At 39.4% G+C, this 72,089-nt stretch overlaps 2 protein-coding genes, 1 long non-coding RNA gene and 1 pseudogene across 5 annotated transcripts in view; 1 reads left to right on the forward strand and 3 right to left on the reverse strand.

The window, feature by feature from the left end:
• The first annotated feature begins 35,747 nt into the window (after positions 1-35,747).
• ACTA2 (actin alpha 2, smooth muscle) lies at positions 35,748-53,643 on the forward strand. Its single transcript, XM_032245595.1, has 9 exons — positions 35,748-36,022; positions 39,823-39,974; positions 41,371-41,499; positions 44,428-44,538; positions 46,445-46,529; positions 47,239-47,400; positions 48,897-49,088; positions 50,648-50,829; positions 53,347-53,643. Exons 2-9 carry the CDS (start codon positions 39,846-39,848, stop codon positions 53,488-53,490), a joined length of 1,134 nt encoding a protein of 377 aa, XP_032101486.1. The 5' UTR covers positions 35,748-36,022; positions 39,823-39,845; the 3' UTR covers positions 53,491-53,643.
• On the reverse strand, positions 42,893-47,239 carry LOC116528371. The gene is made up of 2 exons (XR_004259001.1): positions 47,015-47,239; positions 42,893-46,691 (listed from the first exon to the last, which is right to left on the reverse strand). It is a non-coding gene; the product is annotated as an uncharacterized LOC116528371 (long non-coding RNA).
• Positions 53,644-54,403: 760 nt separating the features above from the next.
• Positions 54,404-56,678, reverse strand: LOC116528370 (annotated as a pseudogene).
• An 8,719-nt stretch (positions 56,679-65,397) lies between these two features.
• STAMBPL1 (STAM binding protein like 1) overlaps positions 65,398-72,089 on the reverse strand; it is a 43,594-nt gene continuing 36,902 nt past the window's right edge. For all 3 annotated transcript variants that reach the window (XM_032245592.1, XM_032245594.1, XM_032245593.1), the window contains 4 exons: positions 72,085-72,089; positions 67,510-67,622; positions 66,468-66,567; positions 65,398-65,717 (listed from right to left, as the gene is read on the reverse strand). The exon at positions 72,085-72,089 is cut by the window's right edge and continues 133 nt beyond it. In XM_032245592.1, the coding sequence (XP_032101483.1) occupies positions 65,661-65,717; positions 66,468-66,567; positions 67,510-67,622; positions 72,085-72,089 (275 nt within the window). In that variant the 3' untranslated portion in view covers positions 65,398-65,660. The remainder of the gene's footprint in view (positions 65,718-66,467; positions 66,568-67,509; positions 67,623-72,084) is intronic.

Below are 72,089 nucleotides of genomic sequence, written 5' to 3' on the forward strand. Positions count from 1 at the left end.
GGGAGGGCCCCTTAGTCTTTATTTCTCAAGAGGGAAACAAGCTAACAACTTAAGGCAAATCGCACAGCCCCAGCTATATTAAACAGTCACGATTACTTCCTGTCCTTCATTACTCATTATTTCCTGGCCAATTTCCTTAAAAAAAAAATCTTGTAATTAGTTCTCTGGTGAACACTGTTCAAAGTCACTATTGTTTTGGAAAAGTAGACAGCTCTTAGGTAGTTTTGCATGAATTTTATAGAAGATATGTTTAGATAATGACATCATTACTGAACCTGAATTTGGAAGCAGTTCCAGACTGGACACAAGGAAGGCTTCAATATTCCTTTGGCCTCCTCCAGCAAGCTCTGCACCTCACTCTGCTGCCTCTTTGCCTTCCCAATTAGATTCAATCCATTAATAACACATTCATAACCCTTTGCTACTTGGCCTGCTGTTCATCCTTCAGGCTTCCTCTTAGTTGATATTTTGTTCTAGAGCCTGTTCAGGTCCTCAAATCTAGGTTAGGTTACCCTGAGTGCTTTCCACCACCCTGCGTTTTGCATCATCTGTCACTGCACTTACCTCCGGTCTTGTAGATATTGATTGGCTTGTCTCTGTCCCACCTTTCAGTAGACTGTTAGTGCCATGAGGAGGACCCTGGGTATGCCAGCCTTGTGCACACACTCTGAGCATCTAATAGACACAAAAAGAAGTGGGATAGGGAAGATGGTATATGGGCATTCTCTGCATTATCTTTGCAACTTTTCTGAAAAAACTATTCCAAAATAAAAAGATCATTTAAATTAAAAAAAAAATTATAAAAAAAAGGAAGGAAAAAAGGTGGGAGGGAAGGAAAGGAGAGGTAAGGGAAGAAGGAATGGAAGAAAGGAAGAGAGAATAAAAGGAGAAAGGACAATTGACAAAATCAATTACCTCTTGAGGGTGAATTATAAGCCAGCAACTCGCACATACTGATCTTCCGTACTTAATACTTATCATTATAGCCCTGTGAGGTGATTATTAAATTTACTTTACCAAAAAAAAAAAAATGTAGCAAAAAAAGCTTAAGCAACACTGGCAAAGTTGGTTAGTTAATAAATAGCAGAGTCAGGAATTAAACTTAGATATTCTTGCTCCCAAGGCCCTGCTCTTTCTATGCCATGCCCATTTCCCCTACCCCCACCCATGTATATCTAATTATCCTCAAGTTCAGTGAGACAGAAATCGGTGCTTTGTGGGGAGAGATATGTTCCATGGTCAAATAATCTTAGAAAATTCTGAGTTAATTTAATTTGAAAAGTTTCCTAACTCAAAATTTCTCAGGGCCTTTAATATGCTATCATCAAAAGGAGGAGTGTAATGATATATACTGTTCCCCAAACTTCTTTGTCTATGGAACTCTTTGAAGAATCTATTGAATGAACTCCTAATGAATGCTGGTATTCTGGAGAAAACAATTTGGGCATCTCTGAAGTTTATTTTAATTTTACCAGCATATTTCTTAGAGATCTTAGGCCTTCAAGGGCAAAGAAATAAAATTGTAATAACGAATTTTTGGCACTCCACCAGATGTTAGAGATATTTCACACAACCATCCTCATTCAAACCATACCATATAAGTTAAAGCTTGTTTCTTCGACTCAAAAGATACCTTGGTTTCTGAATATTCTGAAAAACATTTAAACAAATATCTGACTATGTAAAAACTGGGAGGGTTAAAAAACAAACAAACAAAATCGTCTACATCTTTTTACCATGAAGACTTTTTTTCTTTCCTCTTTGGACCTAATGTTTAAAAAATTGTTGTCAACCAAATTGCTTTTACTAAATAGGAATAAGTTGATTTTAATAACTCCCAACTATAGTGGATATCCATGATTGTTTATCCTGCCTTTCTCCTTCTTCCTCCTGCTAATAGTATTTCCAAGTTGCCTTTAGAAAAACTGTCCCTCTCCCTTCTTCTTAACTATTTGATGTGAGTGGTTTTTTCAGTCAGAGTTCTTTAGAGAAACAGAACCAAGAAAATGAATAGGAAGAAGATAGATAGATAGATAGATAGATAGATAGACAGATAGATAGAGATAGATAGGCATCGGCTCATGTGATTGTAGAGGCTGGCAAGTCCAAAACTTTAGCATTGGCCAACAGGCTGGAGACCCATGAAAGAGTTACAGTTCAAGTCCAAAGGCAGTCTGCTGGCATAATTCTCACTCTCATGGGGGAAGTCAGTCTTTTTTTTTTTTTTTTTTTTGGCCTTCAACTAATTGGATAAGGTCCATTGACATTATAGAAGGCAAATGTTTTACTCAAAGTGTAATGATTTAAATGTTAATCCCATCCAAAATATAGCTTTACAGAAACATCTAAGACAGTGTTTGACTAAATGGCTGAGTACCATGGGCTAGCTAATTTAATACATAAAATTAACCATCACAGTGGCATTGTTAGCAATCCCAAGGCTTGGGTATAGAAGTAGGTGGAAGAAGGTAGTGGGTGGGAAATATGACTTGGCTTAAGTCAATCAGCACATCGCATTCAGTTGGAGTAGATCTTGGGAACTTTACTGGAAAAACTTGGACACAAACACTTTCTTTTCCATTGCATTTGAAGTAGAAATATGTGAGATGTGAAACTGATGTGGTTGGTTGTGAAGGGAGCTTGTGGCCCTGCCAGAGCTGAAAGCAGTCAACTCATGCTGAGAGGAAGCCACACTGAGAGGAAATCATGCTGAAAGATAAAGGTTGGTAGAGCCATCCAAGTTCTGGATGCATTTAATTGAACCCTGGACCACCCATAGTTACCCAACTCTACAAATTCTCAGTGTTTACTTAAGCCAGATTCTCACAACTGAAAAAATCTTAACTGATAAATTATCAGAACTTTGATCAGTGTAATAAATTTTTTGTTACAAAAGTGAATTGTTACAAATTAGCTATTCTAGTTTCAAGTTCAAGTAAGGACAATTGCCTAAACAATTCTATAGACTGCTATCTAAGGACATTACTTCTTCTACCAAAGAATTTTTCTGTCACTAGAGGGCGTCAGAGCCCACAGTGGCCAAGTGACAAAATCTATTTATAATTGTTTCTACCAATTAATAGAAATACGTATGGGTTCTTGGGAAAGGAAGAGAGAGGAGGGATTCTTAGATTTGGATAGGTAATCTGTTAATCTAATCATATAGACATTTTCACCTCCCAGAGAACATATTTCCTACAGGATTAAAGAAATGATGTATGCAAAGCACCGAGCACACACAATAAATACTAATTTTTACTTTTACATTGCTTTTCCTAAATGGAGTGTTTTTACAAGACAAATTGATAATTTGGAGTCACAGTTCAGATGGGAAAAAAAGCAAGTTAAATGGCTTACAAGCACTTTTCTTGCACTACTTCCTTCCTGTACGACTTCCTGTACTTATTCCTTCCTGCACTACTTCCTTCCAGTGCATCTCACTTCCTGTATGACTTCCTTCCTGTACTTCTTTCTTCCTTCTTGTACTTCTTCCTTGCTGCACTGCTTCTTTCCTGCACTACTTCCTTCCTGTACTAACTCCTTCCTGTACTTCTTTCTTCCTTCACTATTTCCTTCCTGTACTTCTTCCTTCCTGCACTACTTCCTTCCTGCACTACTTACTTCCTGCACTATTTCCTTCCTGTACTACTTCCATGCTTACATTCCTGAAGGCTGGGGCAGCACAGCTCTGGGAAAAGTGTCCTGAAGCCTAACCAGGGCTGGAAAGCTTGGCCACCAAGATATGGAGCAAATTATTAAGCCTCCCAATTTTTCCCACTATAAAAACTGGTATACTAACCTGCCTCTTGAGCAATGGCTGAAAAAGACAATGCATTAAAGAATGTTTAGACTGTGGCAACTAAGAAGCAGAGAACAACTGGGTTAGTAGGGTGAAAACAGCTGTTCTGTGGGCCCTGGCTTCTTAATCCAGTTGAGTACCCCTCCCCTGACATTTTGGCATATGGTGGTGCCCTGAAAACACAGATATTCTGTGAAACTAAACATAAGAAGCATGCCTACCCCCAGGTGTTCAGAACTGACACAAGGAAAGATAGGGACTACTTTTCTAGAGGTGTTGATTCGGAGCAGATAAGACTTAGTCCTGTGTGGGCTTAGCTTAAGTTGATGTTTCTTCAACCTCAGTCTACCTTTTGCCATTTCTGTAGTCTACTTGTATATACTAAATATATATTTGACTAATACATATTCTTAAATAAACTTATTTTGTTCCCTAAGTCATTTTGTTTTTAAAATAAAACATTGCATTATAACCATAGATGGAAAATCAGCATTCCTTGCCAAAAATAGAAGCTATCCATAAAAATAAACATGCCACTATTGAAATAAAGTATTTGCCTGCATGCCAATAAAAATTGTTTCCCAAACTACTAGTGGCAAGGGCATTCTACTTCTGGAAAGGTTGGCTAAAGGCATGGCAGTGCCTTCTGTCTACTTTAGACTTCCTCCCTGCCCCCAGACAACCTCCAGAGAAAAGACTAGCTAATGTGGGCCTCAGGCCCTCCCCATGGGACTGGAAGGGAGGTGACTGGAACAAGAGAAATCAGAACAGCATAAGGGAGGGGCAGTCATTCTCTCCCAAGCCCATCTCAGGCCAGGGGAGTGGGATGAGGGTGGAGAACTCTTCACCAGGGCACCAGCCTTTCCCTGTTAGAAAAGGCTGAGGGACAGCTTGAGGGAGATGGTGGATGGGCAGGGAGGACTACAGGGATTCCTGCAGAGACACAGAAAGAATGTGGATTGGGATGTTGGAGGAGAAAGGGCAGGGGAGCCAAAGAGCAATTTAGAGTCCAGAGCACTTGGGTAGAAAGGAGAGGTAGATGGTTTTCTGCAGAAGGCAACCTTAGTCGACTAATACAATGGTGGTATTAATAGCTAGTTTATCTGAGAAAGGAGAATGAGGAGAAAGAGTTTTGATTTGTATAATCTGTGCATATGATCATGTAGACATTTGCCTCTCCCTGAGAACACCCCCAAATTAGCAACTTGTCCTATGAAGGATAGAGTCCCTAGATTTAAATCCTAGTTCAGTTACTTCACTAGCTGTGAAAAGCTGTGCATAATATTTAACCTCTCTCAGCCTCAATTTTCTCACCTGGTAAACATAAATCTTTTCAAGAGTAATAATCTGCCCAGACAGATTCTGGGAGATAAACTTGGATTCTGTTATTTTATTTATTTTATTATTTAGTTGTAGCAATTTACCAATGGCCCCCTAAAGACCATCATCAACACCTTTTGTAGGTGGCAATTGACATAGGACTTGCCTATGTATTACCAACTCAATGCCCTTTTATTTACCTATACTGCTTTCCTCCTCACTAGGTTAGAGAGCATAAGCATTGCCTGCAGACTCACATCTTGGCTTCTTTGTGAAGAATTCCACGTTTTTTAAACTTTCCAGAAGATAACTATAAAGAAATCACTGGGTCAGGCTCTCCCCTCCCATGGTCTCCCATTATTGGCTCTGATCGGGTCTGAAGGTGAGAAGATGTCTCTCTCTTTTTCTCACTCTTGCTCTAGCTCTTGCTCTTGTTCTCCCTTTCACTCTGTCTCTTCCTATATGACTTGGCCATTTAGACAGGCCCAGTGGTTTCATGAATAACTAAACACAAGAAGTCAGGAGAGGCCTGGCTCAGAGAGCATGAACCACATCAGACTTTTGAAGTTCCTTTAGCAATAAGCAAAACAAAAACCATATCGAACCGGTCTGCAAACACTGTGGGATATCTTGTGTTTTCATATAGCAAATGGATGCATTTAATACTTAGAACTTAAATGCAGAATCGCGTTTGGTGCTAGTGTCATTTGCCATTTGACTTATGACACTAGTGTGCTACTATCATTTGAGGCCCTTCATGGATGTGAGGTATAACCCATTCTTACTCACTCTTGATAGATTCTGACCTGTAGAGGCAGAAAGATGGGGTGGGAGAGACCTCTGGGACCACGAGATTAACACCTTCCACTTTAAATTAGACATTTTACTATAACAGTCCTAGGAGGCTATGCTAGCCTTAGCTTGACTCCTTTCAGCACTGGCTCCTCCTATTTCCCAAGGCAATTTATTACATGTCAGAACACTCTGCAGTGGTCAGAAATCCTCCCGATGTTATAATTTCCTATAGTTTGGCAAGTGTTTGCTCAACATCCACTATACAAAGAACACTACCTGTAAACAGAACTGGAATAGCTCTGTGAAAATGAATGATAGTAACCCTCCCCTCACCCAAGAAAGGAAGAGGCATTTTACTGTCTGAAACCTCCCCACAAACCCTACAGAAACTTGCATCTAAAGAGTTTTTCATCCAGGCAACAAGGATAACTAGGCAGCCTGACTCTATGATCACAGTAAACTGAGGGAGAAACTGAGACCTTTATCAGCCTTTGCACTGAGGTAAGACACTAAGCAGGCATTCCTCCACCTGGCTTTGAAATCCCCTTAGAATTTCCTAGTCATTCAATGGGTTTATCAAAGTTCTTTCTGAAATTTCTTCAAACTTCTTTTTATTTAAATCACACAAATATGTTGAGAGGAATGGTTTAAAGAAACAGGCATTTAAAAATAAACAAAAATAAAGGGCCAGACATGGTGGCTCATACCTGTAATCTCAGCACTTTGGGAAGCCAGGGTGGGTGGATCATGAGGTCTGGAGTTTGAGACCAGCCTCACTAATATGGTGAAACCCCATCTCTACTAAAAATACAAAGATGTGCTGGGCATGGTGGCAGGCACTTATAATCCCAGCTACTCGGGAGGCTGAGGCAGGAGAACCACTGGAATCGGGAGGTAGAGGTTGCAGTGAGCTGAGATTGCATCACTCCACTCCAGCCCTGGCAACAGAGCAAGACTCTGTCTCAGAAAAAAAAAAAAAAAAAAAAAAAAGCAGTAATATGTAATGCTTATATAATGCCCAGAACATTTGTGTGTCTGTGTATGTCTGTCTTTTTTGGTTTGCATACCTGTTAACTTACTTGAACCTTACAACTCCCCATAAAGTAGATCCTGTTACCATCCTATTTTATAGAAAAGAAACTTGGAATGACTTGCAAAGTCACACAGTTACAAGGTAACAGAGGAGAACTTCCAAAGCCCATGCTGAATCCATTTCCACTTCAAACAATTCCCTTAGTGGCCTATGATCAAGATGTAAACTCCCCAAGGAAGTACAAAGCCTTCTTGTTTTGTCGTTCTGTTGAACACATGGTTTCCTGTTGATTAACAACATACTCTTGTCATATTATTTGCTTAAATTCCAGGTCATATCAACTAAGATCATAACACAGTGAGCTAAGGGAACTCTTCCTTGCACCGAGTGTTAAGTAAGAATTTTTGCTTTTTATGTCCATTCCCCTATCTAAGAATCATAGCTCACATAGCCATACAAATTGGATTGAAATAATCTAATTAAGACAGTGTGGTCATAATGCCACACTCTAACTCAATGCATTTCAAACCTCAATATGGATATAAATTACCTGTCAGTATTATTAAGATTCTGATTTGGTAGGTCTAAGAAGTGCGAGGTTATAAATTTCTCACCAGCTCCCATGTGATATTGATGCCACCTTCTGGAAAGGACACATGAAGTAGCAAGAGTTTGGCCTACTCAGGGAAACTACCCATCAGTCCAGTGGTTTACCTCAAACAGATAAGGATGAACTAATCCATTTGTACCACTTTGGCCAGTTGTCTTATTATTAGAGCACTTCTTCAGTGGTAGTAGAGGGGAAATGTAGGGAAATCAACAAATTCAGTAATCTCACTATAAACATATTGGTATTCAGTTTCCATTTAGCTTAATATTATACTACTTAGGCTGAATTTTTACTTAGCAGAAACAAGTCTGACTTGACTACATAAAAACAATTTTCTCTCAAGAAAAAGAAAAAAAAAACTTAGTTCATTTTCAAAGACACTGAGTTTTTATTTCCGTGAACAGCAAGAAACCTGGCTAGAAGCCTGCTGATTCCCTCAGCCAATCAGAATAATGTGACCATAAATGTCCATGAATTCCCCCCTCAGTGAATCTCTGCCTTTTTTTATTTCTGCCGTGGGGACATGTATCTCACAGTTCTGTCCCACATATTCTGCCTTTTATGTCTTACTTTCCTCTTTTCCAAAACATTTAAGCTTGGTGAGATCTCTCATCAAATAATCCATTGTCTTTTATGTTATGAGCTTTGACTTCATACACATACAGGTTTTAATTGCTTCTTAATGGTAATACCTCCCCATTTAGATCACTTAATATGAGCCAGGTACCATTCAGTGGGTTTTATAAATGTGATTTCATTCAGTGCTCATAAAAATCTTGGGAGGTAGGTCTTCGTATTGAATGCACTACATAGGTGGAACAACCAGGGCCCAAGCACTTGGTCTTGCAGTAGTCACGCAACCACTAATTATAGAGCTGGGATCTAAACCAAAGAAATTGCTTCTCACATTTAACAATATACTGCCTTCTTGAATCCACACATACCAGTTAATCAAGCACTCACTATGTGTTAGACCTTTATATATATATTAACTCATTAAATTATCATACCCACACCTATGGGGAAAGAATAACTTTCCTGATTCACATAAAGAGGTAATTCAATCAAGCTCATGTGTCAAGTAAAGGTATCAAGATTTGCCTGACCCTAAAGCCTGGGCTCTTTGCACAGTATCATGATAATTCCTGTCTTTTTAGTGAATAGGACGGTTTGCCTCATGCTGTTTTTCATAGAAAGCCCATCTGAAACCTTTACACATACCCAAGCACAGACTGAAACACGTGGTATCTGGGACTGGGTCTAAATTACTTTGCCCATCCTTTCACCCACCATTTCCCCCATCCAGCCTCTTTCACTCCCCACAGTGTTCCCTTCCAAGACACGAGGTGTCTCCCACCCTGCGCACCCCACTGCCTGTGGCACTATTAACAAAGCAGCCGTTTGACTGAATTGGGAAATGCCCCTCTCTTGACTTTGGTTCTTCCCCTGTCCTAGGATCACACCTCTTCAATTTGCCTTCCTTTCCATGGAGACTAATCTAGACCTCACCCAAAATGAAATTTACTATCAACTTTTCCTGATGTGAATACAGCTAAAATGTATCAATCACAACAATGAAAAATGAAGTAATGGCCAATCCCTTCCAAAAAAAAAAAAAAAAAAAAAAACCATTTCTCATAACCCGATGGTTAATAAGTGGCTAATATTTATTAAGGGTTTAACTGCACTAGAAAAGTGCTTTATGAATACAATGTCTCATTTGATCCTCACATGATCTTAACATCTAATATTATCCTCATTTTATACATTAAGAAACATGGGTTGGGTGAATTTAAGTAATTTGCACACAGCTAGTATGTGGTAGAGCTTAGGTTACTATACAAGCCTGGAGGCTCCAAACTGAAGACCCTGTGGACTGACCCCGCTCTCTCTTGGATGGTGCTGGATCTGCCTTTTGCTTGTGCTGACCTTCTTGCAGCTGGCCTCCCCAGGCCCTGTTCCTACTCTGTCATCCACAGGTCTCCTCTGGAAGGACCCTCTTCCTCCATAGTCCAAATCTCATTTTTCATATAAGGCAAAACCAAAGCCTCCTATGACTCACTTTATCCCTTTGTGACCTTTCCAAATTTAGAATTTTCTGAGCACTTTTGAGAATGGAGTAAAACTGATTTGGCATTTGGAATCTGGGAAAATCATCTCTCTCTTCTTAAATTTATACATCAGATTCATTCAGAATTGAACTCTCCCATTCTTTCTTATTGCCTTGTAACTGTACTTGACTTTATATGGCATGAATCTTTTTCCTAATCATAATGCAGCTTGCTCCAGAGGGGGACATATTTGCCACTTTCTTTGAATGGAGACTTTGAGCTTAAGTCTAAGATCCCAACAATTTTCCTTAACTAAACGAATACTTATGAGTACCTACTTTGTACCATGGATTGTGTTAGGCCTCAGGGAATAGCAGTAGGCAGGATAAGAACATTCCTTGCCTTCCTAGACTCTACAGATTACTGGGGATGACAAGTCAGAATAATTATAAGCATCAGGACTGGCCTCTTTGCCTGTGAAACACATCTCTCTTTTGGCTCACCAGACACTGCAGTTATGGCTTTTGTTTATCCCTGGCTGTTGCTTCCCTGCCACCTTCCCTGTGGTTATACTCAGTGTCCTGATGCTTCCTAAAGTGCTCTCCTCAGTCCTCAGATCCCCTAGCTTCAAAGATGGCCTGAAGTGATAACCATCACCTCTTCCCAGGTGCTCTTCAAATCTATACTTCATGCCCTGACTTACTTAGTTTTACAACTAAAGTGTATTATGTTTAATTCCTGCTCAGGTTCCACTAACCACCTTGAATTCTTATTATGCCTAAAACTGAACTATTTCATTTGTATCCAGACCAGAAGGGTGGGAAAAATAGAAGCAGTGAACAAAACTTAAAAATTAATAAATGAAATAAAATTTCAGGTGGAAAGAAGTCTACTTTATCTTTTGGCTCATCTGGCCAACTACAGACTTTTCAAATTAGCTTTGCCTTTTCCTGCATCTGTCAAGCCCCATAAATAGCTTCGAAGGGCCAGGCACAGTGGCTCATGCCTGTAATCCCAGCACTTTGGGAAGCTGAGGCAGGCGGATCACCTGCGGTCGGGAGTTCAAGACCAGCCTGACCAACACAGTGAAACCCTGTCTCTACTAAAAATACAAAATTAGCCGGGCATGGTGGCGCATGCCTGTAGTCTCAACTACTGGGGAGACTGAGGCAGGAGAATCACTTGAACCCAGGAGGCAGAGGTTGCGGTGAGCAAGCCAAGATTGTGCCATTGCACTCTAGCCTGGGCAACAAGAGCGAAACTCTGCCTCAAAAAAAAAAAAAAAAAAAAAAAAAAAAAAGCTTGGAAGCTCTTTGAATGTAAGAACTGTATCTTTTACTGTTCCATTTTGCCAGGGTCTACCCCAAAGCCTTTGTAGGTGCCTCAACACATGTGTGAGGAGGTGTGTGGTGAGGATAGACACTAGAAATGACCTTTGCTGTTGCTCTCTGGATCCTTCTGGCATTTGATTATAGAGTCAGGACTAAACAGATAGCTAGCAAATTATACAGTCAAAAACATTTAACATTTTCTGATTAAATTAGGTTTGGATTTTGTCTGATTTTTGATAGAAGGATCAAAACCATTGCAGCTATGCTGGCCTCCCCCCATGTCTCAGAGTGTATAGACTTGCTAAGAAAAACCAATGTCAAAACTAACAATTAAAAGAGTGAGCAAGAGAGAGAGAGAATAGCCTCAGTTTGGGACTCTCACATTCTCTTTTCCCATACTTCATTAGGGTTATTGCTGCCTATACTTATTACTGTTTAAAATCATCCCAAGATGAGTAGCCTGCATTTTAAGAGTTCTTGACAATTATTTGGCCAGACTCTCATCACTCCTGAATGCTGGCATCTTTTCCTTGTGAACATCTGTCTTTGAAGTCAGCAAGAATCTGGTCTGTGGTAAGTCACAAGTTTTCCCTCCTAGGAGCCAAGGCTGGCAAGGAACCCTGCTGCAGAGCCAGGAAACTCGCTGCCTCCATTTTTTTTCTGCTTTTTATCTCAGTCCTCATTTTCTTCCCTCCCTTATCTCTCCTCCCCAGACCCCTACACTCACTCAGAACATCATAACTCATTAAAACCAGCTTAGTAGAAGCTAAAGAATCTATAATTTTAATTGTACTTATTTTTACTCTGTTTTTCAGTGTTTCAGGTAGTGGACAGTGTTTCTAAACATAAAAAGGTTTTCTGAGCTTTCAGTTTTTTGATTCGTAAACCAAATGTTAATAAACTTCATATGCTTATTAGGAGGATGAAAGGAGGTAATTCATAGAAAAGATGCTACGCAGTGCCAGAAACATAGTAAATTCTTCATGAATGTTAGTTCCTAAAAATAATAATAATATAGAAGAGATCAAATTCAAAGACAGAAAGAATAAGAAAGGTTACTTCTAATAGCTTCAGGTGTCATAGAAGGCTTTTTGGAGAAATTACCGCTAGATGTGAAACAATTTAGCATGAATTTATAAAAGAGAGGACTCATTTTAATAAACTCCTCCTCTCAGAGTGACCCAGACACCTAGGCTTCCCTAGTAGTAGGGTGAGCTGGAGCTCTGGTGCAAAGGAACTGAGCCTGGCTCATGACTAGACCTCGCTCTCAGCATTAGACTGACTGGTTGTCACTTCTTTCCTTTGAGATTGGCTTTCAATAGAACAGAATTTTTTCTCTCTCTCACCACTTTCTGACAGGTCAGAGCAGGGATGATGAAAGCCTGGGAAGATTGGATGAGTCCAACAAATGTATTCAGTTATGTTTTCTTACCTTCACTCACTTATGTAAAAGGGAGAGTCAAGAGCTTATTTTAGTTGTTTTTTTTTTTGTTTTTTTTTTTTAACAATTCATTAGATGTCAAAAGAGCAGAAAATAAGCTTCTCCTTTAGGATATGTATGAGTACCTTTTGCTGCTAATTCAAAGGAATCTGGGGAACGTGGGCAAACATTACTTTACCAGAGTTAAGCATCTCAAACACAATACAACTTCTCTACAAAATCAGCATTGATCTGCGCCTTTAAGAAGCTCTAATATTATTTAATGAAATAATTATTTCGTTCAATTTTCAAACTTCAACTCTACCCAACACCTGGACATTTACATTTGATTTTATTTAGTAAAAATATTTTCAAGAAATTCTGTTCAACACTTTATTTATATCACGGCTTAATTATGAATATAATTGTATTAATTTAAAATTATAATCATCCTCAATACTTGGTATGTATTTTAAAATAACACAACATCACTGAATTTCTGCTCATATGTTCAGGGTATATTAGAGATATGTTAGTCATTTTCAAATTACTGAAGAGGAAGTGGGTTTTTGTTATAGAACTACAAAATTTTGGGTCAAAACAATTGAATTAGCTCAGTACAATGGAAGGAATATTCAAATGTAATTAATGTACTGATATTCTCCATTTTGCATCAACCTGAGAAAGAATCAATATATTTTCTTTTACCATATCCATCCTTTTGTTAGAGACGAGGGTCCCCATCTTTACTCTGGCATTTGTGATAATATTGATGTATTAATTATATGTTATCTATTATACCAAGCTTGTCCAACCCACGGCCTGTGGGCCACCTGTGGCCCAAGATGGCTTTGAATGCAGCCCAACACAAATTCGGAAACTTTCTTAAAACATTATGAGACTTTTTTGGTGATATTTTTTTTCTCATCAGCTATAGTTAGTGTTAGTGTATTTTTTATGGGTGGCACAAGATAATTCTTATTCTTCCAGTGTGGCCCAAGAAAGCCAAGAGATTGGACACCCCTGTATTATGCATTATATTATCATTATAATTAACTGATAATAGTAATGTATGGTAGGGTCCTAATCTGGATGGGACATAAGATTCAGTGGCTGAGTCATCTGACCTTGCCTCAAACTTGAAAGTGACATCAGATTTTGGTGACAATTAATTTGTTAGTCAAATGAAGAGGAACCAGATGAGTACTCTATTAATTTAGCTGAATTATAGCTGCATAGTATTATGGTATAGCAAGATGGGAGTAATACTATATACTAATAGTGCAGTAAGCACTCCCCAAATCTAAGAGTAGAGGACAGACTCAAGGGAGGTGAGCCTCAAAAGCTCAAGTCACCAAGGCACGTCCTTCTCTAACTGTCAAGTATCTCCCAGTTTGTAGCCTTCCTTTAATTCTCGAATATTTATTAAGAGGCTACGTGTCAGGCACTGTTTTATGACCCAGAGCAGCAGCATTGACCAAGTGAGAAAAAAAAGAAAAATTCCTACTCTCACGGAACTTATGATCCAGTGGAAAAGTAGTCAGGGCCCCATTGTCCTAAGCCCAGAGCCTACACAATTGTTTACTAATAGCTCCCTTTGCTCTCCACGCCCATTCCTGTACCCTCTCGCCTGTTACCGTCTCTCCTGTTCCACATGATTTTTTATGTATTGGAGCACTGGGAAAGCAGGAATGACAGGAAAATTTTTATTAAGTTTAATCTGTAATAAGCAAACAACAAATACTCTCAGTACTTTCAGTTTTTAAAAAGCATGACAGTACTATTGTCCTCAACTGACTTTTCTGCATGGAGCTAATACTTCATTCAAGTGCACATGCTGATCTGCACACGGTTTCTTCTGCCTCTCATTTATCTCCTTCCTTTTGTATAAATTTAGCAATCTTTTCCTCACAAGCCTTAAAATAGACAAGTGATCAAAGATTTGGAAAATGTAGAGGCATTTGCATATCATTGTTTGCTCTTGCTTGAGAGTTTGTTTTTTTTTAAATCGATGACAGCATTCCGGTTTCACTTTCACTTCAGTAGGTAATTTAATGTGATACTAATACAACCTGTAATAATAGTTAAATGCATGGAGCACAAACTACATGCTAGAAATTACAGTAAACAATTTGCATCATCTAATTTAATTCCCAAAATAACATTATTTTCCTCACTTTAAAGATGCCTGTTGAGAGGTGAAGTAAATTGCCCAGAGTCACAAAGCCAGCAAGTAGCTGATCTGTATAGCATTGCAGTGATCTAGGATTTAGAGTGCTGTATAGTACTATAGTGATCTCAGCTCATCTAACTGCAGGGCCACATTCCACATATTTTTTAGCCCCACAACATTAGAGCATTTATCAGGTTCCCAAAAATGCTTCCTAATTAGAGTGAAAGAGATTTATTTTACCAGAGTCTTAAATGAACTATGCCAAAGTCAATCATCTTGTGGAATTCACAGAAATGTTTTTATCACTTAATAACCATTAACTGGCCAGGCATGGTGGCTCATGCTTATAATCCGAACACTTTGGGAAGCTGAGATGGAAGGATAGCATGAGGCCAGGAGTTCAAGATCGGCCTGGGCAACATAGTGAGAACTTGTCTCTATTAAAATAAATAAATAAATAAATAAATAACTGATCTCACTGGCTACAAGAGGAATTTGTTTTTTAAAAGGTCACCAACATTTAATAAATTACATTCTATGGCAATTGCTTTTTTCATATTTTCCAACTAATTGGGTAGAAATTTAGTTTCAATATCGCTTTTAATACATAAAGTACCAATTTAAAGTGCAAAATCTTTAGACATCTATTTTGAGGAAAATGTCAAGAACATTTTTCTATTTGCCATCAGTTTCTTAAATTGAGATCTTCTGAGCCTGATTTTTTTTTTTCCCACCAAAGAGTCAAGCCAAATGAAATACCACCCACTTTAGTCAGGCTGTATTTCTGGGTCTTCTCAATGTCTAGTTTAGTTCTAGTTTTAAAATTCAAGAATTTAAAGCCCTGGCAGCATGTATTTTACATAAATACACAAAATAGGGGCTGGGCATGGTGGCTTATGTCTGTAATCCCAGCACTTTGAGAGGCCAAGGTGGGTGGATCACCTGAGGCCAGGAGTTCGAGACCAGCCTGACCAACATGGTGAAACCCCATCTCTATTAAAAATGCAAAAATTAACTGGGAGTGGTGGTGCATGCCTACTCAGGAGGCTGAGGCATGAGAATTCCTTGAACCTGGGAGGTGGAGGTTGCAGTGAGCTGAGATTGTGTCACTGCACTCCAACCTTGGCAACAGAGCAAGACTGTCTTAAAATAAAAAAGCAAAAACCCCACAAAACATAGAGGCAAATATTTATGTATGCATACATACACCTGTTAATATTTGGCCTGGCAAAAACTAGTTTGCTAGATGATTTTTTTTGGAAAAAGCTTTGGTTCAAATAGCAGAAATGAATATGGTTATTCAAATGTCTGTAAAGTAATGAGGGCCATTTGAGGTTAGTTCAGCTTAAACACTTTGAATCTGAAGAAGGAATTGTCTATGTTAAAGATGATTTGGGGAAGTGGGGAGTGCAGGAAAGCACAACACTGCATCCCAAACAGAGCCAAGGTGACAGGGTACCTGGCCTCACATCCATGAGTACTTGAGAAATTGATAATCAAGATGAAACAATGTTTTTCTTTAGAAAGGAAAGGTAAAGATAATGGCTAACAAGAGTTTGCTTCATCAGGAACTCTATAAAAGGATTTCACAATTGTTCCCCTGGCAACTCTGGTATTAACTAATCACCTTCTCCATTAGGACATTCCACTTCTTGTCTCTCTCAGAGCTGTTCAGATGGTGATGATGACCTAGACATCCCCAAGAGTGGGAATCCATTTGGTCCATAGCCAGTTTTCAGGGGCTCCATCTCCAAATAGTGCCAGAAATTATCCCAACAAGGAATTTCTGACTTTATGGATCACACAGAAGAAGGAGGGGGAGGGGTGGAGTACTGGCAGGCAAGGCCCAGGAAAAATTAAAATAGAAAAATAAAACTTAGAAGTTAAAATTATTTTTTGAAAGACCTTGCAAGGTTAGCTTTTAAAATAAAACAACTACAAATTCCATGTGGTTTCAATTTTGCTTTAGTATTCTGCAATGCTTCTTTTCAATAGATTGGCCCTAACATATGAAAATGTACACATACACAAACACAATCTACACAAACACAAACACAATCTTTGTATTTGCCATCGAAAACACCTAGAATCCTACAAAATCACCTGTAAGAGTCTCAGTTAAAAAGACATTGGAAAAACAATCAGAAACAGATTAAAGATGAATGGGAGTCTCACTTTGATTGCACATATACTCAACTAGAAACAATGCAGAGAATATTAAAGTAAAAATCATACCATTGTATGGGGCTTATAATATACATTATAATGGGATGAACAGGGGTAAAATCGATTTATACATTTGTAAGGTTGCAATAATTTCCATGAAGTGGATGATGAGTATTGAAGGATGTACATTGCAATTCCTAGAGCAACTCCATAAAAATAATGCCAAAAGATATAGTTAAATGCCTAATAGATAAATTACAGTGAAATTTAGAGAAAAATGTAAACAATATAAAAGAAGGCAGGAGAGAAGAAAGAGAACAACAACAAAAATACAGCAAATAAAAATAGGTCATAGAACAGCAAACCCAAATCAAACTGGATCAAATATTACACTAAATATTAACAGACTAAAAATAAAATGAGATCAATTGTTTTCCTAAACTCCCTATTCTCAAAACTCCTTTTGTGACATCAATCACTATTACAAATAACAGTTACCAATCCCTTGTTTTCCCACTGCCTGAAAACCAGACAATAACTGAATTTACACTCCTCTCCCCTTAATCGTTAGCAATTTAGGACTTTGTTTCATTTTCTTTAAAATGGCCAATTAATAAGTAGTCCCTGTGGGCAGCAGCCTTCTAGCTCTTCAGAAACTATAAATTTGGCTCAAATAAACTGTTAAGTGAACTGTAGATCTGCTCACCATCAGAGCATCACCCTCTGAATGCCAATTCTTGGTTGCTTTCTAAGGGGAAAATAGGCAGGAAGGACAAAAAGATGGATATTGCACAAATTGCTAAAGCCACTACATGCTATGACTCCTGTCTGTATTACAGTTTTACTTCTACAAATGGCCTGTTAATTACAGAAAGATAGCAACAAAAAAGAGCAGCAAAAGAACTCTGAAAGTGGTTGGCATTTTGACTTCTATAATAAGAAAAAAAAAAGGCAAATCCAAATCATCTAAAAAAGGAAGGAGTTAGTCAAATGATAAAATCTGGATCTAAACCTGCATCAGATGGGATTTGAAGAAATGTGTCTGCCTCCCATTCTCAGCTTTTTCTGTTTACACAAACACTCAGATCCTAACTTGAATTTAAATAGGCCATGTTGCCAAAGACTGCAACAGAATCAGCTGGCTCCATGCCACTGACACCCTTTACAAAACATACTGCATGAAGTTTTCTCATTTTGTGTTTGTGTTTGTCCTTAGCTGTACTTATTTTATCAAGTTAACTCTTTGAGGATGGAAAACAGATACATCTGTTACTTCACACACTTGGAGATGAGATAGCCACTTAAGTAGCAGAAGTTGTGAACTTTAGGAAAAGTGAGGGCAAGAAAAATATCTGCCTTTTCCAGCTCAAATGCTTGGCACAAACCTTTTCTGCCTAAATCTACAATTGGCTAAGCATTGCTTGAAAGTCAGACTCCATTATTCAGGAAAATGTCTATTATTTGTGCCCCCTATAGATTATGGCCAGAGAAGAAAAGGTTTGTCTTTACATTTTATTATTATTTTATTTATTGCCTTTTGGTGGAGGAATCTGAATGTCAGACATGAGCTCAGACATTCTTTTTGTCAGTTTCTGGATGTATAAATATTAAATGGGGAATTCCAATGCTTTGCAAACTGTCTAATTTCTAGACTATCTAAATGCAATTTTAATATTCTGGTCTAATGTCCTTTTTCCTACCTCCAAGCATTCACTACCCCTCTGAGTTGTAAGTAGCTAGAACCAGACCTTGGCACTGCTAACTGAACGCCCTCTTCAACAAGCAGAGGCCTAAGCTCCTATGAAGCTGGATAAAAGTGAAATGGAAGTCAGAAAAAGGCACAGCAATTTGCTGCATTCAAAAGGAACTCAGTGAAGATGACAATCTGGTCGATAAAACTTTACTGGAATTTCTGGGTGGTTCTGGAAGGTGGAATACAAGGCAGTGATTGAAGAGATGTTTCTTGGGATGAAAACATCCCAAGACCTACTTAAGTAGGATAGTGACTTTGCTTATGAGTAGAGGAAAAGTTGGTAGGTGCCTTGATCCAGGTTCATAAAGTAAAACCTTTTTTTAGGTATTACATCCTGAACTTTACCATTAAGTATAAAGGATTTATGTACTGCTTGAATATTAGAAATATTGTTCCATCTCTATAAACCCATCTAAATTCATTTTTCTTTCCAGTTAATAGCATGATTACATCTGAGGTCTGCCATGAGCATATTTTTTTTCAAAAAGCGTCTATTATATGAAGAGTTAGAGGCATTCATTCATTCATTCAACATAAAGGCCTTGGCAGAGTTTACAATTTAGCAACATCCTTGTAAGAGAAATTTACTGAGCCTCTCCTATCCCCTAGGCACTGTGCTAGATACTAGGATACCAGAGCGAACAATCAGAGTCCCTGCCCTAGGCTGGTAAGGAAGATGGATATGAATGAAATAATTGTATCAAATGTATTATTTCATAGTACAAACTATAAGTACTATGAAGGAAAGACAGAGTGCTATTAATGTACATAAAAAGACATAGTTGGAAGGTTGGTATGGTGGTCAGAGGAGGCTTCTTTCCATGAGAAACTGGTCATACCAAAGAGCTAAACAAAATTTGAGTAGGTATAAACCAGCTCCCACCCCCCAAAAAGGTGATCTTGATGCTGTGAACATAAAACTGATCTAAAAAATAGTCTATCTGAAAAATGAACATGACAGATGGAGCCTAAAGCCCTGAAAGTCTCCTTTGCATAACAGAGACTATGCCAATGGGGGCATGATTTCTTTGGATTTATAAGCTTTTTCAAATAGAGACATCAAAAGCAGAGTAACCGTTCAGCCTTGCAAGCATGGGTTTGGGCACAACTGATGCCCTAAGGCATAGCAGAATGTGGAAATACTTCTTTCAAATAATTTTTCTGATGGAAAATTGACTCTAAAGACCTTTTTTGGGGAGAAAATGAAAGAAGTGGCCAGGTAATTTGGACGTCACAAAAATGTATGCTGATCCTATGGAAATAACAATATGCTCAAATTTCCCCCATTATCACTGCTTAGGATTATACTTCTTACCTCAATAATCAAGATCCTACTTATAAAAGTGTTTACCTTGAGCACTATTCAATAAGAGAGAGAAAAAAAAATCACAAAGTCGTAATATAACCCAGATAATAGCTTTCCAGACCCTTCCTTCTTATTTAGGAGGATCTTCTACCTAAACACATTTTTCATCTTTATGTAGTATTGGGGGGGAAATCAAATAATGTAATGAATACCAAACCTACACAAAGCTATGAAAGATAGAAACTTTTCCCAGCCTAGGAGATCCTCCACATCTACTTTCCAAGAAGAGGGTTTTAAAAGGGGTAAGGTATAAAGGACCTGGAGAATCTCCCTAATGTGTGCACATTATGTTACTAGAAAAAAGGACAGAAATGCCTGCATCAACAGCTGCCTGAACATTTTTAGCAGAGCCCCATTCTAGGCTAGCCAGTGAGAATTAAGGAGGAAAAGCCTTTCAATGATTCAGAAGCTTCCTTCCCTTATAAAGTCAAGGTTCACCGGAGCAGTATTTTGACTACTTTTGGAGGAGGGATTGCCTACATTCACTTCTCTAAAGAAGCCAGAATTTTCTCTTCCTCTCTACCAAAAAAGTACTCTACCGACAAATATGTGTGCAAAATGCAAACCGTTCCTGCATTCTTTCAGGTCAGCAGAGTGCCCATGTGTTGCCAACATTCACAGCCGGTTTTTGGATAAAGTTCTTGTTGTCATGGATTCAGGAAAACAAACATATTTTTAATTGTTCCATTATGAGTTCTAAACTCAAGATGATCAAAACCCCTGCATATAGATTTGTCCAGTTCCTGTTGCTGAAAGGAATCACCTGTATTACATATCCTGGCTACAAAATAAGAACATTCATTAAATGCATAGCTAGGACCACTCAAAACATAATTAGGTGTCTGGTTAGTCAAATATTCCAGATAAATAAGGATGACTGTACCTAACATTTCTGAATTGCCAGTTTTTAAGGATTTATAAATACAAAGTAAATAAACAAAGTTCAAGTTAAATACAGGTAACTACAAACACAGAAACTACTGAATTGAATATTTACTTCTGAAGAAATGTCAAGACCATGACACACCTTTAGGTCACAAGTAGAAAACTCCAAATACTGTTATATGTTACAGAAAAAAAAAAAAAGCAGTTTTATCTGGTTACTATAGTTGTTTGATTTCTGTATAAGCCATAAAATTGCAGTATGACGATCATTCTAACAAACCCTTGAGATATCAATCATATAAAATTCAAATTTATACTTATTTCAAGTCGTTTCTCCAGAGGAAGACAGGGAACAACTTTGCCAACCATTTTCCTGTTCTAAGTTTAGTGATGATTGAAATGAGTTCAGGTGTGTCAGCCATCATTGCTTCTGGACCTGCTGATGTAATTCACAGAGATTCAGCCCGTTTTCTTTTTATTGGCCTTTACCAGACAGGGCTTATAGTAAGAAAATCATGAAACAAAATGTTCTCTTTTGTATGTTCATCTTCTGTCTTTGAAAGTTTAAGAAACAAGGGCTCTGATACCTGATCTGGTTAGTATTTGAAAGTTGCCAGGCTGTGTTGCATTTCATAATTTGGGCTTCGGTAATGTGCATTGTCATAAAATGCATGTAAGCATGGGACAGTGCTGAGGAACAGAATATTGAGTCACCAGAATTCAGTATTCCACTGTATTCTCTCATCTGTCCTCACCACCACCTGATGAAGCAGGTGTTACATCCTTCTCATTTTATAGATGAGAAAACTGAGGTGAGATGCTAGATGATTTGCCCAGGAACTCAAATTATTGAAAACTGGGATCTGAATCCAATCTACCTCTAAAGCAAGAGTCTTGTCCTATTCCAACTATCTCAAATTTCTATCAGGTTTAAAGAAGTGGGAGCTCTTCAGTATAAAAATTACCCTATAGGGTCTCAATTTTGTTGGAAAAGGAAGTGAATGATTTGAATTCCAAGTTGCAGCTTTTAAAATTCTTGACGCATCCAAAGATATCTCGAGGGTCTCTTCCTGTTCACTTTCTTTTCTAGAGGCTAAAGTATGTCTGATGCTAAAATAAGTGTTGTATAAACTCCCAGGCTGATCTTGGCACACAGCCTGCCCTCTTGGCGCTGTTTGGGCCGCACTGCTCTTTATGGGATCTTCTCACTCAAGCCTCAAGATCTCCTAATGGAACCCTAAGGTTCCAGTGCTTCCCATGTCACTCTAGACAACAAGCATTTAAACACTGCCTGTCACCTAATATTTTCCCTAATTAATCCAAATTTGAGTGACAACTGATAATCTGATTGGCACTTTTTAGTTTTCAAAACACTTGAGCAGGCTACATCTTCGACCTGCTCAGGAGCCCTGAAAAGTGGTGGCTGGCAAGTGCCACTTCATTTTGCAGATGGATGAGGAAAGTGAGATGCAGGTTATTGCCTTAACACAGCCAGCCAGTAGGTGAGGAGGTCCTGGTTCTCAGGACTGAATTTTTGGCACTCTATCTAAGTCATGCTTTCCTTTTGTGAAGCTGTCACCCTCTTCTGCTTATTACCTCACAGAAGTACTGCCTATTTATATTTTCAAATTTAATATTTCAATCAGAAATTATTAGAGGTAGACAGGATATTAAAATAATAGGCCCACACACTTACAGATTACAAAACAAGGGCCAAAGGTTTAGTGAACTCTTCAAAGCTGCACAGACAATCAGAGGTAGGGACTAAAGTAGAACCCAGGCCTGCAGTCCTGTCCAATCCCCTACCCTGTCTATAAATATGCTCTCCACTCTGTTCTCTGAGGACATAAGCCTGGGATGCTATAATCTAACAAGAAAAAGCTATGATATTATTGATGAAGATCATTCCTCACTATTCTGCCGTACTTTCAAGAGTTCAATGTGACACTCCTTTCTTACCCTCTGTCCAAGTGCTTCTGTGTGGCTTTTGTTTAAATGCAGATGTCCAGGCCCTATGCCTGAGAGCCTGGCTCAAGTGAGCCCCAGGAATGTGACTTTCAATGGCAAAAACTGCAATTACTTTTCCACCAACCTAATAAACTTTAACAAACTGCCCAAGTGATTCTAATGACTATGGTTCTATAAATCCAGGCCATGCTTTAGGAAACTCTGATCTAACTCACTGTTTTCAAGGACTGGAATTGAAAAAACATTGGTGTACCTCATTTAAGGAACGCTAATTTTTGCCAGGGCTCTCTCAAAAGTTTTTCATTATGGTAATTAATAATTAGTTAAAAGCAAATCAGCCCAAACTAGCAGTGGATCATAAAACTGAGACTCTTCCATGAAGTCTGCTATTTCTTTATTAAGGGTCTCTTTGCTCAGTAATCCCTGGGAAAATCTGTGCTTTGCAGAAATGCAGAGGGAAGCATGATGGTCACCCTTGGATACTTTGCTTAATGACCTGACCTTGCAACTATGGTTCAGCCTTCCTGCTCGAGGACCTCTGTTCTGTACATTGCTTTTGGTGGTCGATATGTTGTTATACCTAATGTGTTTGACCTCCTAACGCAAGTACACTAGGCAACCACATACTGCTTAAGGAAAATAGGGCAAAGCTTTTATGTTGTAATAATCCTGAAATGTGCTAAAGAAAGCCTGCAGCCAGAGAATGTCCCTTATCTTTTGCATCTTATCTGTTCTTTCCTTAAAATAAATTAGGGAAACTTTCTGAAAATAACAATGTCTGAGATGGTCATTGCAGACAGTTTTTTTAAGGTTTGGGGAAAATAGGAAGTTGCTTAACTAAATTCCCAAGTCTCTACTATATGTAGAAGAGCAGGGTGCCCTAAGGGAAAAATGAACACACTGGCTTCCTCCAAAAGTCTGCAACCTAACACCGAATATACCGCAAATGTGAGAAAATGTAAGAGCTGACATCAAGTTAAGTGTGCCGATGAAATAACTGGAGTGATTGAAGCATTCTCCCTGTGGAAAAAAAATGCATCTAAGAAGGTTTTTATAGATGAATTTTGAGTAGGCTTTTGAAATAAGGCAGAAACCTGATTTGGCAGAATAAGAAAAGGGAAGGTATCTCCAGCTCTGGAAATAGAATATGCAAGGGATGGACTATATGAATTTGTTTGCTGTGGGAAAGGAGGAAACTTAAGACACTAAAAATGTTTGTAAAGCTTGGAGAGAAAATTGCAAAGGAGCAGCAAACAGGAGGGGTGGAAGGGCACCTCCTTTGAATGTTTGGACTTTCCTGATAGTTTAATTCATACAGCAACAGAGAGGGAAAGAGACCAGTCGGTACAAGATATGCAGATACTATATGCTGAAGAGTAGCTGAATATGCCACCCCAAAATATGCCTCTCTGGGGTAAAGATTTTTTGAGCTGAAAGCAATTGAGAAGTAGATACAAAAAAAAACTCTCTCTTCCCTACCCCTATTTGCTTAAAACAAGACATACATTTACAAAGGTGTCGCTCCTTCCCTCTCTACCAAGAAGGACAAAGGTTGATCACCAAGGATGACCTTAGGCCCTTGCCTCTCTGAAGATGGCACAGAGGAATCAACATAACAAACTTTAGTATATAACCTTTATCTACCATTAGTTTCCCATGTATTTGTTTTGTCACCCATAGAAACTCAAGATTCTTTCCCTTTGTCTTGTCACTTCCCCACCAATGTATTGTTCTTTGTTGAAGATGCCATATAAACCAGAATTCTAAGCCATCTCTTTGAGAATTGCTCCTTCCCTGGGTATCTCCCATATATACATGAAGTCTAGTTGTTAATAAACTTCTGTTTGCTTTTTTCTTTTTAATCTGCCTTTTGTTGCAGGGATTCCAGATAAGAATTCAGAAGAATAGAGACAGAATTATTTTTTCCTCCCATACAATGCAAAATACATGAAACTAAAATATATTAAACAAAAGTATATTAAACTAAATATGTGAAATTAAACTAAACTAAAAATATAATAAAAATACAAAAATAATAAAATAAAAATAATATAAAAACATATGAAACTAAGCCAAAGTAAACTAAACTAAAATATATAGAACTAAACTTAGATAAAGCCTGTTAGGAAAAATAGGAATACAAAATTAGACGCCAAAGTAGGAAAGAACCTCTTAGCCTAGCTATAAGATGATTAGAAACTGCAGCATTGGCTGGGTGTAGTGGCTCACATCTGTAAATTCCAGCAGTTTGGGAGGCCAAGGCAGGCAGATAACTTGAGGTCAGGAGTTCCGGACCAGCCTGGCCAACATGGGAAACTCTATCTCTATTAAAAATACAAAAATTAGCTGGGCATGGTGGCAGGTGCCTGGATTCCAGCTACTCCGGAGGCTGAGGTGGGAGAATCACTTGAACCTGGGAGGTGGAGGTTGCAGAGAGCCAAGATTGCACCATTGCACTCCAGCCTGGGCAACAGAGCAAGACTCTGCTTCAAAATAAACAAAACAAAACAAAAATTGTAGCATTATAATAAAGTGTGGACATGCAGGGGGAAAAAAAAAAAGAAGTTTAAGAAAACCTGCCAGAGTTTATAGCTAAATGGAGACTGTATATCCTGGTTCTTTGCAAGTCACACATGGATATCAGTTTGATTACTCCAGAATCTACTTATTTTTTGATCCAAAATGGTAATGCCCAAGATTGTCAACTCACCTTCTTAACCAGCCTCCACTGAGAACAGTGCTTGGCTGCAGACAAAAACCAAATTCACTCTCCAGGGAAAAAGCCCTGCCAACACTACCGTGATCCAAAAGTATTTGCTATTGGTTTAAATAGGTCCAGAAAATCTGAGCAATGGTAAGCATTGCTGAAACTCCCAGAGTGACTTCTAGGAGAGGGACAAAAATGACTTGACTAAATAAAATAAGATGAGTGTAAAAAATTTAAAATTCTCGTGAGATTCTAGTCACTTCTTTCCTAGCAAGTTGGACTTACTGTTTAATCCCTTACTCCTGAAAGGTAAGAAAGAAACTACTTTATTCACTTATTACCTATGTAATAAGTACTATACTTGGGGACATGGTAGGCCTTAAAATATGTAAGTTCCATTCTCCTCTGAGAATCTCTGGAGGTAGATTTATACTAAGACATTAGTAGGCAATTGCTCCAAACCTTTGCTCCTCAAAAGCAACCCAGAAAATTGGCATCCAGGAAAATGTCCCAGATTTTCTTATGTAGTTTGGCTGTGTCCCTACTTAAGCCTTATCTTGAATTATAGCTCCCATAATCCCCAGGTCATGGAAGGGACCTGGTGGGAGGTAACTGAATCATGGGGGTGGGTATTTCTTGTGCTGTTGTCGTGATAGTGAATAAGCCTCATGAGTTCTGGTGGTTTTATAAAGGGATGTTGCCCTGCACACACTCTCTTGCCTGCTGCCATGCATGAAGTCCCTCTGCTCTTCCTTTGCCTTCCACCATGTGGAACTGTGAGTCCACTAAACCCCTTATATTACCAGTCTCAGATATGTCTTTATTAGCAGCATGAGAACAGATGAATGCACTTATGAAATTTATTCCACATCATGGTAATCACGTGCTGATTAAATGGTCATTTCTTTTTATTTTAGACACTGAAATAGTGTGTGACACTCTTATGTTCACACACGTGATATAACACCATCTGTGGCATTTGTCACCAAAGACAATGAGACAAGAGCTTTTGTTACTACGTACTTCCTAAGTGAAAGTTACAGAACCACATCTAAGAAGCTGATCACAAATTAAGGCAGGAAAATGCCTGTCTGAAATATCCTAACAGACTGTCTCCTCTCTTTTCTTAAACCACTAATCCTTGATAACATTTCATACTTTTGTTTTCTTCTTATTTAATTACCTATTGAAATACTGTAGGGTGGGGTATCAGGGAGCACTGGAGCTATGATTGGATTGGTTGTTATTGTTGTTTGTTGTCTTCAGTTTACAAACTAAAGACCCACAGAAAACATTGATTTAGTCTGTTGCCCTTTTTAAAAATGTTAGTTAATTGCCATCATTTTAAAATGAAGGGATTTTGCATAGCAGTTACAATTTCTACCTTCTCATAAAAAATGGAAGACCTGGCAACTCTGAACTCGTATTACAGCAACAGATGAAGCTGACTGGTGGCAAATCCCTTGCAGGCGACCTAGGTCCTCTGTTTATCAGAAGTACCACTTGGCCTTTTCAGTCATCCTTGCTCCTATAGGCATCTCAATTTGCAAAACTCGTCCTAGATATTGCAACATAGATTACTGATGCATGACAAAAAAATCATGTAAAGGGTGTGCACACTTAGAGAAGTTAAGAAGTAGAAAGGCAAATCAGTACCACCATAATAATCCTATCATTTATGTTTTCTAAGGTGCCAGCAGTAAACACTAATCTACAGGTTTGTGATTTTCATTGAATAATAAAGCCTGGTACTTTTTAAAATTGAAATCTAGCAAACACCATTTGAGAATAAGGACAAATGGAAGATTGCACAGAATGTCAGAACTGGAAGAAAACTGAGAGGTGAATTAGCACAAAGTCTTCATTTTAAGAATGATTATTGAGATTCAGAGATGTAAAGATCTTGTCCTCATTCATAAAAGCATCTTGGTGGCAAAGACAGGACTGTGGATCTCTGTACTGAGGGTCTTTCTCTTCCTCTGTGGCTATTCTTGCCTAAATTATCTCTTCCTCTGATGTGTATAAATCAGCCAGTTTAAGAAGAGCAACACACTCTTCTAAGTGCACATTGCATATTTGTAACAGCTAGCATTGATGAAGAAACAGAGATGAGCAGTGACATCCCAGACAGTTGGCACGGCATCACTTATTCTGTATCAAGAGGGTGGAAAGTAAAAGAATTAAAGGATCCTTAAAAGTCTCTTCACATTTTCTACATAGAACACAAACCTTTTCTATAAGAGTCCTAAGGCCATCTTGCACCCACTTACCTAATTCAATGGACAAAACACTCACTATCCCAGAAGGCAATCTGTCCCCTGTGTTGCTAGGTTGTTAGAAACTTTAACTTATGTTTCTAGGTGAAGATGAAGGAAATCCATTTCTCTGTAGATATAACCCATGAGTGCTACTTATATTTTCACAAGGAACATGAAAGGTGCTCACTCTTCTACCTCACATCACTTCAGTGCATTAAGGCAGCCTCCATGTCTCGCTGAAGTCCTCACTTCTGACTAAGCATTCTCAGTTAACTCAGAGCTGCTCCTGTGTGTGGCCAGGCTTCTAAACCTCCCACAATTCTCAACACACGTTCCTGGCCATTTCCTTGATCATTACAATTGAACAATGTACTAATTAATGTCCTGAGAAACCAAGAGGTTGAGTCTCTAACTGTAGCTTTACCAAAGCCAAGCAGGGATCCAGAGAACAGAGACTTTCTGTGGCTTATAAACAACAATAGTAAAACACTTTCCCTTTAGTAAGATAGCTTTGTTACTAGTTCAAGGAATCCACTAGTGATAAATGAGTTTCTGAATCACCCTTTACACTGTAATTCTGCTAATGACTTAGTGGATGTTTATCCTTGTTGTCAATAATGGTATTGTAGCTCTGAAGTGCCCTGTACCTGCCCATGGGGCATGGTGGTCCTTTTCACATGGCCATATATATTCCAGCATCCTTCAGGCCACCAGTCGCCTATTTCTCTACCTGATACTACTGATATTTTTTCTTCTTTAGGTAATGCCTCTTGGTGGCTATGATTTTGGTCTAAAGCACTGTATATATCCTTCTTGGTATGACTTTTTTTCCTCCTCTGATACGCTGGATTCCAACTCCAAAACACTCCTTGGTGGTAATATCAACAATTCTATATTTATTCACTGTTTTGTGTTTAGAGGAGCAGTGATTTGGTTTCTAGACTAAATAAGTGACTATCAGTTAGTCTTCACAGAAGTCCAGCAAATCCGCCAGTACACAATGTCATCCACACTCAGAGAATCAGGGTCAAACTGGATGTCATGTGGCTCTGCCTTCTTCAGCTGTTTTTCTGACTGATTCCCAAATTTTATTATGAATAAGAATCCTTGAGGATTGTATCAAAAATAGATTTTCTTCTGGATAATTTATGTAAATACTCTGTCCTCAAGGAGGTGAAGTGTAACTTCCCCATTCTTTAAATGTGTGCTGTACTTAGTAACTTCTATCCAAAGAGTACAGTATGGAAGATCATTTTACAGTAGAGAAACCTGGAGAACATTAATCAAGTGGTTAAGATGAACATCTATAGTGATATGTCATCTTGGTAGCATCCTGTCTTGATATCAAGGGATGAGAATAGCAAGTTACCTCTAGGGTCTTCTTCCCAAAAACATGTGATCTCAGTCTAATCATTAAAAAAAAAAATCAGACAAATCTAAACTAAGAGATAGTTCACAAAATACTCCTCAATGTTATCAGGTCATTAAAAATAAAAGAAGTCTGAGAAACCATCACGGCTAACAGCACATGGCTAAGGAGACTTGGCTTAAATGCAGCATGGTATCCTGGAACAAAAAGGAACATTAAGTAAAAGCTGAGGAAATCGGAATGAATTCTGAAAATTCCTTAATAATGTGTAAATATCAGTTTATTAATTATGGAAAATGTACCACACTAATGTAAGATGTTAATATTAGGCGAAACTAGGTGCAGGGTAAATGAGAACTCTCTGTACTATCTTCACAACTTCTCTGTAAACTTAAATCTATTCTAAGATGAAAAGTTTATTTTGGAAAATTGACTCTAAGATCTTCTTCAAGGATTATAATTTAGGAGGTGTGTTTAAGGGAAAAGAGAGTCAGCTTTGCATATTATTAATAAACCCTTCTGTTGATTCCTTTACAGTCAATTCACAGACCATACTTTGGGATCCCTGGTCTATTCTGAAGGTTCTTATTCTTGGATACACGTTAAACACCTGTGTCCCATCTCAAATGGTCTGATTTAATTGCTCTAGAAGGCAGCCTGTGCATTAGGATTTTTTAAGCCCCTTAGGCAATTTCAGTTGCAGCCAAATTTAAAACTTATTTATTATGCCTGTGCTGTCCAATATGAAAGTCAGTAGCCACATGTGCTATTCAAATTAAAATTTAATTAAGATTAACTAAAATTTAAAAATTCCTGTGCACATTTCCATGATCAATAGTCACACGTGGCTAGTAGTTACTGTATTGCACAGTGCTGATATTGAATATATCAATCATTTTAGAAAGTTCTGTTGGACAATGTTAGTCAATACCATTGGTATAAATGGCTGTTTGTAGTCTTCCCCAAAGGCTTCTGAAAGGAAGAGTCCCTATGAGTAATGTACAGGACAGGCTTCTCTAGTCATTGGTGATGATTCAAATAACCAGCTCTTCCTGGATTTCCTGGGACTTTTTTAAGCACTGAAAGACCCATATCCTCTCTTCCCCTGAGGATTAAGGAAACCCCTCAGGTACAAAAGGAACCTTGGTCATCCTAAAGATCCAAGGTCTTTTGTGAAGGAAAGCTTCAATTAGCAGGAAGCCGGGGCCATTGGGTCTAGTTGGCTTGGGAGAAAAAGAGCTGATACTGGGTTCACTTGAGCTAGCTGGTACCTGTATTGTCCTGTGTGCCCAGAATTTCATGAGGCAGTGACATTGAATAGTGAGGTCATCTGCTTTTGCTTGATGATTTAAGTTCCCTACCACCTTGGTGGAGCCTGACATACAGGTCACTGTCCACACCTCTGTGCATGTACTTGAACTCAATCTCTAGTGTCAGATGGATCTGGGTTTGAATCTCTGCTCTGCCACTTACCAGCTCTGGGGCCATGCAAGATATTTGGCTTATTTGAGCCTCCATTTCCTCATCTGTAAATGGGAAAAGCAGTATTCCTTATGACTTCTGTGAAGATTAAATGAGTTTATGTATGTAGAGCAAATAGCTCATAGCATTGTCTGACAACTATTAATTGACTCATTTTTACTTTTTCTCTCTTCAGAATATCCTTGACTATTTGCTAAGCATTTTCTGTGCTTAATTTAGTTCAGTTCAAGAAACATTTACTGAATGTTCCAGGCTTCAGGAATGCAAAGATGAAATCAATTTAGTTTGCCTTCAAACACATTATAGTCTAGCATGAAAGTTGGACATATTAGTATAAAACAATATAGTGAGTGCTCTGAAGTAGAGGTGGGTAGAAGTGAATAGATGTAGAAGAGAGCAGAGAGTGCTTCCTAGGAGAAGGGGACACTTAAACTGAGTTGAGGTGGATATATAGTGTATGCTAAAAGAGAAAATGGCATTAGGAAAGGTGTTAGAGGAGTGAACGGGGGAAATTTTGTTCCAGACAGAGGAGCAGCGTGAGCAAAGGTCCTCAGTTATGAGCTTGTCTGGCTTTTTAATGGGAAAGCCCATTGTCCCATATCACTGGGCAATCTTGGCACATAATGGTTCTGAGTTGGGGTAAATAAGGCAGGAGGGACAGGAAAAATGTAAATGCAGTCAACAAAGGAGTAATAGGTATTATTCTTCTTTTCCAGGAATTTAAAACATCTTTTAAAGCTCTCCATTCTTCGTGGTTAAATCTAATTTCTCACGTTGTCTTTTGATGACAAAAAGAGTGTCAAAAGTTGTTCTGCCTTTCAAATCTAACAGGTGCTAATCTGCAATCTGACATGCATTTTGTTTTTTTCATAAATAAAAATAAAATACAATAAAGCTCTTGAAGGTGCTTTGTGAATCTTGTAAGTACACTACATTATCTAGACACTCTGAAAAGCATAAAGGAGTAATACAAGTTTATTCCACTTTCCTAGTTGGCCATTACAGGATGATGGGCATGCAGGTTTACAGTTTTCTGATCCCTTTCGTAAGATAAGACTTGTTACCATGTCTTAGGTGTCAGGTATGACCTGAATATGTCTCCCAAAATTCATGTGTTGGAAACCTAGTGCAACAATGTTGGGAGATGAGGCCTAATGGAGGTGTTTAATTCATAAGGGGTCCACCTCCATGAATGGATTAATGCCACTATAAATAGGACTTGTGGAAGCAGGTTCACCCTTTCTTCCACAGCAAGGGGTGGCACAGCAAGAAGGCCCTCACAAGATGCTGGCGCCTTGATCACAGACTTCCCAGTTTCCCAAAATGTGGGAAATAAATCTTGTTTTTAAATAAACTATCCAGACTCAGCTATTTGGTTATGGCAGCACAAACAGGCTAAGGTGGTGTTTATTATGTGTAGTAAGTATGTCGGATGTCAACACCATTGGTAGAAATCCTTTTTGGAAACCGAGAAACTGGTATAAATGCCTTGACATGCAATGGGAAACACATTGAATAGTGAGATGGGGGTATATAACAGGTGGAATAATGAACCCTTCCTACAAGATGTTCACCTACTAATCCCCTCAACCTGTGGTTATGTTAACTTACACACAAAAAGTTGACTTTGCAGATATGATTAAATTAATAATCTTAACATGGAGAGATTATGTTGAACTATCCTGGATTATCCATCAGGGCCCAATATATTCACGAAGGTGCTTCTAAGAGGGAGACAGGAGGATTGGTGCCAGAAAGAGTTTGAAGATGCTATGCTGCTGGCTTTGAAGATGGAGAAAGCAGCCATAAGCCCAGTGGACTCTAGAGACTAGAAATGCAAAGATGTAGATCCCCACAAGAGCTTCCAGAAGGAAGGCCTTGATTTTAGCCCAGTGAAAACTTGTTTTGGACTTTTGACCTCAAGAACTGTAACAGAATAAATTTGTGTTGTTCGAAGCCAGTAAGTTTGTCATAATTTGTTAGAGCAGTGATAGGAAACCAACACAGGGTGTCACAGTCTTCTGGGTAAGAGCTTACCTCTGCATTTTTCTTATCTGAAGAAGTGTCTGTTTCACCTCTAGAACTAACTTCCTCATCACAGAGCACCTGACGATAATAATAGCTAATAATTACATAGTGCTCACCATGGGCCAGGCAGTGTTCTAGGTGCTCCTAACCTGTTAACTCCTCATGTCTCCTCATATCATTGCCACCTTGTGATAAGGCCTGCTTATTAACCCTATTTTTCTTATAAGAAAGCTAAGGCACAGAGGGGACACAGTGATTGTAAATGATAGGTTTGGAATTTCAACTCTGAATCATAACCCCTGTGTATTGATCCAAAATGTTTGCCTTTACACAAAGTCAAGGTCTGAGGGTCAATTGTCACTGCGTTCCTTTCTCATGTTCTCATGTTGCACGGTTCTTCTCACATTGAATATACTATGTATCTTCTCTCTGATCTCACATTTTGAAATAAATGAAAACATTATGAAAATAAACCTCTGGAATAACAGCCTTTACACCTTTGTAGAAAGTGTCCAATCAAATTTCCTGTAAATAATATTAATTATGCTCAAATGAGGAACAGAGCAGAGCCTGGCAAATCCCTGCAGATGTGATGGGATGGCCATTGTGCTGGTGTAGGCTCCATACCTCTGTCTTCGTGAGCTGTCTTAGAAAAACTTAGTTTGTGACTCTCCTGGAGAATCCCAAAGATGGGAAATGGAAAGGGAGCCTTGCTTTCATTGTGTCTTCTCAGAAAAATGAATTTTATGTGCTGAACAAAATAGCCAATGAATGTGATCAGTCTAGAAGAAAAACAATTTCTACAGTTCAATTTTTCAGCAGCAGCAGAAAATCATTTTTCTTACCAGACATCAATATTATATGGATATTTGCCAGTATTTATATGGCCTAATCTAAATCTACAAAGTGCTGGGGATAAAGAAAAATCAAGAAATTATTAGACAATTATTGAGGACCTCCTACTTACTTAGCTCTGGGCTCCAAAGAGAGTTAAATTGCCCCAGTGTTCAAGGAATTTACAATAAATTGTAACTAAATAATCTTACCAAGGTGGTACATGATATTTGCAGAACAACATGTCTGGAGATGATTCTTGGATATGTGCTTTAGCTTGGAATTTATTTTATAGTGTCCCTGAACTGCAACCAAGTTACCAGACACTACTGTTTTTCTTTCTTTCCTTCTTGTTTTTTTCTTGACACTACTGTTTTCATAACTGTTCCATAACTCCTTGGATACGTGGCTGCCAGCCCCAGGAAATATCTGGCTGCTTGACTGGAGATACCTTTGCACACACACTCATACCCATACAGTGCTGGTTTCTCTCACTGAAGAGACTTGAATGGGATGTGAAACTATAAATCTCAAACCCAGGCAATAAGATCATTTAGATCATTTAATCACTTGCTCAGAAATTTATTTTCAATTATAAGTCCTTTCTGGTTATTGTCATAGATTATTTGGAAAAAAAAAACCTCGAAAGAAAAGCTAAACCTTAAGTCATCTTCTAGTATGTCTCTTTATTTCATCATAGCCTAAGTATTATCAGAGCTTTGGGTATACACTACCATAATCAAGGAAGAAATGATGTAAGAATCATAAAGGTGAATGCAAAAACTCTTCTCTTTGGTGTTTAAATGAACAGTCACTTCAAAAAGATCCCAAGGACTACACCGTCACTGCTTCAGTCAGAAGCAGGAGGAAGGGGGATCCTTCCTCTACTCAAATTGCCCTCCTACTCAAGAAAATATGGAAAGTTTGCTTCACATGATTCCTGTGATGAAAGTTAATGGATTAACCCCAAGGGCCCAACTTTGTATTGTACTGTGTAGATTTTATATTTGAACATTCAAACTGTGTTTTCTGGTTGATAAAAGCTAGACAAATCCTGGGCAGTACAGAGAAATCCTGTTAATATTTAGTATTAAAGCTATTTAAAAGTTTCTAATACTCAGTAGTGCAGTTCTTCAAAGATATATATGTATATATGTGTGCACCATAAATCAAAAAGATCTGACATGGTAACATGAGTGAACAGCTGGTCATGCCTGTAAAATAAAGCCAGTCATTCTGGGATTTTTCTCACATGTCCTCAGTCCAGAAATACTCATAGTGTCCACAAAAATATTTATTTTATGAGTTCAGTGAGAACCTTGGCTTGGAGGATGGGAGTAGACAATTGTAAAATAATCGAAACTATCCATTGATGCTTGAGATGAGGGCTTATGTCTTTGAGAAATGACAGGGCACCTGGCATCTTAGTCCATTTTCACATTGCTATAAAGACATACCCAAGGCTGGGTAATTTATAAAGAAAGGAGGTTTAATTTACTCCCAGTTCTGCATGGCTGGGGAGGCCTCAAGAAATTTACAATCATGGCAAAATGGGAAGAAGCGTGTCTTACATGGCAGCAGGCAAGAGAGAACAAGCAAAAGCAGGGAAAACTGCCTTGTAAAACCACTAGATCTCGTGAGAATTCACTCGCTATCATGAGAACAGCATGGGAGAAAACGTCCCCATGATCCAGTCACCTCCCACCTGGCCTTTCTTTTGACACATGGGGATTATGGAGATTACAATTTGAGATGAGATTTGGGTGGGGACGTAGAACCAAACTATGTCACCTGATTTCTCTACTTCTTGTAAAGTAGGTTAGTGGGGAAACAGGAGGGCTAGACAGGCTTCCTTTGAACAATCTCCTTTCTTTTCCAAAGTGCTTCTGTGACAGGCTGCTGGGAAGTCGCTCTCATCAAAGGATGGTCCCTACTTATGCTGCTAAATTGCTCAATGACAAATTAGTAGACAAAGCTAATGCACCCAAAAAATGAATGTAGTTATAGTAATGCTAACATCCAAATTCCTCTTTGTAAAACATAGGCCTGTCAACAACTCGATACTTCAATTCCTATTTCCACTCACATCCCTCAAGAACTTGATTTATACAGTATGACTACCATAAAATCATAACTCTATGTATTAATAGATGAGTGAAGTAATATCTTTCTTCCTTGCAAGCTACTATGGTAGAATAGTTTTTAAAAGTCCGTGCTAGGCAGAGGCAACCCCTTTCTCTCCCTTTCTGTTCTCAGTTTGTTAGGAAATGGCCTGAAATGCCAGCGTGATGGCAAGTTGGCATCCTCTGTGGAATGTGCAAATCATTCCTGCATTTGCCCATTACCCTAGCTCAGTATCTCTGGGCATTTCTGCAGTTGTTCTGAAGGCTTGGCGTGTTTATCTCCCACAGGCAGCTGAGCTGCCTCCCATTTCATGAGCAGAGCAGTGGAATGCAGTGGAAGAGACCCAGGCCTCCGGCCACCCAGATTAGAGAGTTTTGAGCTGAGGTCCCTATATGGTTGTGTTAGACTGAACGACAGGCTCAAGTCTGTCTTTGTTCCTTGTTTGGGAAGCAAGTGGGAGGAGAGCAGGCCAAGAGGCTATATAACCCTTCAGCATTCAGCTTCCCTGAACACCACCCAGCACAGAGAAGCCCAGCCAAGCACTGTCAGGGTAAGTGGCGCCAGGCCAGGGATGTGACTTATTGATTACAGTGGCTCTTTTAATTACCCAGTATAAGAAGACATCATCTTAGGGATTTGGCTGAGTTCATGCACTGATATTTCTGAATGAAGATTGTACTACTAAAATGATTATAGCTTTTGGCTTTAATGATCTAACATTAAAGACAAAGCTAATATGTAGTTTGGTTTGATGGAGGGGGTACAGAAGAGTAGGGAAATTTTATTAATGCATGTCACCTGTAAAATGTTCATACTAAACTAACAGCCCAGATCTTGCAGCACAATACAGGTATGCAGGCTAGCTGTGTGCAGTAAGTTATACATTCATTTATAATTTAGGCACTGGAAACTCTGAGATTTGTTTTTGGTTCTGATTTGGTATAGGAATCTTTTTCACTGGGCTGTATTTTTGGTGCAGCTAAGATGTCTAGAAGTGGATTTTAGAAGTGAACAGAGACAAGTTGCCTAGTCTTTGTGCTTGAATTTGTGCATTCACTTCTGGGTTTCCCTGGCTCTAACTAGTAGTGTCTTTTGCTGGAAATGTACATCTCTTTTTCGTTGGAAATGTGTATGTGTGACCTTACATATTCAGATCTGCAACACTGATCATTTGCAGCAGAGCACAGCAGGTGACCAATTGAATTTTTCTCTGCAAAGAAAGAGGGAGGGAACAGAGCTTGCATCTGACAGCTGTGTGTAACTCCCAGCACAATATCTGGTTTGGATTTCTCTCAGCTTAACGCTCCCCTCAGTCTGGTGAGGCAAGTGTGACTGTGGAGGCAGCTCTGCCACTCCAGGCTGAACTTCACTGTAAATCAAGGCTTGGTAGCTTCAGCCCAGACTGGAGTTTTCATGCTGAGGTTTTCCTAGCATTTTGTGATTCATGACTAAATATGGTTTGCATTTCAAGACCAGTGAGCTGGGAACTGTAATGTTCTTTCCCCTCCCACCAACGACTCATTTTTGGCACAAGATGCACTCTAGTCAGTTGGAGCAAACCCCCTGACCCGGGTGCAGTTCCAAATGCAGACACAGCGTGTTTTACCTAATTAGGAAATGCATTGCTCCAAATCCAGCTGCTCATTCAGGTTAGAGAAGAGCTGTAAACCACTGAGCTGACTCTTTCCAGGGACACAGTGACTTCTTCAGTAACAGTGCTCCTTTTGGAGATTATAACATTCTTCCTGGATTTTCTTTCCATTTTTCTTTTTTTTTTTTTTTTGCCAAGTAAAAAAAAAACACTTGCTGAACTTTGAGATTTATTTTTCTGCATTCTTGCTGATGCTGAGGGTCAGCCTACTTTTTCTGAATATCGTCAACCCTTCCTCCCAAGCCATCACTGCCCTACAAAATGGTTATTAAAAAATATCCCTGCATTCATTATAATCATACCTTCCCATTTTCAGAGACCATCTTTATTTGAAATGTTTTATTCTGTTTTCAGCCCTTACTTTTGGTTTAGAAAGTGCACTTAGCACATCCATAGAGTGCTTGCTTATCCCCTGGGGCCGGCTGCTTCTGACAGATAACCCAGGCTCTTAGGCTTCTTCCCTTTTGTCTCCTTTATAGTTCTCACCTCTCTTCTAAAGCTTCTTAATCTGCTATAAGGGAAGCCAAATCGCACAAATGCCAAACATAATTCAGCATCTGGAAAGGGAAAAGAAGGGTGGGAAAGGAAAGGGCAAACCATTTGCAAGTCCCATTTCCATTCTTGCAAGTGGAATCCACATGTTGAGTATTTTTATTCTAAGCCTGGAGCAGTGTGGAAAGAAAGCAAAGGTTAGAAACAAAAAGATCTGGAAAATGAAAATAATCACGCAGTGATAGTCATAATAATGATGATAAAATTAGAATGTATTAAGAACTTACAGCATCTCTGCAGCTGTAAATTAAACACTTTTAAAAATGCAATCTCCATAAGAACTCCTTGAGGTATGTCCTTAGATCACTACTGTTTTATGGTAAGGAAATTGTGGTTTAGAGATGTTAAATAAGTAAAATCACAGTTTGTAAGTGTTGGAGCCTGGACTCAAATCCAGGCAATCTTCTGACTTCAGAGCCTGAACTCATCATCACTGTGATCTGAAATTGCCATTGTCCTAAATGCATCAGTTCAAGGCTCTTGGACAAGTCACTTTATCTCCTTAAGCCTTGATTTCCTTGTCAGTTGAAGATAATGTTACATGCCTTGACTTTAAAACAAATCTCAGTTTAGTTTTACGTTTTTTGCAAAGGGTTATTTTACATGAAGTACTGCTAAGGAAGTTCTAGGCCTCTGGCAAGACACAGCTTTGATTCTGTGGGAATGTTTTGGCAGAACTCCAACTCTGTGATAGCTATTTTATTTCACTACTTCTCAGAAGTTTCCTTAAAAGAACTGCCTTTTAAAAAATATGGATTTGTATGTGCAATCAATTCACCCATTTAAAAGAAGACATTTTCTCCATTTGAAATCCTAATTGAGATCTCGATGCCAGGCAGAGAATTCTGGGTGTCCATCTCTTAATGGAACATTTCCACCTAATAATTGTGATTAGAAAAGTGGAAGAGATCTTGAACTGGAAGCCAAGGGGTAGCCAAAGGGTCCTGATATGTGGCTAAAGCGCAACCTCCAATGCCCTGTGTGCCCTTGAGCAATCACTTCTGTATTTTCTTATTTGTGAAAATGAGAGAGCATTGGATGAAAATGTCCTCTAATATGCCTTCCATTTCTCAAATTTGTAAGTTGATATTCTGCTCCAGCCTTTCTAATTTTATGAAAGCATCCAAGCATAAAGTGTGTTATTTAAAATTTCGTTACCAAAGAAATGCACATTGAGTTTAGAAAATGTTAAAAATATGACAGAACCAAGGGGAGATAAATAAAAACACCTACAAAACCTACCACTTGAAAATAGCCCCAGTTAACATCCTGGTAAATATGATTAATCTTTTTGCAGTACATAAAAATATATTTTAACGGGGTATACAATGTTACTTTCTCTAACCTATTACTCTTACATAGGAACTAGCTTTGCTTGTCGTTTTACTCAACCTTTTTAATGGCAGTAGTCTACCATATGATATATAATCCATCAGGCTCACCCTCACTTGTTGGACTTTTAGCTTAACAGTAACTTTTATAAACAGCGGATAATTGCAGCCCCTAAAATTTAAAGCATGTTCTCATAAAATTTTGACTTATTTCAAAGCTTCTCTGAAGTAAAATGAAAGTCCTCATGATTCAAAAAAGATTTTCTCTTTAAATATTTCCATTAAACACTTTACCATTTTAATATTTCTAAATTTTCACATGCTGCCTCTCCCTCAAAAGTCTAGCTTTGAAAAAAATTTCAAAAATAGAAAATGGGCTTATCTAGAAAAATGGGCATTTGGGTTGATACAGACAGGACAATCTTGATGCTTCTTTAACATAAGGTAGGCAACTTGTCTCTGCAAAGATCTGGTCTCAGAGTCTAGAATTCCCATCTGTGCTCTGCAGTTTGTTAATTCATTCACTGGCTCGGTCCAGCTCTAAAGTGCTCATGAGAACACATGATATGCCGGCCACTATACTAAAGTTATATAAACATGGAAGTCAGAGATTTGGAAGTCAGAGTTTCACCTTACTGAAAGCTTACAGTCTAACTGAAGTACTTCCAGATACATGCTATATTAGATAAGGGTCAGCAGGGAGCACTAGGAGAACAGAGGAAGGGCCCCAAACCCAGCCTTGGAGGTGGGAGTTGTCAGGTAAGTGCCACAAATGCCCAGTTACAGCAAAGACTGCTTCCTCCCTGTTTTCTGTAGAATCCTGTGAAGCAGCTCCAGCTATGTGTGAAGAAGAGGACAGCACTGCCTTGGTGTGTGACAATGGCTCTGGGCTCTGTAAGGCCGGCTTTGCTGGGGATGATGCCCCCAGGGCTGTTTTCCCTTCCATTGTGGGACGTCCCAGACATCAGGTAAGGAAAATTATGATTGGAACAGAACAGGGCTATAGATTAGGTTCCTCTGTGTCCATGTGTATCCACTGATTGTCTATCTCTTTCTGCCTAGGAGCTATGTAACCTTGTAAAAATATACCTCTGATGATTAAGGTCCAGAGTAAATGCCAATTTCACATACAATGTAGACAGATTATCTAATGGGTGTCTATTGGATACAAAGTCTGCCTCTTTTTCATGTGTCCTTTTTGTCTAAATATAGTCATCATCATCATCAAAATCATCTAATCACCATCAGAAATGCTTATACATTATCCTGATGTATACCAAAACTACTCTTTGGAAAGAAACTAAATAAAAGCCCAGGTCACTTAGCCATACAGAGCTTGATGTTAGATGAAAGCAAGCATTGATACCAAATGCAATTTTATATAATATTAGCTGTCAACAAAATATATTTGGGCAGGCACATGGTAATTTTACATATTATGTGTAAACAAAGTATTGGTGACAGTCATATGGTAAAACTCAGTAATTGCATCTCAGAAATTCTCCTCCACATCGGAAGTATATTTTGTGCATTGAGGCTATCTGATGGATGTTTATGCCTCTCAGCTTGGGATATATTCACAAGAATAAATAATATAAACCTCTCCCAATGAATGCAGTCTGTCTGAATTTGTTGATCTTTATGCAGTGGAGATTTTCTGCACAAGCCATTATTTTATGGATCCACAGTAGCCACGGCTGTTTTGTAGTTCTAAAACAGCTACTCCAGTGTGATTTAAAATCTAGTAACAATAATTTTTTAAAAGCTTCATCTTAATGATTTTTTAAAAATGCAGCTGACTAGCTTAAGCAAATGTCTTCACAGTTGATTGGTATGAATTTATCCATTAGAAATCAAGCCTCAAGTGGTTACTTGTAGATGCAATGCTTTCACTTGTAATAGAAAACAATACTCATATTCTTTTTGGTAGGTAATAACTTTAAAAGTACAGCTTAAAGGATTTATAAGATACAAAATGCCATTTAACGAATATGTAAAATTGTATACATTCTTTCAACAAATAATTATCGAGTGCCAAATATGTGCCATGCAATTTGCTATAGTGATGAAAAAGACAGACATGATCTCTGCCCTATAAAAGCTCATCAAGGAACATAAGAGATAAAAAATATAAACTTGACGTTCCCCCAACACCTCTTGTTATTTGGAGGCAATTCAGGTCTTTTTCTAATCAACCACAGAACATTGCTTAAGAGCATAGTGACAATGAGACTCAATATGTTTATAGTTACTAATAATCAGAAGAGGAACTTTCCATCTCAATGATTTAAACTTTGTGGCTTGACTGTAATCAATCCACAAGTTTTGGGAGATGCAAACTGATAATGTGTTGAACCTTTTTAGGGGGTGATGGTGGGAATGGGACAAAAAGACAGCTACGTGGGTGATGAAGCACAGAGCAAAAGAGGAATCCTGACCCTGAAGTACCCGATAGAACACGGCATCATCACCAACTGGGACGACATGGAAAAGGTATGGGAGGTTTGCTGCAGCTTCGGCCCTCAGGATGCATACTACTCCCTGTGTTCTCTGATACAAACCCCCACACTTCTGCTGGGGGAAATAACTGGCTCACATTGCTCAACTGTACTTTTACTTGTTAATGTTCATTCTGGGTTATTACCCATTGAAAAAAACAAATCCTGAAATGAATCTTTACAGAAAAAAAAAAAATCTCTTGCCAGGCATGCTTGCTTACATCTGTAATGTCAACACTTTGGGGGTCCATGGTGGGAGGATCACTTGGCCCAGGAGTTTGAGAACAGCCTGGGCAACATAGTAAGATCCTGTCTCTACAAAAAATAAACTAAATTAGCCAGGCACCTCTGTCCCAGCTACTTGGGACGTTGAGGTGGGAGGATCACCTGAGCCTGAGAGATTGAGCGTGCAGTAGCTGAGATCTTACTCCAGCCTAGGTGACCGAGTGAGACCCTATCTCAGAAAAAGAAGAAAAAGTCCTGCAGGGCACAGTGGCTCACACCTGTAATCCCAACACTTTGGATCACTTGTGGCCAGGAGTTCGAGACCAGTCTGGGCAACATAGCAAAACCCTGTCTCTCAAAAAAAAAAAAAGAAAATGTTTAATTAACAGTATGTGGTGGCATGCCACTGTAGTCCCAGCTACTCAGGAGGCTGAGGTGGTAGGATCATTTGAGCCCAGGAGTTTGAAGCTTCAGTGAGCTGATCATAAACTGCATTCCAGCCTGGGCAACTGAGTAAGACTCTGTCTCTAAAAAAAGAAAAACAATGCCTTTGCCTATTAGGGTTTATTAACTAATTAGAGGATGACAGTTCTGTAGATTAGAAGAGTAGCCCTTTGCCACTGCAGGGAATTAATCACCTGTTGCTCATGTCAACTCAGTTACCCTCCTAGGACAAGCAGTGCATGAGCAGCAGCTCAGAGAATAACCTTCCTTTCATTCTCATCAGGGACTGCATGGCTATCCCTTCCAGTGCAATACAGCTCATGAGGAGTTGAAATGCTGGGAATAGCCTTAATCAGCCTATTCTTGAAAGGTTTTCATTAACTTACACTAAACGTCTAAATTAAAAGTGTTTTAGTTTTCACTATAGTAAACAGGACTGTAGCATTGTAGATTTGGTACATTTCTGAATGCCTCTCCACATGCTGAAACACAACAGCCACTGTAAAAAGCTATACAATAAATATTTTAAAAATTATTTCTCTGTGTTGCATTAAATGAGGCTTTATCTCCCAGACACTTATAAAAGAGCTAATGAAAAGAAGAGCTAACTTCTAAGATTTTGACGTTTGGTCATTAAGCATTACAGATACAGTGATCAGAGAAAAAGAGAAAAAATAATGAGAAAGTGACATAAAAAATGTTAAATGAAATAAGATATATCAGAATCACAACATCTGGCCTTTTATTTATCTATTAGCTCACTGCTACACACACATACACACACACAAAAGAAAAATATATAATGTTACTAGAATTTATCAATAGTAATGCTTCAACCTCTATCTTTCTATAAAAATTACATATCAGTAGATTTGCTTAATTGAGGATTCTAGATTTGGTAAGATTTCCCAGTGTGCACAGAGAAAAAAATATTAAAATCAGTAGGAAAATACTCTTTTAGAATTTCTCCATGGAGCTGATAGCATCTTAGAATGTATCCTCCTAGGGAGAGAATATTGGAACAACAAAAAATTTCTTATTTCTAAAATTTAAATTCAAAGTACCTTCTGGTGGGGGTGAAGAGAAAGAGAGGGAGAAGGAGAAGGGGTGCTTGTTGTGACTGGCAGGATTTCTTAAGCATTCTGCTGCTTTGACTCCACCAAAGAAACAAAACTTTTAGAAGTTTCATTTCCTTTCTAGAAACCACAAATCCAAAACAAGAGAAACTGGAATAAGATAGTCTTTAAAGCTAATCTTGTTTTTGCTAATTTATAAGCTTTTACCAGCAGTTCTTGTTTTGCTCTGTTTTAGTTTTGGATGAATCTCATATTCCTGGCTTTGGTGGAGAATTTTCATGCTTTTAAAGATTAATTAATTTAGTCCTTTTTGCAATGGTTTCTTTTTGGCATCCAGGAATTAAAGAGAGTGCCCAACCATAAAGCAAATGTAATTATGTCCAAAGTACCTTCACATAGATACACTATACACAGGAATAGGTCTTTTGGAAACACCTAAGGCCAAATGTCTGACTGGGAGTGGAAGATCCAAAGTGTGCTGATAGAGGAAGCCTTTTTCATCTTGACTCTCATGGAGGCAAGAGGCAAGGAGCTCAGTTCTCTTCTCCATGTACATTGCAAAGGCCAACTTCTCTAGAAGCATTAAAAGTGGTGATTAGGTTTTCAAGTAAGCTTCATTTATTCATGTATGCATTCATTTGTCTTTTTATTTACAAAATTAAATCATTTTCCCATGAACATTAACTAAAATGGAAAGAGATAACAAAGAAAATAGAGTTGAATGATAATAACATTGATTCTTGGCCAGGCACTGGGCTAAACAATAACTTAAGGGTTACCTTATTTATTTGTACAAAGACCCAATGAGTTACACACTAAGTATTTTCATCTTCCTATTACCAATCATGAGACTGGAGCTGAGAAGGGTTAAAAACTTGCCTAAGCTCATACATCCATGAAATAGCCAAGTTGGGCCAAGATTTGTGCCCTTAACCACTGTACTATCTTGCCTCACAGATCTGGGTTAGGGATTCTGCTCACTAGATGTGAATCCTTCAAGAAGGTACTTACACACTTTGAGCTTCAGTCTCTGCATCTATAAAACCATGGACACATAATGAATACTTGTAGCATTTCCTTTGGTCTTGGTTTCTGGTAGCTTCTGGTCCCTTTTTGGGAAATGCAGGGCCTCACGATAGCACACCATTGTGATTCTCCTCTGTTCCCCAACTCACCAGATCTGGCACCACTCTTTCTACAATGAGCTTCGTGTTGCCCCTGAAGAGCATCCAACTCTGCTCACAGAGGCACCCCTGAACCCCAAGGCCAACCGGGAGAAAATGACCCAGGTAAGTATCTACCCCAGCACTCAACACTTTGGGATCTGGGGAATGTTCTGTTAGAAAGGAGCTATGCAGGGCAGCAGAGAGAAGGCCAGGGCCAGCAGTCCACCAACAGACTAACAACCTTCAGTGAACTCAGGGATTCCAAAGAACAGAAACAGCTTGATGGTACTTGCAGCCTTCTTGCAGGGACCAGCCCGTTGCCTCAAAAAGCAATAGGAAATTTAAAATATTTCATTGAAAAGGGGCTATGTTAAAGTTAAAATGTCTAAGGAGAAGTCACTTCAAAATGTAGCATCACATACAATAGGAATTTGGGTTCTGGAGTCAGGCATATCTAGGATATGTCTTATTAGTTGTGTGACCTTAAAGAACCCAGTTAATTTCCCAGAGCCTCAGTTTTCTTGTTTATAAGTTGGGAGTAATATTATCATTTTTCAAAGGATTGATATGAACATTAATGAGGTGAAATGACGGATGTGTCACATGGTGCCTAATAAACACCCAACAAATAATAATAATCATTGTCATTATTGTTATTTGTCTGAAGCTCAAAACCTTAGAATACAATCCCATCCAGTCCACCAGACAGAGGAGTTTTCTAGTTTGGATGAGCTATTAAATAACAGCATCTAATGTCAATTCTATACTTGCTATGGTCAAGTACTAGGCTCAGCATTTTACATTCACTGTCTCTTTAAGTTCTAGCAATGTGAAGCAGGATCTATGATTATACTGATTACATAAATGAAGAAATCAAGGCTCAGATACATTAAGTGATTCTTCCAGGGTCACACAGCTAGAACTGGCAGAGCCTGGGATTGATCCATGATCTTCCAGCATTGGAGAATCATAAATGTAAATAACTGCAAAGCCTTTCCCTCAGAGTAGCTCCTGGTGCTTGTACCAACACACTAGCACGTGTTCTCCACAGGGGAACATCTGTGTGCCTGAGAATCACTGCATGTAGCAAGAGATGTTGCTTCTGATGACTTATTGCTCCTGAGAATGGTGTGAGGGCAAAAAACAAAAAAAGATTGGAAATTATGCTTCGCTAGCAAATGATGTCAGACATTCTGGGTAATAGAGCAGGAAAGGTCTTACAGATGGAGAAATGAAGACCCCTGGACATCTCCTGATTCACAAACTTCTCACCAGTGACCTGGAGGGGCTTGAGTTCTAATCTTGTCCCTGGACTACATGAACTGGGGCATTGACTGTCTGTGTGGTCCTCTGTTACCAGTGGGCAGTTCCTGTCTTCCAGGATTCAAGGCCTCTCCCACTGCAGTCAGAATGGCCTCAGATTCTAGAGTCAGCACTGACCCACACTATATAAAAAAGTGGGACAGATTAAATGGAACCTCAGGCAAATCACAGAAATGGGGCTAATCCCAGTCAGTCTGAACTTCAGAGTTAAAAGATCTCTTTGTTTATAGCAGAGAAATCAAAACCTGGATGTTATCTTCTCTTTTTCTTCTGGCCTTGATATAGTTAACAAACCCTAGGTTGTCTACACTGGAAAAGCTGGAGAGCCCATTTAGTCCAAGCTCCTCCTCTGTGTACAGTTAAGAGACCTGGAATGATGCCACTATTAGTTAACTGTTACTTTGGTGACTATTAGTCAAAGCCAGGATCAGAGCCAGAAGCTAGACGTTCCTTTCCCTTGGCCAAGCCTGTGTGCACACTGCTTCTTCTGCTTCCCACCCTGCCAGGTCACTAATGTCATGGTTCCCCATTCACACCTTCATTTCTCTTCTTTACGTGACCAGGGATGTTCTGATCCTTCTTACTTTGGCCTCCTCTGCCCAGAATGGGTCAGGCCCCTCTGCATCCATCAACCAGGTGTACCCTCCTGACCATTCTTTGTCAGATGGGCACCTTCACTTACTCAGCTCTTTGGATTGCTTTGCAGATTATGTTTGAGACTTTCAATGTCCCAGCCATGTATGTGGCTATCCAGGCAGTGCTGTCCCTCTACGCCTCTGGACGTACAACCGGTAGGTGGCTGGGAGGGACGGGAAGCTTGTTGGAGTGCACCTCCAGATATGTGATTGCATGGTCATAAACACATGGGGGTGATGACTGGGCTGAGTTAGAATTGACCAGGCTGAAGCCAGCCCTAAAATATCTTGTGTTCAAAATAAGCCCTTAACCTCTTACTTCTTTTTTTTTTTTTTTTTTTTTTTTTGAGACAGAGTTTCACTCTTGTTACCCAGGCTGGAGTGCAATGGCACAATCTTGGCTCACTGCAACCTCCGCCTCCTGGGTTGAGGCAATTCTCCTGCCTCAGCCTCCTGAGTAGCTGGGATTACAGGCACGCACCACCATGCCCAGCTGATTTTTTGTATTTTTAGTAGAGACAGGGTTTCGCCATGTTGACCAGGATGGTCTCGATCTCTTGACCTTGTGATCCCACCCGCCTCGGCCTCCCAAAGTGCTGGGATTACAGGCGTGAGCCACCGCGCCCGGCCCAACCTCTTACTTCTAGCTGAACCTTTTCTACTGTTTTCCTCTTCCTGTTCTTCCCTTTTATTCATCTTCCCCGAGCCCTGTCCCACCTCGCCTCTCCCATCACATGCCCTCTTTTCTCTCTTCAATTAAGAGGTTCAGAAATTCCCCCTCCCTGAAGGCTTCCCTCTACTTGACCAGCAAGTAAGCACATGCCAGCTGCTGTAGTGACTCCTATAATACCCAATTGCCTCCCAGGCATCGTGCTGGACTCTGGAGATGGTGTCACCCACAATGTCCCCATCTATGAGGGCTATGCCTTGCCCCATGCCATCATGCGTCTGGATCTGGCTGGCCGAGATCTCACTGACTACCTCATGAAGATCCTGACTGAGCGTGGCTATTCCTTTGTTACTACCGGTGAGGCCTGTGGGAGACCCAGGGGAGAAGGGAGCAGTGTGTTGCTCAGGAACTTCCAGGACCATCCTCACTAAGCAAGGAGATGATGGGATGAAGATTTGCAAATGGCAAGGCCTGGCTCTAATGCACACAGCAAAACACATCTTTAATATTTCCTTGAGGAGAACAGTTACTGACACCTAGTGTTATGCATTGGTCAGTGTTGTATACTTGACCTTTTTTTAATCCCCTCCATTAACAAATAGAAGAAGATTGTGCAGAGACTGAAGATTGCATGGTATGGTGATTGGCAGGAGACACTGTGACAGGACCTGAGTCCTAACTCTGCTACTCAGTAGCTCTGTGAGCTTGGACAAGTTAACCGACCATAGTCTCTTTATTTGTAAAATGGGGATAATAATAGATCCTATATCACATGATTGTTATGAATATTAAATGAGAGAATGCATGTGGAATACTTGGCACAGAGTAAGCATTCAATAATTGTTAGCTATTAACAATGATACATATTAATAGCTAACACAGCGACACATGTGTATTCAGATTCTAAGACGGTACACCCAGTCCTCCCTCACTAGAGGAAAGTGTCAGGCATTGCCAGCAACACAGTATGTCCTCAGTGTTGGTGGCTTCAGATACCTGCCCTCCCCTCAGCAATTTGGTATTGTCCAAATGTGTAGGTTTCTGAACATGCCTGAGGCTTATTTTATGCTCCAAATTTGACGCTTATTTTAATCTCCAAGCTTGAGCCCTGCCACTGTTAAAGTCCCCACTTGCAATATGAAGTTGAATAATTGCATTTCTCCTGTGCTCCCTACATGAATCCCAAGATACCTCTAAAATGTTCGCAGAGCCTCAGCTATAAGTAAGAGCCTAGAACTTCAGAGAGCAGAAGTCTGAAAGGTCTCTGCCTGCCTACTTCCTCCTTATCTCTTTCAGTATGCACCACTAAAACCTTTTGACTAGCCTGGTCCTGAGCCCGCACCACCTTTTACTGGAGGGTGAGAAACGTGCCAGAGGTTGGAGCTGCTATCTACTACCCTAGGCAACATGATCTTGGGCTTTCTGAAAACTGTGAGGCCCCTGAGGAGCTGATTTAGCATAAGACTTCCTGGTTAACTGAAAATAAACTCTCTGTTATAAAATAACATATATAAAGAGGGTAGTTATCCTGCAAACAAACAAAAAAAAGTTATAGTACAAGAGGATTCCCTACTGTGTGCCTTTCTCTAGCTAGCTCATTTTATTCTTGATATGCATTCCCCAGACAATGCATACTGAAGGCCTACTATGTGTGAGACACTGTGCTAGGAACAGAGGTGGTTCCCTGGTGGCCCTACTACGTCATTATCATCATGGATTTTGGATTGCAGAATACTGAACTGACACATGTTTTGGAGGCCCAAGTCTTGAGGGTGAGACTGAAGTAGGGCAGATGGATCTTTCCACCTGTGCAGACCCTAATGTTTGCCACAATGTCTGTATCTGATTGACAGCTGAGCGTGAGATCGTTCGGGACATCAAGGAGAAACTGTGTTACGTAGCTCTGGACTTTGAAAATGAGATGGCCACTGCCGCATCCTCCTCCTCCCTTGAGAAGAGTTACGAGCTGCCTGATGGGCAAGTGATCACCATCGGAAATGAACGCTTCCGCTGCCCAGAGACCCTGTTCCAGCCGTCCTTCATCGGTAGGCAACAAATGTTCTTTTCCCGGGAAGAGGAGTCACTGTCCTCTCCCATATCAAGCCAGCCTCCAGCACATGGAGGCAAGTGACAGTTCCCCCAAGACCAAAACATTTCTAAACCAGAGAAAGGGAAAGTGCCACATTTTCAAGGTGAGAAGACATACAGAGGCCAGGAAAGAAGTTTTATTCCTAAGAAAACACTATGTCACAGTTAAGCCCAACGCATTCTTGGTGTATGATGAAATAATTAAATAATGCTTGTGCTTTGGAGACAGTGGAAAGAGTAGGGAGAATGTGCTGATGATGAGAATTTGGGAATGCTAGTGGAAGAGAAAAACAGAAGCACACCCAAAGTGAGTCTGCTCCTACATTCACATTGTCTTGGAGAGACAGGTTCGCATAGTTGTTTACAGAGGAAGACTCAGAGAGGGGTGAGGCTGGGTTTCAGTCTTAGTTGTCTTGATCTTGGGACAGTCACTTAGCCACCCCAACTGGTCTCCTCATGTATAAAGTGGAGACTATAATATTACATATGTCCTAGGATGGCTGTGAGAATTACACGAGATAGATATGGAGCACTTAGCCCACTGCCTGGCAAAAGCAAGCATTCAATAATGATCAGATATCACTAGTAATTAATAATCAGGTAGTGCTATTGTTAACAGTATCATTATGTCACAGCACTGCAGAAGATGAAGGGCCACCTAAGGTTTTTTTCAAAACACCTGTATCAGAAATTAACAAAAGTCCAGACCCCCCACCAAAAATAATATGTTAACAAGGTTGGAAAAAATGAGCCTTTGCCTAAATAGGATAAAATGTTTTCCTGATAATCCAGCCCCATTAGCTTTAGGGGTTGGGGCAGATGTAAGGCAGCTGTCAGAGACCTGGGAGAGCTCTGAAGAGTGGCTGCAACACTGTCTCAGTGTGGAAGCTTTGCAGGGAATCAGAAGGCTTCACTGCTTATTTAAACCACACAGAGTAAGTAGTGAGTCTATTAAAAAGTCAGTGAGGCCAGGCACGGTGGCTCACACCTGTGATCCCAGCACTTTGGGAGGCCACGGCAGGTGGATCAGCTGAGGCTGGGAGTTCAAGACAAGCCTGGCCAACATGGATAAACCCCGTCTCTACTGTAGGTACAAAAATTAGCCTGGTGTGGTGGCATGTGCCTGTAATCCCAGCTACCCAGGAGGCTGAGGCAGGAGAACTGCTGGAGCCTCATGGGCAGAGGCTGCAGTAAGCCGAGATTGCACCACTGCACTCCAGCCTGGGTGACAGAGCAAGACTCTGTCTCAAAAAAACAAAAAAACCTCAGTGATACCTGATACCCTGTTGTAGCCCACACCTCAGGACGCTATAGCAGGGCTCCCTCATTAGAAGAGAGTCAGGAAGACACAGAGCATAACAAGGCCCTTTAGTCTCTCAGACAGGTGGCTTCTAGATCACTATGTCTTCCCAGCCTCAGTCCACTGCAAGACTATCCAGATGCTCAAGTCTGGTCTTTCATGCCTAGCCTGGGTTCTACCCTCCACCTAAGGACCATGACCTGTGTCTCTTTCCAGGGATGGAGTCTGCAGGCATCCATGAAACCACCTACAACAGCATCATGAAGTGTGATATTGACATCAGGAAGGACCTCTACGCTAACAATGTCCTATCGGGAGGCACCACTATGTACCCTGGCATTGCCGACCGAATGCAGAAGGAGATCACAGCCCTAGCGCCCAGCACCATGAAGATCAAGGTACTGTTCAGTGACAGACCCAGTGGCAATGCTGCCAGCATGGTCAGCCCTATAACCACAGACAAGAACTCTTCAGAGACTGTATTTTGGTGAGATGCAATTGCAGGTTTTAGGGGTAGGTAGTAGACACAGATATTTTACAGGCTGTAAGTCAATCCAGTTCATAAGATAAATTGAGTGACTTTATACAAAATTTGATCTATATTTATCCTTGTCTATCAGCTACTTTCAGCAGCTGCAAACAAACAAAACGGAGATAATTCTTTGTAGGCAAACTTACCTGTGGCTGGTGACTTCACAAAGGCTATTATCACTCTCTGAAGCCAGAAGGCCACACTTGGGGCCCTCTGACTCATATCACAGGAAGTAGGAAGAGGGGCAAGGCTACTGTAGTTCACAGGTGTGGATATTTAAGCAAATTATCTCCTCTTTGCACTCCCTTCTATTTTTTAGAAGGGGTATGCAGCTAACATTAGAGAGTGTTCTGACTAAAACATGCACTTTCTCTCTCCATGATAGGCTCTGGGTAGTCCTGCCTTAAAAGACTTCAGGGTGAGAGAAGAGAGACTATTTTCCAACAGAGTTTGTGTTTCTCAGATGCTGTTCTGAACAGCTCTTACCCCCTCTGACTCTCACACCAGAGGGAGGCAAATGAAGCCAGCAGGTGGGCTCACTACAGAGTTAATCTGGTTGAGGGTTGATTTCAGAGAGAGGCTATTGGGAGAGTTGAGCAGTTCCCAATTCTCCAAACGTGGCTTCTTAAATAGAAATGAATGTGAACCTTTGGGCCCTGAGGTAGTAAGATTGTATAGAGAACAAGGAAAAACCAAGACAAGAAGACTATAACATCAGGCGAAAATGAAACTGGATAAGGGACCTATGGGAACTCCCACATAATTTGTAATAGGCTGTTCTTGTATTGCTATAAGGAAATACCTACGACTTGAGTAATTTACAAAGAAAAGAGATTTACTTGGCTCACAGTTCTGCAGGCTATACAGGAAGCATAGCTCTAGCATCAGCTTCTGGGGCGGCCTCAGTCTCAGAAAACTTAGAATCACGGTGGAAGGCGAAGCAAGAGCAGGCACCTCACATGGCAAATGCAGGAACAACAGAGACAGCAGGCCTGGGGATAAGGTGCCACATAGCTTGAAATGACTAGATCTCGTGTGAACTCAGAAGGAGAGCTCGTTTATCACCAAGGAGAGGGCGCTAAGCCATTTCATGAGAGATCCACCCCCGTGATCCAAACACCTCCCACCAGGCCCCACCTCCAACACTGAGGCTTACATCTCAACTGAGATTTGGAGGAGATACCCAAACTATATTAAATTCGTTGCAACTTTTTTGAAAATCTAGAATTGTCCCAGAATAAAAAGTTATTTTTAAACCAAAACAAAAAAACACCTGGGAGAACCCAGGTTTGAATATTGGATCTGACACTGATGTAACCAGTGTTACCTGGGCCAGTTACTTAAACTGTCTCAGCCTCTGTTTCTTCATATGTAATATGGTACTAATTTAAGACTTATTCTTCAAGATGTTTATGAGAATTAAATGAGATAATACATGTAAAACGCTTAGCATAGTGTTTGGCATATAGTTTAGTGCTCAGTAAATATCAGTACTTTGTCTTAAGAAGTAAATGCTCAAGCAGAGCTCAGAAGATAAAGATGAAACTGGTTCACCACAGTTTTCACTGTTCTCTATGTGTAAACCATTCATTCATTTAAGAAACACGAGCATGCCTTGCATGTTAGGCCTGTGTACTCAGGAAGGCCAACCAGTGCAGCTTAAGAGGCACCTATTGCAAGGGAATGTCCCCAACAGGGGATCCTGAGTCCCCCAGTGCTAAACAGAGCATCTGGATGAAATTTCAGAGAGTGGTAGTTCATTTTTCACCATGTGGAAAAATATTTGTATAGTTAAGTCCTAGCACAATTAAAACTTCTGTAGTCCCAGATACTTGCAAGGCGGAGGCAGGAGAATCACTTGAACCCAGGAAGCAGAGGTTGCAGTGAGCTGAGATTGCACCACTGCACTCCAGCCTGGCGACAGAGCGAGACTCTGTCTCAATAAAAAAAAACACACACACACAAAACAAAACAAAACAAAACGTTCTTTTTTGAATAGGCTAGGGCTTATTTCTACAGAAAGTGTGTGGTGTTGAACTCTGAGGCAGAGCTCATGGAAACCAGAAGCATTGCCAGTGCTCTTAAGTGGGGGCCATGGTTGGATTTGGGGCCAACTCTCAGTTTGCTCAATAATGTGGTCGAGGAGTTACAGATGAGAAAAACGAAAGTGCTTACTGAAGAATTTCTAAATCCCTAGCTCCCTCTGGCGGTCCTTCCAAGAACATGACACAATTAGGACACAATTGCCATCTAACAGACAAGCCCGGGTCCTTGCTGAACAAGAAACTACTGCCATGGTAGAACACCCAGGCTCTGTCCTACCGCACTAACAACTGCACTAATGATGACACTAATGACCCCTCTTTTTCATCTTGACTGACAGATCATTGCCCCTCCGGAGCGCAAATACTCTGTCTGGATCGGTGGCTCCATCCTGGCCTCTCTGTCCACCTTCCAGCAGATGTGGATCAGCAAACAGGAATATGATGAAGCTGGGCCTTCCATTGTCCACCGCAAATGCTTCTAAAACACTTCCCTGCTCCTCTCTGTCTCTAGCACACAACTGTGAATGTTCTGTGGAATCATGCCTTCAGTTCTTTTCCAAATCATTCCTAGACAATGCTCTGTCTGACTCGTTACCTATGTGTTTTTTAATAAATCTGAAATATGCTACTGGTAACTTCCAGTGTTGGCCTCCGATCAATACCAGACTAACAGCATTTGTTAGCTTGACCTCACTTATTACAGGATGGCTTCATCTAGTGGTCCAGCTGAACACATGACAATTAGGATGGATACGTTTCTCAGGCAAAGGGTAGAATCACATCGTTACCTAAGGTGGGGATCTGCACTTGGGTTCTGTAAAGAGGAAGAATTTGAGAATACATGGGATATTTTAAAAATAACATGGATTAAAGCGTATGGGATAATCCACAGCACTTCAGAAGTTGCAGAGTGATTATATTGCTTTCTATTGATAATCCCATTGCTGGTAACCTGATAGGTAAAAATAAAATAACAATTACACACACACATATAAAAATATATATATATATATACACACACACACACACATAAATATGTATATATTAGAGATACATATATATATATATATTAGAGATAAAGTCTCACTCTGGTTCCCAGGCTGGAGTGCAATGGTGTGATCATAGCTCACTGCAGCCTTGAACTTCTGGGCCCAGGTGATTCTCCCATCTTGGCCTCCCAGATGAGCCACTGTGCCTATATATCTTAAAAGTCATATCTTGTATATTAGAAGTCACACATATAGATACATTTCCCACATGTATAAACATATATACGTGTATGACTTTTAATGTACAAGATATAACTTTTAATGTATATACTATGTGTTAAACATATATATATATATACACACACACATACACATATAAATATAGAAACAGAAGGTGTAACTTTTATGTTTATTGAGAGAAACATGGATTTTTTTAAACATTCAGAAACACTGCCTTAAAATCCTACTACACATTTGACCATCTGTTTCCCTTCTCCTGATCTATCTGTCTTTGTAAAGGATACTATGGATACATTCATACCAGAAGGAATGAGAGAAATAACAATACTTTCCAAGGACTCTTAGCATCAATCATCAGGTGACGGGTTTTACGCATACCATCTCTCAGCTGTTCTTCAGCACTATCTGGGGAAGTATTATTATCAGCCCACTTTATAGATGAGGAGACAGAGGTTGCTCCAGAAATGCAATTAGATAGGAGAGCTACTAATTTCAGCTGTTCCTTTGCCCATCTGGCCTGAGAGGCACGAAGATATATATATAAATCATCCCTGCCTTTCAGGGTCTTCACCTCAGAGCACTCCCCACCCAGGTTGTTGACCATCCTCAGTGGCTCCAAGCTGGGAGCTGCTTGCCTCCAGTGCACACATGTCAGCAGTGTGTGTCAGCAGCCACTGGCTGTCCTGAGGAGTGAAGGTAGCTCTGTCTGTGACAGCATCTCACTGCAGAGACCTCTAGGCCCAGGACTGAGTGTCTGTTTCGTCCAAAAAACCTGAACTTCCCTAGTCTTCTCTGGCCCTGTAAGTTGCAGATAATCAGGATTAATACTACAAATAGTAAGAGCTGGCATGTACTGGTGCCCACCATGACCAGACCCTGTAACAAGCTCTTTATATTAGAATCTCATTTTCTCCAACAACAGCCCTATGAATTTGGTCTGCCTTAAAAAAAAAAAAAATAGAGATGGGGTCTTGCCATGTTGCCCAGGCTGATCTTGAACTCCTGGGCTCAAATGATCTTTCTGCTTTGACCTCCTAAAGTGCTGTGGTTACATGTGTGAAGCACAGCACCTGGCCATTACTGCCTTTTTACAGAGGAGTAACTGAGGCCAACAGCGACCCGATGTCATGCTGCTGGCAGAAGTATTGGTTTGCTCCTTTTTGTGCTTGGTTTCCAACTCATACTTTTAGCCATTAGGCCAGCATTTCCCAAAGAATAGGCTACACAGACCAACCTCATCGGGGGCTCATTTTAAGTGGGCAGAGTCCTGGGTCACATCTAATGCCCTCTGAGCTAGAATATCTGGTACTGAGGCTAGAAACTTGAACTTTAATCAGATTTCCCTGGCGATTCTCATGCACATCAACATTTGAGAACCACTGGAATATGATCGAGGGAAATCTTCCAGCTAGCAAATTCATGCTTACCAGGCAGGGACACTTCACAGCCACTAGATTTAAACTTAAGGATTAGCGTCACTTTCATAATTCAGGCAGAAATCACCAACCATTGCTGTCATCTCTACAGGGTTTCCTGGGAGTAGAATTGGTCTGTTGCATTACTGTACTTTATATTTACCACCAGAGGGCATGAACTCTCTAGTAAAGACAGGTGCTTGGACCAGCCTCTCCAGCTGAAACAGCCGGCAAACCAGAACCACCCACTGAATGTGCATTAGTGAAACCTTTGGTCCTTGTGAGCCACTCAGCTGCAGTGCCTAAGCACCCTCCTCCCAGTCATCGGTCATTAAGTCATGCCCTGATTCCAGTGATGCCCAGTGACTTAAGGGTCTGGGCTTTGCACGGGTGGCTGAGTCCCCTTCATGAGCATCACACCAATCTCCAGAGGAGATAAAACCAGCAACATATAGGCTTGGCAGCCTTCTGTATCCTCTTCTCTCCTCTAAAAATAGCAAACCAGACTCTCAAAGGAAGGGAACAGCCTTCTATGACTACAAAATTTTCCCATGACACGCTATTGCAACTCTGGAAGACAACATGGGTTTCTAAAGACATTAATTCACATCATGCAGCTTTTGCTGTGAGCAGATGCGCAGGAAGAGGCATTATTTACCTAAAAATAATCCTCTGTTGTCAATGTGGTATCATTTCTGCAGCCAGGAAATTCTCTTTAGAAGAATTTCTAACAGAAGAGCCTGGAGAAGAACGTCTGATTGTAGTTCGGGAGGAGGCTGTCTGGACCAACACACACTCACAGTCCAACCAGAAACCATTGCTGCAGCTCAGCTCATTCAGAAAGAGACAGCCAGAAAAAGAGAGCGAGAGAGGGAGAGGGAGAGAGAGAGAGAGAGAGAATGGGGCAGCCTAAGATAGGGTTCTTCCTTATCAGAGTACGAAAATCAGATACTTAAGTAATGTTTATTCCTGGGAGAGCAGAGTCAACTTAAGTAATGTCTGAAGAGCACTATGAGCTAGGACAGAGAGCAGTGTCAAGGAAATAGAACTAGACAAGGTTCTGCCTAGATGGAACCTGCAGTTGAGTGAGGAAGCTGGGCATTAAATAAGCACTTGGACACATTGTAAGGGGTTCAAAAGAAGAATTATATGGGGTACTGGCTTTTATAGCCAAGGGGCTCAGGAGAGGCTGCCTCCCTGGAAAGATAGTGCTTAAGCAGAGGCTTAAAGAGTAAGAATTGAGTAGACCAAAATAAGGGCTGGGGGCCAGAGGGGGTTCAGGTTTGGGATGGGGATGTAGGAGATGCATGGGATGTGTTCCAAACAGAGGCCCAGAGATGTAAGAGTGCTGTGTGCCTGGGAAAAAGAGAACCCCAGAGAACTGGACCACACACGGAAGTGTGACCATGACTTCACCACAATTTCCCAGACTAAGATTCATAACATTTTTTCAATGAAATGTTCCTCTTGAAATCAGACAGCAATTTCAAGTAATGGAGGCAATGTTGAATGAGAAGTTTGGCATCTCTGGACCGTCTGCTTTTCCTGAGCATTTCACCTTTCAGGTTAAATTATTCATCTCCTATCTGGGAAATGAACATGCAAACATCACCACTTCTCACTCTAATTTATTCATGGAGGCCACAGCTCTTCCAGAATGTTCTCCATAGAGCAATTTCTAGCCTCTTCTGAGCTAAAGGGAATAGAAATGATTACTACTTGTCTGGGTTTGAAACAACACTGTCCTCAAGGAAAACCGATGATGGAACAGGCTTCCATATGGTGAAGTTAATGACAGTTTTCCCAAGGCCTAAATCTCAGGGGTCCTTAAGCAAATTTCCTTATCCTTGGAGAAATGTATGTGGTACTGCAGACACACCACGTCAAAAGCTGTTCTTTTCACACTCTTCTTAGATCTTGCCTTCTGTTTCTTCCCCTCCACATTTAGTTTTGAGCCTTAGTCCTCTGTCCTTTCATTGAATCAATTATTTTTCCTCCTTTTAGATCTTTCTGCATATGCTACAACCTGAAATTCCCTACAAAATGAACAAAAATTATGTACCTTCAGGTCTTCCTTTTTTAAAAAATGGCATCACCTACTTAGGCAAAAAGATATTAAACAGGTAAATTCTATTTTTCAAATTTAGAATGAGCCCTTGCTCTTAAAATTTGAAAAAGTCTGTGACTTCAGAGAGATGCCTCAACATAGTATTCTCCCTTACAAAGGCTTAAACCACTGACTTTGATGGAAAGCAAGAGCAATGTTCTAAAGTGCTATGACTAGTGCCTTTTGTTGGTTGCTCTCTCTTTGTATTTCTAATCCTACCCAGATGAAACAACTGACTAGACCATCCTAGATAAGATTAAATTCTCTCTCTAAACATGGTGCTAGTGACCTTGATAAAGACCCGGGACTGGTGTCCCACATGCTAAGAGATTGATGGGAGTGAGCGAATTCTGGAGGCCTCAGACATCTTTATCATCAACTTAGTTTACTATTAAAATTTGACGTTAGAGGAATTAAGCTGATCACATACTGCTCTGTCAAAAAGAGAATGAGATGCAACATTATGTCTACTAGGATAGCTATAATAGGATGCGGATAAATCAGGTACTTTGTTGCTGCAGGGAATATAAAATGGTACAGCTGTTGTGCAAAACAGTTTGGAGGTCTCTCAAAAACCTCAGCCTAGAGTTACCAGATAACCCTGCAATTCCATGTCTAGGTATAGGTCCAAAATGATTGAAACAAGTACTCAAATACACATACATGCACATTTACCGCACTACTGCTCACAATAACCAAAAGGAAAACAACTCAAATGTCCATCAATGGATGAATAAGCAAAATGTGGTATATACATAAATGGAATGTTATTCCATAAAGAGGAATAAAGAACTGATACATGCTACAACACGGATAAACCTTCAAAATTGATATGCTAAGCGAAAGAAGCCAGACACAACAGTTCACATATTGTACAACTGTATTTGTATGAAATATTCAAAATAGATGGATCCATATAGAACGAAGATTGGCAGTTGCTAGGCGCTGGGAGGATCTCCCATAATTTCCACATGTTGTGGGAAGTAGCCAGTGGGAGATAATTGAATCATGGGGGTAGTTTCCCCGATACTGTTATAGCGAGTAAGTCTCCCAAGACCTGACGGTTTTATAAGGGAAAATCCCTTTCGCTCGGCTCACATTCTCTCTTCTCTGCTACCGTGTAAGACATGCCTTTCATCTTCCATCATGTTTGTGAGGCCTTCCCAGGCAGATGAAACTGTGAGTCCATTAAACTTCTTTTTCTTTATAAATCACCCAGTCTCGGTTATGTCTTTATCAGCAGTGTGAAGACAGACTAACACAGTGAGCAACGGGTTTTATTCTGGAGTGACGGAAATGTTTTGGAACTAGATAGGGGTGGTGGTTGCACAACAATGAATATGCTAAATGCAACTAAATTGTTCACATTAAAATGGTTAATTATATATATATATCTTTTTTTTTTTTTTTTTTTTTTTTTTTTAAGACAGGGTTTCACCATGTTGGTCAGGCTGGTCTTGAACTCCCGACCTCAGGTGATCCGCCCACCTTGGCCTCCAAAGTGCTTGGATTACAGGCATGAGCCACCACGCCTGGCCAAAATGGTTAACTTTAAGTTATGTGAATTGTGCTTCAATAAATTATTTTTTTTAAATAAAAAACATACTGCCTTGGAATGAACACTGATAATTACAAAATTTGATTGCTGAAGAGAGCCAGCTGAATCAGTTGATTCATGTGCCTTATTTCTGTAGGTAAGGACATTAAATTCCAAAAAAGTGATATAATTTTCCCACGACCTTTCCGAAAGTCAAGAACACAGCAAGTGTCTTCTAGCTGTTTGCTTTGCTTTCCTGGTCTGTCAGCCTTTATATTAGGAGAAAACATAATAGAGCCTTTTTTCTTTTAATCAATCTGTAAATGCCTTTTTTTCTTGGAGAAAGTGCAGAGAAGAATTTTTAAACTTCTTCTTTAGGCTCAAGAATATGAATTCACCATGTATTCCATTGCACATCTGGGACCCAGTGAGACAATGACTAATTGATGTAAACAACTGTAATTTTTCACTGCTAACTCTTGTTTACCTGATAGAGATGCACAAGTAATCCTCCTTGATAGAGAAAAAGAAATCTAATTATCTCCATTTGGTCTGAGAATGTCTCGTGGTACAGATAATGTCAAGGCATTTACTTCAAACAAACAAATTAAATAAAGCCAGTGTGCAATGCTCTTAATCTACCTTCCCTTCCCCAGGTCCTTCTGTTTTTTCTGTCTCGTCTTCTGCATCTCCTACCCTCATCCTGAAATCCAGCAAACAATGGTGACAGACCTTAAAAGTATCACCGGCTTCCTTTAAAAATAATGTTCCCTTCCCTGGACTTTCCTTCCCTTTTCCATTTCTCTATCTCTGGTTGTTCAAACATATACAGGAATATGGATTATACTAAGTCCTTTAATTATAAAAACATTGCAAAATTTAAAACATTATAATTATATAACAACATTACTCATATGAAAAGACATGGCTTTAATTAAGAAATGTTTTTTGTCAAAGACGTTTGTTCCTCGATGAGGTGAAATTTAATACCTAGTATAATTTAATCAACTGGCAATTCCTTTTTAAAAATATCCTTTTAATAAGTAATTTCTTAAATATATTTGAAGACATCTTCATACCAATCAGAAGTAATATAATAAAAGCTATTCATATTCTCATTGGAATCGTACTTTTTAATGTAATAACTATGGGATCTCAGAAGATGTACAACAGAGCCTCCATATGGCACTGAAAACAGACAAGAAACTAGCTTGTTGGCATTCACCTACTTATGGACTGAATGTTGGCACCATTAATATGTTGAAACCTCATCCTTGTTGTGACGGTATTTGGAGGTGGGGAGACAATTAGGGCGTGAGGGTAAGGTAAGGCCCTCATGATAGGATTTGTGTCCTTATAAGCAGAGACATGAGAGAGATGCCTTCTTTCTCCCTCATTTGATGGTAGGGCAAGAAGGCAGCCATCTGCAAATCAGGAAGGGAGTCCTCATCAAGAACCGGACAATGCTGGCACCCAGATATCACATTTCTAGCCCCCAGAACTGGGAGACAGAAATACAGTGTTGTTTAAGCCACCCAGTTTACGGTATTTTTGTCACAGCAGTCCAAATGAAAACCTGCCTTTTGGTAGTTTTAAATCAACAACAATGTCTTCTTGGACATCAGTATGCTAACTCTCTAAAAGCTACTAAATTATGTTTTTGTCAGCTGTCCCCGAGGAAAATATATTCTGGCCTTATGAAGCATCAAAAAAGTAGAAAACAAATTTCTTAAAGGAGCAGAAAAGTTCTTTGCATCTTAGCTGTCTTCCCAATAAATAACAAGCCAAATTCTTTTAAGATCAAGGAGTTGAAGATTTACTTTTCTTTTTTAATCATTGCTAACTGCATGACATTTCTCAAGCATTCTCTTCACAGAAGACATTTCTCTAGCCAGATAATTCTGCAAGACATGCCAGAAGAGAAAACATCTGCTTTCCACATTTAGGACCTCTTCAGCTGGTTTTGCAACAGAAACCTCAATCTAAGGTCAAAACACAGTCTCTGGCACAGTTGATGTGGTTGCAATGTGAAATGAATTGGGAGAAAACAGAAGTGAACCAATGTGGCCTCAAATAAAATGTCAAATTTCCACAAGCAAAGCCTACTAAAAAGACATCCAGAACAATGAGTAGCTGAAAACAATCCACAAACATTCTACTCTGCTCTTCTACAACTGACAAGGTTTATGGAAAGAATGATTTCTGCCCTGCATGACAACAAAGAAAGCCATTTCCAATTCAGTCCAAAAAAACAAACAACTTCAGTAAATATTTATTGGGTACTACATTAGTTTGTGAGGGCTGCCATACCACAGACCGGATGGCTTAAACAACAGAAATGTATTTTCTCACAGTCCCGGAGGCTAGAAGTCTGAGATCTAGGTGTTGGCAGTGTTGGTTTCTTCTCAGATCTCTCTCCTTGGCTTGTAGATGGCAGTCTTCTCTCTGTGTTTTCCCATGGTCTTCCTCTGTGTATATCTGTCCTAATCTCTAATTATAAGGACACAGGTCATACCGGATTAGTGCCCACTCTACTAGCCTCATTTTAATTTGCTTATCTATGTAAAGACCCTATCTCTAAATTCAGTCATGTTCTGAGGTACTGGGCAGTTAAGGACCTCAACACATGACTGAGGGACATAATTCAGCCTATAACAAATACATAAGAGGTGTCTGGCACTGTGTGCAAACAGACTAGCATTGAAAATCAAAGGAAGTTCTCAATTGGTTCATTTTCTCTACAGAAACACAAATCTGAAAAGAAATCAAGAATCATTTTTGCCTTAGGATGTGGCAAATGGAGCTTTGGAACTGATTCATATCCAAAAGAAGGATCTCCTGCCCTAGCAACACAGGAAGATCCCATTTCTACAAAGTAGAAAAAAAAATTAGTCATGTGCGGTGGTGAGTGCCTGCAGTCTCAGCTACTTGGGAGGCTGTGGTGAGAGGATCACTTGAGCCTGGGAGATCAAGGCTGCAGTTAGCCATGATCATGCCACTATACTCCAGCCTGGGCAACAGTGCGACCTTATCTCAAAAAAAGGGAAAGTGCTGTCTGCCTGTTGTGAAAGTGATCTTCCACAGATAGCTTATCCCATGAACACTGGTGCTCATGCACATGTGTATGTACTGGTGTCTCCAGGTTGGCTAACATGGTCTCTGCCTCGTGGCCAGTCCATTCCTCAGTGATGTGGTCACATTTCTGTTGGTTCTTCTTTCAGACACAGCCCTAAGGCCTCATTCTGACAAAGTCAGGTTCCCGGTTTGCTGCCTCCAACAGCTCCACTCTGTGAGATCCTTCTGGGAAGTCTGGTTAATTTTGTTTGTACTTGGCAAAACGAAGAACTGCATGCCCTTCAAAAATAACCTTTCAAACTTTACCTCAGGCCCGAGGTTTTGCCTCTCTGCAAGGAAATAAAAGTGCCAAGAACGTTGCCCTTATTTAGGAGATACAATATATCTTTTTAGTGAAAAATGGGTTCTCTTCTAATTTGCTATTCAGAAGGACTATAATTGGTTTTGCATACTTACAACTTCTCTTTTTAGTCTTTCTGGAAATCTAACATGCTAAATGTTCTTGGCTCTCAATTGAATCCTTCTTACCTCTAGGCACCATTCAATGTCCATAGTTTTTTCACAAGACAGCTCTCATTTTACATCCTCTTAGTGTATTACTATATTTTTAATTCTATACAGAGGATTTCACTTATTTCTCAACTGTCCATTGCTCCAACAATTATTTTTACTTAAAGTATATAATCTTTTCCTTTGATTAATAATATCAGAATACCATGGTGTGTTTAAGTGCTAAGACACTGAGGACAGCACCACTCAAGAAAGAGTGAATCATCTGTAGAGCCAGCCTTGCAGAGTTAATCTGCCCTTACCTAGTGGTGGCCATAGACTAAAGTCTCTATGTACAAGGGAAGCCAAGCTCTACTGCTGAAGTCTAAAACCTAAGCTCTCCATAGCTAGAAGATGCCATAAAGCAGAAACAAGCCACTGTCCTGCCCTTAGTAGGTGGTTCTGTATAAATAAGAACAGGAACAGAATTCGGGTGACATGATACCAGAATTGAGGACTAGACTGGCAGGGAGGGATGTTGTGTTAGTCCATTTTCATGCTGCTATAAAGCACTTTCTGAGACTGGGTAATTTTTTTTTTTTTTTTGAGACAGAGTCTTACTCTGTTGCCAGGTGCTGAGACAGAGTCTTACTCTGTTGCCAGGTGCCAGACTGGAGTGCAGTGGCATGATCTTGACTCACTGCAACTTCCACCTCCCGGGATCAAGCAATTCTCCTGTCTCAGCCTCCCGAGTAGCTGGGACAATAAGCATGCACCACCATGCCCAGCTAATTTATATATATATATATATATATATATATATTTTTTTTTTTTTTAGTAGAGATGGGGTTTCACCATGTTGGCCAGGATGGCCTCGATCTCTTGACCTTGTGATCCACCCGCCTCGGCCTCCCAAAGTGCTAGGATTACAGGCGTAAGCCACCACACCCAGCACAAGACGGGGTAATTTCTAAAGGAAAGAGACTTAATTGACTCACAGTCCTGCATTGCTGGGGAGGCTTCAGGAAACTTACAATCGTGGCAGAAATGGAAGCAAAGATATGTCCTTCACATAATGGCAGGAAGAAGTGCTGAGCAAAAGGGGAAAAGCCCCTTATAAAACCATTAGATATCTGAGAACTCACTCGCTATCATGAGAATAGCATGAAGGTAACCACTCAATGCTTCAATTACCTCCCACCATGTCCCTCCTACTACAATTTAAGATGAGATTTGGGTGGGGACACAACCATACCATGTCAGATGTTAACCCATCCAAGCACAGAGTACAGAAAATGCCACTCTTTGGAATATGGAAATCATTGAACTAAGCAGTGGGAGCTAGTACATGCAAACATGAGTTGTTTAGGCAACTCAGATACAATGTCAGAAGGAAAGCAAAGGGGAGGAGAGCTGTGGCCAGCACAGAAGACACTGGGAAGACAGAAGGTTACATAGAATTAGCTTGGCCCTGTTGAAAAGTCCTGGAGATCCAGGGAGAGATGGCTGGGAAGGAAATGTAAATGTTGAAACCAAAAAAGGAGAAAGCTAGACTAGAGTAAGGCAAGGCCCTAAAGGATGAGAAAGGAGACTAAGAAGTGAACACAAGTTTCTTGATCAAGGAAAGGGCTGCCTGCCCAGGATTTCCCAAGATGAAGCTTTCACCTGCAGTACTAGTCTTCAGTGTCCTGAAGGATATTTACCTATTCTCAAAGAACTCAACAATATCACTTCCATTCTGCCCTCTGTGCATTTGCAGCTAAACTTTCTCCATACTTTTCATCCTCAGGTTTTTTCTACCAATTCAACTTGCTAACAGAGTACCCAAGTCTCCCATTCTTTCTATTTAATCTCTCTCTTTTTATCCAGGTAAATGCTTTTATTATCTAGGTAATAGCCACAAATGTCATTCTAAGCCTTTGTCAAACATTATATTTATGTCACCCTATTCAGTTTCAAACTTATTTCATTCTCATCTCTGTGTTTTAATTTTTATATAGACACCTTTAATGGCAAAACTTTCCAAATTATTTGCTTATTTATTCTTTTTGACTAAGAATTATCAGTTCTTATGTCTCAGTTCTTCTTATCACCCCTGTTCATTTTTACAGTAAAAGGCTTTGTACTTTTATCTGAGCCTTTAAAAAAAAATTCCTCTCTAAAGCTTCTCTACTTTTAGTCTTCTAAATCAAGTTAATGAATTGTCTGCTATCCCAGGCCCTCTGACACCTGATCCCTGAGTAGAAGCCTATGGTTCTGGTATCTTACACAATGATTCACTGCAGAGATCTCTCTCTGAGCCTGGGATTTCATGACACTGAAAACACAGAACAAGCTTTATCAATGGCAGCCATATTTCATCTATACTCACTGCTCACATACCTCAGGGGAAGGTTTCAGAAACAGAAGGCCTGCCTTAGAGACTACATACACTCGGAATTTCTTATTTGGAATTACACTTTACATGAATAAAAAATACAGCAAAACATCTAAAGCTCTAAAAATGTATACAGAGACCTCTATAAATACCAGACATATTGTTCGCAGCACAATTTATTACCTGGTCATAGTATTTGGGTACATTAATGATTTAACACCATGTAACCTCTCTTGACACGGAGCAACCAAAAAAAAAAAAAAAAAACTTCAAAATGTGCAACAATAATAAATATCAAGCTTTCTAATCTAAAATATATAAATATAAAATATGAGTCTTTTCTGGAAACATCTTAAGAAAATCCGGCAACCACTTGTCCATGGGTAGGTATCTGATGTTGATGGTGCTTATATTCAGAGCATATCACCTCAGATCCAACACAGTTATTTTTACGTCTTTTACCAACACATGTTTGCATATCTGGGAAAGAAAAAATTGGTTTTACCATAGGTTTAATTTTATCATAATGTTTACCATTAATGTTTACCATATGATTTTCTTTAGGGAGGGAGTACAGATTTCCTAATTTTAAATTGTTCCTGATTTTTAAAATATTTCCAGTCAGAACAAATACAGCCACATTTATTCATTTTCAACAACAACAAAAATATTTACAGGGGTTGCCAAACAATTTCATTTTAGGTAAATTCTAACTTCAACATAACGTTCTCTTGATGTTCCACAGAATCACCAAGAAAATTAGGAAGAAAAAAAAAAAAAGGTGTAGACATATTTTTCTTTTGGACTATGCAAAGGTAATCAAGAAGTATGTTTGTAGTTTTCATCCAATTGCTATGAAAAAACTAATTTGGCCATATCAAGCAGAAAGAATTCATACAGCATTTTAAATATCATCTTCTGTAATAATTGTTTACTTATTTGTACTCTGAAGAAAATGTTTAAATATCATACATATACATAAGTGGAAAGGTAACTTTGTGCATCATTAATTCTGTTACAGAAATACTGATCTTTTTTGTAAAAACAATTATTTTGAGAATAAATGAGAAATTAAGTATATAAATAGATTAATCTCTGAGATAAAATTCCAAACTAAGCAGTATAGTGTTTTAGCTTGTATTAGACTGCTACTATTTCTCTCCTTAAAAAAAGGTTGGGGCGGCAGTGAACAATAAATATCTGCAAAAATAACTAATATGATGTACTCACACTGAACAGCCGGGGCTCCTTGGTGTGTGGATGAAAGCCCTTTTTTTTACAAGCAGAAACCTCAAGCATGCCAGCATTGGTGAGCCTGAAGATGCCAGTGCTAAATTTCAGAGTGAAAACAAAGTAGAAAAATTAAGGATCATTTGGGCATTCCAGATGCTTTATTTGAATAGCACATGCATATATATTTCTCAAATGGGATTGAGAAATCACAAACTAGGAATTCCATAGTGATTTTTTTTTAAAAAAACCGATGATTGGCCCAGAGGAGAGAAACCCAGGAGGAGGCAATGCTGCTCCTAAGAGACTGCAGGACCGTGAAGGGGACGAGGCAGCTAAGCTATTGTATGTGACCCTAGAGGAAAGACCAAGGCCCCAACTGAGAGTCCCATGGAAGGAAATTACAAGTGGCAGATATTTCTAATTCTTCTAATAATGTTAATACAGATTATAGCAATAGCAAATATTTATTGAGTGCCTGCTGTGGTACCAGGCACTATGCTAAGCACTGTACATAGACTATTAATGAATTTCATCCTCACATCCATCCCTCATGGGCAGGTAGCAGGGACAAAGAGGCTGAGGCCCACAGTGGTCAAGTATCCGGCCTAACACATCACTTGAGGGGTGGAGCCAGGATTCCAATATGTTTGTTTGATTCCTATGCTCATAACCACTCTACAATAATCGTTGTCTCCCAAAAGTAGAAAGGTTTTTTCTCAGCTAAGGCTAGAACGTTTCTTATGGTAGAACATGATACAGTAGAAATAAGACCTTAAAAGGCTAACTGGGATAGCATCCTTCTTAAAGGTTATTCACTTCAAGGTCACGCTAACTGAAGAAAGAAAACCAGAAATTTTGCCACTGAAAGGACCTTAAACTGCAGAGCTGTAGGTCTATGCAGCTGGCTGCCACCCATCTCTTTTTCCCAAGGGCATGTGTGCTTGCTAATCCAAGTACCAAAACCTGGTGTCTGGACACACAGGAACCCAGCAGCCCTGGACAAAGCCTTCTTTGGGCTCCCCTGAAGAGTTACACTTACTCTTTATGCTTTGGGGAGCAAACAATGGCAATGGCCTCTGGCAACATGAGTTGATAGGAACAGTGAGTGTGAAGATCAACGCTGGATAAGAATGCAGTTTGGGTGGGATGTGTCTATAAATAGAAAAGAAGACAATCTTATTAGGATAACTGAGTCTCAGCCAAGGCCACAACCTATTTTGAGAGAAAACTCTATTTATCCGCTTTTTTATTTTTTGACCATCATTAATCAAATAAGGATTTTTAAAAAGGTTTTGCTGACATAATCCTTTCTTTTATGCATTCCTATTATTTGCTATTTTGGAATAACTACGACGTTGAGAAGAGGCTCCTAGAAGTGTTAGTGTACTTTCTTCCTTTTGGGAAAAAAAAAAAGAGCTGGAAATTAATTTGCCAGAGGCTTTAAATAGATTCTCATATAATTATCACGACTTCTTTATGAGACACTTATTTTATTATATCAATTTTACATACAAGGATCCCAAAACTAACATGCCTGCAGTAACATAGCTGGTAAGGAGCAGAGCTGTGACTGGAAACACGGACACAACGTACTTATATACAACACTATGGACATTAAAAGAAGGTTTTCACTAAAGAGACTACATGTTGCTGTGTATCCTTTTGTGGACTGCCATTTCCTGTAAACGGGAGAATGGGAGACTCCAAGTTGTCGAAGGTATTTGGGACTAATCCTGCACAGCAACAAAATACTCACATGAGGAGAAAGAAAGGGGGATTATAAATTAAAAGAAATCTGCCAAATTTCTGGCTACATACGAACGTGTTTATGCATGGCCAATTAGAGGTTCATATTTGAACATAAAAAATAAATGCACACATAGTTATTTTAAAAATTCATCTTAAACCCTAATTGCTCTTGGCAAAAAAGAATGGGACTATTTTAATCATGAAACAAATATTCTTGGCACCACTGTCTAGGTCCTGACTCCATTATTCACTAGCTAAATGACACTGTGAAGATTTCTTAACCTTCTCTTGCCCATTTCATCATCTGTAAAATTGAGATAATATTTTTTTCATGGGATTGTTATGAAGATCAAATGAGACAGTCCATTAAAATTCTTGAAACAGTGCTTAGCCCATAGGAATCAAAGTCATTAGCTGTTGTTATTGCTGTTGTTATTTCAATGTCATCTTTATTAACTAAAAGGCATAGATCCATGATAGTAGCTAAATGCCTTTACACAAAACTATATTCTATTAAAGAAATGTAAGATTTTAAAACTAATTTTAGGCCAGGCATAGTGGCTCATGCCTGTAATCCTAACACTTTGGGAGGCCAAGGCAAGAGGATAAATTAAGCCCAAGAGTTGAAGACCAGGCTGGACAATATAGGTAGGCTCCATCTCTACAAAAAAAAAAAAAAAAAAAAAAAAATTAATTAGCCAGGGATGGTGGCAAGTGCCTGTAGTCTCACCTACTTGAGGGGGCTGAGGTGAGAGGAGCACTTGAGCCAGGGAGGTCAAGGCTGCAGTGAGTTGTGATCACTCTATTGCACTTCAGCCTGGACAACAGAGCAAGACCCTGTCTTGAAAAGAAAAAAAAAAAAAAAGAGGCAAGAAAACCTTTTTTCTGTTTTAATAGAATGAATGTAAAATCAGCTGATTATTTATAGAAAGATACATATTCTGCAAGGAAATAATAACACTTTGTCTATAACAACTTATATCAACAAAGGAATGGAAATTATTATAATTTTTAAAATGCAAATCTTCAGTAGGGGTATGAGTGGGAGTACCTGACAGCCTGTTATCTTACAAGGAATATGTTCTCTTTGTAAAATAGAGCCTTCTATGCCTAGTTGAGAAATTAAAAATTATTCAAAGAAACTATAGTGCTGTGGAGCGAGCAAGCAGGTTATCAAACAGACAAGTCACTCTGCTGGTCAATTTATTTCCACACGGAATTGACACCACATGACCTGAGTCCTTCATTTGTGCCAAAAGGAATTATGTCTATTCCAATGAGGACAGTTTTCCCATGAGAGAATGATGCTCCCATTCCCTCACTCTATGGAAATGAAAATGATGATGATGATGGTAACAGTGGAAGCAGATGCCATTTATTGCAACTGAATAATGTGAATTAACTTTCCATGAGTCATATCATTGAATTCTCACAGCAACCAGATAAGTGCTATTATTATCCAAATTTTGCAGATGAGGAAACTGAGATAAGCAAAAAAGTGACTTACCTGCTGATGTTCATAAAGCTAGTTAAACCAAAAAGTCTAAATTCAAATACAGATCTGTCTGATTATGTTTCAGACATTGTTTCCTATGTCTAATTTGTTTTTGAAAAAGTCAGCTCTGGAATTTGTTATTATGCTTAATAAAAACCATTATAAAAAGTCATTGCAATCACTGAGGTTTAGAAATGTAACATTTTTGTATTTTCATCCAACTACAATAATCTGATTCAGTGAAATAAGTTTAACAAGTCTGAGAATTCCAGAATTATGCTAAACTTAAATAACTTACCTTCATAATTGCATGCATTATGTCCATAGAAGGTCATAGGGGAAAACTTTTGTTTCTAGTTTGGGAAATGTTTTGTTAGATAAACTAACATTGACTTGTCAATGTAAATGCATAATTTAATGGACTGTCATTCTTGCTAGAATTTGTTTTGCTTTAAAATGCATTCTTGTTACAGAAATCATGTTAAGTTAAATAATGTAGCAATGTCCAGGCAAACTGTAATGCATATTACTTACTGTTAAGTAAAGCAAATAGACATATGAAGAGTTTTGCAAACTCTTCATCATAAATAATTTCTTGCATTTGAGAGGCAGTTTATACTTTTCAAAGAGTTTTCACACCTGGTATCTTATTTCCTGTTCACAGAAATTCAGTGAGGAGAGAAGGCATTCATTAGCTTCACTCAGTCAATGAAGAAATCTGGGAATGAGGCTAGAAGTCCTGACTGATAGCACATAGTAATTTACAGGTGGTGTTGGGACTAAAGTCTCCTATACCCTCGGGAATTGCATAATACCAAAGGCTTAGCAAGAGAGAGAGAGAGAGACAGAAAGAGAGAGACTGAGAGTGTGTATGTGTGTGTGTGTGTGTGTGTGTGTGTGTGTGTAGCACTGAGGAGTGTTCCTCTATAAAGCAAGTAAAATATAAAATGACTCTATCATTCCTCAACGGTACTTGGAGGTACCCAGAATGTGTTCTGGAAATTTTCTTGGCCGGTATCCCATCTCAGTGGGATGACTTATCCCTACCTCCTATGGTTTGAATGATGGGGTCTCTACCAGTATTCATGATGAAACTTAATCCTCAATGCAACAGTATTAAGAAGTGTGGGCTTTGGGAGGTGATTAAGTCATGAGTACTCCACCCTAATGCATGGTAGTAAGGGATTTGTGAAAAGGCTCAAGGTTGAAGATGTGCTCTCTTGCCCTTCTGCCTTCCACCTTGTGAGCACACAGCAACAAGATGCCGCTGGTGTCTACTGAAGGCTGCTTGTGGGAGCTGAGAGCGGCCCTCACTAGACACCAATGCTGGTGCCTTGATCTTGGACTGTCCAGAATCCAGAACCAGACATAACAAATTTCCGTTCTTTCTAAATTACCCTTATCAGGCATTTTATTATAACAGCAAAAACACACTAAGACATTATCCTAGATCCCAGCTATGTGAGACTGAATGGAAAAAATTTTCCCCAGATGGATTGAACTATGGCTAGAAAGGATAGATTATTATCACCAATTATAACAGCTACAATTTTCAGAGTCCCTCAAAATGTGTGCTATAAAATTCACCAATAGTATCTCATTTAATATGAAACATTCTGTGAAGTCAATTATTATGATCTCTACTTTATGGATAAAACTGATGCTCAGATTGCTTAAAAACTTGCCAATGCTCCTACAGAGAATTCTTAGCAGAGTCGAGATTTAACATCACGTCTATTTGATTTGTAAGCCATTTCCTGCTCCCATGACGGCCTGGAGGAGGTTGGAATTCAGTGTTTTGAGCCCTATCCTCTTGCTTTATTTTATAGCTGTTCATACAGTGATCCATACATCCTTTGCCTATCAGAGGGGGGTCAGGGAGTGTAACTGATATATACAAATACATGTTTAAAAGAAACATTTTCAAATAATCTAATTTAGACTCACATTAATAGTTGTCTAATCAAATTGGTTAACAATCTGGCTAAGTCTTCACTAAGCTATGTAAAATCATCTAAAAAAAAAAAAAAAAAAACAAAAACAACAATCTGATTTCCAAATGTTACTCTTTCTGTCTCTATATAACTTTGGATGATACAAAAAAGCATAAGATATACATTTTCCAAATCCAGATTTGACAGATTTAGATACAGTCCAACACTGAAAAACATGCTATAATATGCTGACCTTTATTTTTTCTAATATCTGTTATTCTTTTCTCTTTGCTTGAGAACCACTACTTAAATGACAACCTTTATTACATTTGAAAATATTAAAAAGAAGAAGCTATTTAAATGAAGCTAAACTTTTTCAAGGAGGAAAACAGCACGCCATACAAAAATAAACTGAAACCTGAGAGGTCAAACGTACATGAA

The sequence above is a fragment of the Sapajus apella genome, unplaced genomic scaffold, assembly GCF_009761245.1.
Source record: "Sapajus apella isolate SASKATOON/1434 unplaced genomic scaffold, GSC_monkey_1.0 scaffold58, whole genome shotgun sequence".
Taxonomy (NCBI): Eukaryota; Metazoa; Chordata; class Mammalia; order Primates; family Cebidae; genus Sapajus; species Sapajus apella.

Bases quoted from the DNA above. Each gene is read 5' to 3' on its own strand.
- ACTA2 (XM_032245595.1), top strand. From the start codon at position 39,846: ATGTGTGAAGAAGAGGACAGCACTGCCTTGGTGTGTGACAATGGCTCT. The intron at 47,401-48,896 runs GTGAGGCCTGTG...TCTGATTGACAG, and splicing joins CTATTCCTTTGTTACTACCG to CTGAGCGTGAGATCGTTCGG. The intron at 50,830-53,346 runs GTACTGTTCAGT...CTTGACTGACAG, and splicing joins CCAGCACCATGAAGATCAAG to ATCATTGCCCCTCCGGAGCG.